Below are 72,089 nucleotides of genomic sequence, written 5' to 3'. Positions count from 1 at the left end.
GCCATGACAATTCTTCCATTGCTACTTCTCTTCGTGTGGGCCACCACTTTCTTCAAGCTTCTAAGAGCCATCATGGAAGAATGATAGTCATATTTCCTAGGGTCCTTGATAGTATTAAATCCTCTCTCCCTGGAGAGTGCTGCCAAATCAATAAACTCTCCCTTGTGCAAATTTATTTTCCATCTGCTCCCTGTTTAGCAATTTCAGAATACAGTCTCATAAGCACTCTTCTTGTTCCTGCTGGTACATGTTGGTGAGGTCCTGCAGCTCCATCACTATAAAGTCACTTTTTCCCTTTTCAGAGCAAGTCCTTCCCTAGCTGGCTTTTGCTATAACTTTTTCCTGTTTATGTCTGATTACCAGAAGGACAGATTGAGTAGTCTCAGAGTGATTAAGGAAAACTTAACTGTTGCTTGGCAACAATATATGTCTGTTAATCAGAGTTGAGAAATATTAAAAAGATGGGACACAATGCGGGTAGAATTTAAGATTGGTAGCAAATTGGTCTGCTCATTGTTCCATGCTCCTTGCTTCGTGTAGTTTGCTGGCATCTCCTCTTACCTCTGTTCTGTTATAAACAAACTCTCTTAGATCTTTAAAGTCTTCATGGAAAATTCCCTCTACATCTTGCCTTAAATGAAACATGGCTCTCTCCCTAGGTCACAGCTTCCTTCCATGAGTTCTAGGATAGTCATTCCAATACCTCTCCCACTGACATGCACCATATTTTTTGGCCAATAGAATTACTATTTCCCCCTAAATTTTCATTTCCATTTTAAGATATTCATCTTCCCTGCCTTGCAAAATCTCTTCTAGGTCAGGATTATTTCATATGACTACCCACCCTCTATACCCCTTTTATTGTTACTAACTGCAGGTATGTCCATATCATTTGCCCATATTCATTGAGGACATTGCCATCTATGTGAGAGTTTTCTTCTCCATCCCAACTCCTGCCATCATTCTCAAGTAATTGTAAGACACAGCTGGACAACATATTCTACCAACTAGGCTCACATTTCTTTGACTTTCAGCTCCTGTGACTTTCATTTCTGCTTCAAACATACTACCCCTTTGATGGTCAGTTTTAGCTCTTTATATCACCAGAATCTTCTCCAGCTTTAATATCCAACTTTCTGACTGGAGCTGCTTGGCCTTCTCGCTTTCTTATATGTTCACTCCCATTACACCTGCTGTTTAGCTTCTTCCAGGTATCCAGCCACTTGAGCCCTCCACTTTACCCAGGTTATCTGTATCCTTCTATCCTCCATCATATGCAGGATAGACACCAGGATCTGAGCTTGAACTACTTTTACTCTTAGCTCATCTCTCAGTACTGAGAATAGCTCTCAGAATAACTTTTACTCTCCGAGCTTTCAACTCTCACTTTCAGCTCTATAGCTCACTTTTCTATGAACCCTAACAACCCCTCAGTCATGAGTCAATCATACAGTAACATTCTAGACTGAAGCTTCTGGATAAAATCTGCCTATCTTTGAAAACATGAAATGAATGCAAATTCATAAGCTCTAATATCAGTTGAACTACAGAGCATTATTCATCAGTCCCATTTCCTGTTTTTTTTTTTAAATTTATTCCCTATAAACCTAAAGAGCTATTCCACAGCTTCGCAAATCTCCTCAAATCTGATCATCTCCTAGCCCCCTTCTAAGAATATGGTATCATACCTTACTGAGGAAATTGATGCAAGAACTTCCCTGCAATTTCTGTTCCTACTCTGCCTCTATCCCCATCATAAGACAAACTTCTTTTCTTTTAAAAGCTATACCTACATCTCATTCTTGCCTTCTTTTATTTTTTGGCCATGCTTCACAGTGTGTGGGATCTTAGTTCCCCAACCAGGGATTGAACCCATGGCCCCTGCATTAGAAGGTCAGAGTCTTAACCATTAGACCACCAGGGAAGTCCCTCATTCTTGCCTTCTTATCTCTTATTTCAGGGTGTGATTTGACCTTTCAGTTTGGGATCAAATTCTCCATTTGTACTTAACTTAAACCCATCTCCTCTCATTTCCACTAAGGTTTTGCTTTATGAGTTACCTCTTTATACTACATATCTTCAATTTCTTTGTTTGTTTTCTTCACATTATCATAAAAACATTTAAAAAACTATCTTGTCTTCCCCCCAAATTCCATTAACTCTGCCATTATTTTATAACAAATGTTAAGCTAAAGCATAGGTTTAATAGAGCTAGGATTTAATTGTCTCAAGATCACAAACTAACTAAGGTAGCTCAGTCTCCTCTGACATATAAGTGGGATTAAATAATAGCTACGTTGAAGTATTATTGTTAGCATTAAATGAGATACTGTACTATGCATGGTAGATGTTAAACAAATATTAGTTCCTTTTCTTTCCTTCCTTTCTAGTTCCTTAAGGGTAGGGGCTGTGTCTAAGTCATTTCTGAGTCCCTACTGTATAAATCATTTTTATATTTCTAATATTTACCATAGTGATGGGCACAAACAGGCACATAAGTGTTTGTTGAACTTAACTGCTCATTGATGTCTTTTGAATATCTCATTGAATATCCCTCTTTCCAACCTTTACTTATATTGGAACTGTGAAGATAGATGGGGTGTGGGGGAATAAGAAGCATGTGGAGAAACACTGTTGACTCAAGGTGTATCTTTATGATTCTGAGGATTATCTGATAATAAAGAACAATGAGTTATATTTTTTGTAGCCCAATCCTAATTCTATTTTACTAGAATTATTCTACTATAATGATTTTATATTTTTTGAGAATAAACAATTTAATTTCTATGTGACTAAATTGCTTTGTCTTTACATGGGAGTATAATAGTATATATGTTAATCTATGCATTATTAGTAACTTAATGAATTAATCTACTGGATTATAATTATCAAATTGGCTGTTTGACCAGAATTTATTTGTTAAAAAATTGGAAGTTAAAAGAATGCAAGACCCCAAGTTGCAAAATGTATGACTTGACTTTACAGAATGAGAACAAATAAGTCTACGTAATGGAAGCATGGGTTAGCTTTACTTCCAGAAGTCACTCAAGTCACCCTAAATGATTGCAAAGCACTTTAAAAATCTGAAGCTTAATAATCATCTAAAAGTGTAAATTAGATGAAGTATGTAAATATTAGAATACATAAGAGCTACTATTCTAAAGAAAGTCATATCTTATCAATTACTTTATGTTAACAGCACTTAACAATGACTTTCGTAGTACCATACCAGATGGTCTATAATAATTCTACCAAATCTCATTTATTTGTAAAATCACAGATTTTTAGACTACAAGTGATTTTAGAGATAATTTATACCAACACCCCAGTTTCATGGATGAGGAAAATAAAGCTGATAAAAATTTATTTGCACAGTAGCAGAAAGCCATTGTGCAGTAGAGTCCTGACAAGAACAAACTTCTGCTTCTCAGTGCAGCTCTCTTTGGATCCCTTCAGCTGCAACCTGGACCAAATCCTTGGAGCCCTACCCTTGAGCAATCCCTGTGTAGTGCAGCCTGGGAAGTGAACACTGGATCAGAAACTAGAAGGAGGAACATTATCAACTGTTTCTTCTTTTTCTCAGACTCAGACATATACCTTTAAGGATGTTACAGGTCACATGTTCAGTACCTCTCACCTAAAATAAGCAGGACATCTGCTATTCTCTAGTAGTGAGATAGAAGCCAGGACTTCTTAGTCACTCTAATCCTTCTTCAAGACAATACTAAACAACCCTCTGGCCATTTCTGGAAGTCATGGTTCTTTAGTACCCCACAGTCCAGGCCCAAGCCTGGTGTGACTATATGGCTTTAGTACTGGGCATTGTTGGCTTTGCTCACTGAGTGGTTTGTTGCTGGGGGGCAGGGCATGACTAAAAACAAAATCTCCTGCTACCCCAGAAAACCTCTCCACAAAGATAGAAGAGAAAGGGAACAGCTTTATTATTGAATAAGCATAAACTAGAATTACAGGTGATCTGTTAAAGAGATTGCAAAGACAGAAAGAAATCTCATCCTTCTATATAATGTTGACAAAAATTTAATCAATAGTTGAGCTAAGAAAGAAATGGGAAATTTTATTTGAGCCAACCTGAGAATTATAACCTGGGAGACAGTCTTTCAGTAAGCTCTGAGGACTTTCCACACATTAGAGGTCAAAACACAGTTATATAAATTTTTGAGACAAAGGGTTACACATCAAATGATGTATTGACTGTTTACACAATCCAGACTGCATGTACAAAGCAAGTAGTTGGTCATTATGACCCTTTACAGGATTAAGAAGGATGGTTGTCTCCTAAGGAGGTCTGGTTAATGCAGATGCACAATACACACTAAGGGGAATGGAGAAGGCCCAAATAGGTGGAAAAAAATTTATGATCAAATTTTTGTCCTGCCATAAAATGAATTTTATTTCATCAGTTTCCCCCTTTTGATCACTAATCTTTTGAGAGAAAGCACTGAGTGATCAAATATTTGGTCCCTTGATGATAGGGTGATTGCTTATCTGCCCTGGGTCCATCATGTCCCTTGATGTCAGGTCTTAATAGCCTGGTTCTTTTTTTCCTTTTAGGGGTTGTACTAGTAAGAACTAATGTCAATTCCAAGTTGTCCAATAGGATTTACACCAATTTTATCTTGCATGTGCATTGTGCATGTTCATTAATTTATAGAGAACTATAGATGTAATCAATAATTTCAAGTTGTTTATATATCATTCTTAGTAGGAGTAGGTGATGCATAGTGTGAAAGGCAAAAAAATTATCGCTTTATGAGTTACACAAACTGTAATCAAATTGACGGTATAAGTAACAATGTCATTTAGTAAAGGTTTAAGCCAAGACCCTCCTAAACCAAACCATTTCCTTAGTATTACCCCTAAACTGGGAAGAGGATCATTCAGAGTGGCAATATGATTTTTCATATGTGTCATAAGATGAGTTACAATAAAAGACTCATCAGGTATAAAAGCACAACATTCAGTATCTATTATAGCACAAGTTCCTCCTTGGGAAGCAGTTAGAATACTGAGGACCATGTGATTCTGATCTTCATGGAGACTTCTGAATTGAGCAAGATAATGACTTGATTACTATTATTCAAAGCTTGCTGAGTAAATTTTGTTAAAACCTCTATGTGATTAATGCCATCTTCTATTCCAAGTGATGGAACAAATATTGTAACCAAATGGTCATACTGTTGGAAAACTGATTGAATACAGAATGCTCACATTCAAGGCAGATTGGCAGGAGCTGTTTCCACCTACCTGTAGGTGACCTTGAGCCCAAGGAGGAAATACATTTGGTTCATAAACAAAAGTTTACTAAAGTAATACAGGCCTGGCTTAGCATCTTGAGTCAGCTGTCTACTTCAGATGTCATCTTCTTGTTCTGGTCTGATAGTGCTGGTCTTAAGTTAGTCAGGTGTCAGAAACAGGAGTTGCACTTCATTCAGGAGAATAAGAGGCCTGATATGGTCCCTTCCATCAGGGCTGTAAAGAATCCTTTATCTGATGTTTTTTTCAGTATGCATAATCTCCTGGTCATGGGGCATCTGATCTTCATCCAAATATAGATTACTGTGATAAGCTTCAGAAACAAACTTTACAATAATGTAACATAGCAATAAGGAGCCATTTGAGAACTGAGTCTTATGCAGTAAATACAAATAACTTCAAAGACAACAACACTAGAACTTCTTTTTAAACCACACTAGAACTTAATGTCCACCGAAACATAATCTTTTCTCTCTAAAATACAGAAAGTTTTAACAGATTACTTAAAAGGTTAAGAAACTTTACAATCTGTTATCAAAAGCAGATTAGCATCCTAAGAAAACTTTGCCCTCTTAACAGAGAAAACACCAAGTTCAGATTTTACACCATCTAACCTTTAATATTAAAATTAATTTACTCAATTAAATTTATTCTAATCTTAGCAAATCCTGACATAGAATTCTTTTCTAAAGATTCTTTCATTTTCTTTCTCACACACCTTCTACAACTTTCTATATCCATATTAATTTGTCCCTTATTTCCTTTCCCATTTAGAAATAACCAGCTTTAGGACAAAAATTACTTTCTTTTCCCTTAAGAAAACTCATTTCCAATCCTTATACCTTCTTTTTCCTTGCATACAAAGATGTTTTCCTTGTTAATTTTTAGTAGTTTTAATTACATATTTTAATTAGAATTCTTAACTTTAAAACCTTATTGTCTCAAACTAACAGGCAAGTAATTATGAACTGTTTATTTGTCATACAAGCATTTCCTGATTGGCAAACTTAGGAATATATTCTATAACCTAATTTCTTTCCTCAATGAGGCACAATATATATCTAAAGAACCCAAATATCTTTAGTTTTTCTCTAATAAGAAGACAAAGGTATGTAAACTTAGACTTGTTTAGCAATTAAAGTTCCAGTACATTATTTGGAATGATCTGGATATTCAATGAATTCCCATCATTTAACTTAATTTAGCAGTTTTAAGTTACCAAAAAATCTGCAGAAATTATTTTAAGTAGACAGTCCTTAAAAGAGAAACTATTTTAAGTATACAGAAACTATTTTAAGTAGACAGTTCTATTTTAATTAGAGAGTCCCATCATTTAAATTAATTTAGCAGTTTCAAGTTACCAAAAAATCTGGAGAAACTATTTTAAGTAGACAGTCCTAAAACATCATTATTCCTAGAGTTCACTTAAAAATCTCTTACCTCATTTATATTTAATGTACTTTAAAGTTTCATCACATCAAGTTAATGTTCTTGCTGACAAATTTTGCAACAGGAATGATAAGAACTTATTTGACTTGTAGTAAACCTAGGTACCATAAAAGTATTGATATTACACTTAATGTTGATGACTCTAAAGACACGTCTATATTAATTAAAACAACACACTTAAACTTGTTTTCATTCATTAAAGTTAATCTTAGATCATGTGACACTGAAATTCATTTGGATTAGTTTCTTTTATATTTCTGAGTTTTTATATAAGCACTTAATTTCCTTTCAGCCAAGTAAATAGAGTTCTTTTATAAATTAATTTTAGCAGTACCATATATCTAAAACACACCTATGTAGATACATACAAACACACAGACACAGAGACCCCATAGTTCCTATAACAAAATTTCAGCCATGAATCAGGTACAATAATATAAAACCCACCAGTTACAAAAGAGATTGGATTCAAATTGGGTTTCTGGCAGATGGAAAAAATCAAGGTCATTTGTTTAGATGGCTAAATCCTTTTTACTATTATTTATTGAGAAGACACTTAAGATGTGTATTTGTTCTTGACAAGTCAAGTTCCAAATTAACTATCTCTCTTTTGTTTTTTTCTTTCCCTAAGAGTTACCGTCCTGAAATTTGCATTTTAAAAAGATGGCCTACATAAGAGTTCCTAGAGAAGACCAGATATATGACTTTATATCTCAAAGGCATAAGAGAGGAAATGCAAGTTCCCCTTGGGAGGAAATTTTGTTCCCTTAAAGCCAGAATTTATTTTTTCAATACTTACAAGCCACTTAAGGGGAGGTTTATCCCCACTAAGGGGATAAATAGGGGAGGTTTGTGGAGTGGTAAAAGGATTGGTGGGCTTTGGATTGTTTCTGGAGACACACATATGGTCCCGTAAAGACTAGACTTATAAAACAAGGACAGCTGTTTTTAATTCCTCAAAGGATTGAGTGGCCACTTAAATTATATTGAAGGGCTGACATACTTTTTCAGTTATGTTGGATTGTTTTCATTTCCCTCCTTTAGCTTAGGGGAGAAGGCCAAAGGAAAAAAAGAAATCCAATCAGGCCCTCAATATTAGCTATGGTTCTGTTAGACTGGTAGCTTCCCCTCTTGGTAATCCATTTACAAAAACTTCACGGATTCTCCCTGGGTTTAAAAAATTCTTTAACTATGGCCCTCAGTTTGGCCTTTGATCTGAAGAGGCTCACCTAGAGCCTCAGGTGGTCCCATTCTTAAAGGTAACCATTCAATAGTCTCTTCATAGTGGAAAGGCAATTCAGAGGATTACTAGAATGAGTACTCAAATAAAGGGGGACAGAGGGGAACAGTAATTACATCAGTCTTGAAGTCTTTTGTTTTAAGTACCTTTTATATCAATCTTTCATTAGCCTTCTACAACAAATCCTTCAATGAGGCCACTTTGGAATTTTGAAACCTGTGGGGGCTTCTGCACACCAATTAAAATAAATACAATGTTTTAAGATGAGAGGTCTCTAAAATTTTAACAGTTTAGAAGTCTTTCTAATTCAAAGAATCCAAGAAGCTAGCCCTACACGTATTTTCTCCTACTATTCTAATTTTAGAAAAGAGAAAAACTATTACCACTCTTGTTTCCAGTAGATCCTGCAGACAGAGATCCAGCAGACTGGTTGCCATGGTAAGAACTTACCTTCCACTGGCTTTCTTTAACTGTGAACACAAAGTTCAGTTTTGGAGTGCTTAAAGAACCCTATCTTGGCCATTTCAGGGTGGGATTTCCTTTAATACCCAAATAAGTAAGTACTTGCAAGTATACATAAACCCAGCTGGTATTCCCTTGGGTGGCTATCTTCCCAGGAACTGTTTGGCCTTTGAGAAACAATTTTACATTAATAATTTGGTAATCTAATTCAGATATTAGATCTGATCTGAACAACTTTCTGAGGACAGTGTGGTAGATTGGATGTGTGCTTCCTCTGAGTCTAGCTCCCCAAGGAGTTGCCTTTGGGTTGGTTCAACTCTTTTACGTGTCTCAGTTTCTCCCTCTGACAGTCTGAAACCACTGTGGGTGCTTGGAGCACTGGATGATCAGTCCTTATCTCGTGCATCTCTGGAAGAGCAGTATTTACTTAATGATTATAGTGGGGTTCTCTGTGGGGACCTCACTGCACATCGTGAGGATTGATCTTCCACTATGTTCTTAGTCACCTAAGAACACCTTGTGGCTGGAAGGAGCAAATTCCCCTTGTTCTTCAGAGCTGAATGATTCAATCTTTCATACCACTAACAAAAGTTTTGTTCTGAACATATATCAAATTGTTTTGTCAATTTAAGTCAAATTTAAAAAACCCAGCCACCTATGTGTCCCTGAATCTCCTGCCCAGATCCCCCTAGGTTCCTGCCTAAGAAATGCACTGGTGCCCCTTAAGATTCCAAGTCTTAAGTAAAAACAGCTCAAATAAAAATTTAGAATCATCACTTAAAATCAATGAGATCCAGATATCAGGAGAACTCACCAGAACACCTGAGGAGTACTGAGAAGCTGGTGGGGCTCAATGGGCCTATGCTGGTACCAAGTGACAGTCTGGGGTAGACTCCAGGTGTCCTCAGGTGGGTATCTCTGATATCCTGCCAACCATACCATGCATATGTCAATGAAAAAATTAATCAATAGTTGATCTAAGACAGAAAGGGAAAATTTTATTTGAGCCAACTTGAGGATTATAACCCAGGAGACAGTCTTTCAAATAGCTCCGAGGACTATTTTACCCATTAGAGATCAAAGCACAGTTATATTAGTTTTTGAGACAAAGGGTTACATGTCAAATTACATATTGACCATTTATACAATCCAGATCTAAATGTACAAAACAAGTAGTAGGCCATCATAACCCCTTATAAGATTAAGAAGAAAGGTTATCTCCTGAGGAGCTATTGAGTAGTAGATCATCCTGACCCTTTACAAGATTGAGAAGGAATGTTGGGGATTCCCTGGTGGTCCAGTGGTTAAGAACCTGCCTTCCAATGTAGGGGACATGTGTTTGATCCCTGATTGGGGAACTAGGATTCTACATGCCGTGGGGCAACTAAGCCCGCTTACTCTAGAGCAGGGGTCCCCAACCCCCGGACTGTGGACTGCTACCAGTCCATAGCCTAATAGGAAGCGGGCTGCACAGCAGGAGATGAGCAGTGGGCAAGCGAGCAAAGCTTCATTGCTTCATGTGTCGCTCCGCATTTCTTGCCTTACTGCCTGAACCATTCCCCCCATTGCTCCCGTTACTGCCTGATCCATCCCCCCCAAATCTGTGGAAAAATTGCCTTCTATGAAACCAGTCCCTGGTGCCAAAAAAATTGGGGACCGCTGCTCTAGGGCCCGTGTACCACAACTAGAGAGACCATGTGATGCAACTACTGAGCCCACGTGCCACAACTAGAGAGCTCACATGCTCTGGAGCCTGTGCGCTGTGGAGCCCACGCACCACAACTAGAGAGAAGCCTGTGTACTGCAACGAAGAGTCTGCCAGCTGCAACTAAGACCCAATGCAGCTAAAAATAAACAAATACTTTAAAATATATATATGGTTAAAAAAAAAAAAAGACGGAATGTTATCTCCTAAGGACGTCTGGTTAATGCAGATACACAATACACATTAAAGGGGAGGGAGGAGGCTTATATAGGCAGATAAAAATTTTATGTTTAAATTTTTCCTGCCTTTCCATAAAATATTAAACCTTCCCACAGAAACTAGGAGATGGGGTACTCTCTTTCTTGATAATTACGTTTCTAAGAAATGGCCCCCAGGTCTCTGAGAAAGACATTGCTGGATTGTAAAGCTATCAAGAAGTTTATTTAGCTTTATAAAAAATATTTACATACATTGCAAAGAGAAAGAGAAAGAATTTACAATTATAAGTTTTCTAAAGTAAATGCTCTAAAAAAAGGGAGATAACAGAGTTTTTCCCCTTATTTTCAACAGGGAGAATTGTCTATTATTTTTAATTTGTATCCCCATTACAGTACCAAACTAAGTGGGACTGATCACCCTCTTCAACCTCTTCCCCTTGAGCAGAAGCTGTGAGGCATAATTTTGTACAAACAGAACTTGGTAAACTTATTTTGGACACTATATGTTAGGTTTTTGTAAAACTCTCTAACAAAAGTTTAAAAAGCATTGAATGTAATTTCTAGACAATAATTCTTGAGCAGGAATTTTGTAAGTTTTTTTCCTTTTTTTCCCTCCCTTGGAGTAGTTTATCTTCTGGGTAATAATCTTGTTGAACCTGCTTAACAGTAAGAGACTGTGATTGCATGGGAAAAGAAAAAATCATTATATAATGATGCCAGGGGTTTCCCCCTAATCCTGGGTTAACAATTGCCTTTGTCGATGTGCATGATAACAGTGAGTGTTTACTGGCTCTTTTCTATATGCCAGGCCCTATTCTAAGTGCTTTAAATATGTTATTTCATTTAAACCTGTATAGAACCTTACAAAATAAACACTCTTCTTATCTGTACTTTACGGATAAGAAAATCAAACAGAATTCATAACTTGCTACACATTAGGCATCTAGTGAGACCTGTAGCTTGGCTTGAACCTCAGCAGTCTGACTCCCATATTTACACCCTACTAGCAATGGCTGCGAGCTGGGCCCCAGAGCCAGACAGGTCTGGGCTCACATACTATCACTGTTAGCTGGGAAGTTTGCCTAATTGTTCTGTGCCTCAGTTTTTCAAATGGGGATAATAATAGTACAAACCTGTGAATGAAAAATGTTGCCTGCCATATCAGTAAACAAAGGATGTTACAGCCATAAAGCCATCACATTACAGCCACCCCTTACAGTGAGCCCTGAGGGAACTCAGGATGGAAACAGGCTGCCCACTGCCCAGCCCTCAGCTGCTGTAGCCACCGACGGTGCATCCTGAGAGGACTCAGGATGGGAAAGAACAGCATACTGATCCTGGTTGGTTAGGGCGCATATCAAAGGAATGATTTCAGTGAGCCCAGACCCTTGCATCTTCCCATACATAGAAAAGTGCTAAATTCCTTAACTTGAGATGTCTGGTTTTCTTTAATTAACAGCAATCTTCTGAAGTTCCTACTACCTGGTCTTTGTTGCAAAAACTCCTATATACCCTGGCTCCTCCCTTACCCCTTTGGAGCAGTCTCTCAGAGCTATCTGAGAGGCTGTGTCCTGGCTTAAGTCCTCAGTTTTGTCTGCCAAATAAAACATAATTCTCAACTTTTAGGTTTTGTGTTTTGTTTTTTTCAGTCGACAACCTCATGAAAGCTCATGAGGATTACTGATATGTGTGCACAGGATGCTGAAGAGTTTGACAAAGAGAAAAACGTTGAGAGATATTAGCTTTCATTAATAATATATCCTCAGTCATTGAAGTCAAACCCCATGGCTCCAGCCTAATTGAAATAACTCACTGAATTTGGAAAGGTCTCTTTGAGCCCCCAGTCTATTCCTTGGTAGTGACTGTCAATGCTACAAGTTCTCTAAATTATATTTATGGTACTGGCTTTAGAAATGGCAACAGTCTCAGTGCTTACAAATTCATGCAACAAATGTTTCTTGAGGGCTATGTTACCAGTCATTTGCTAGATATGGGAGATAGAAAGATAGCAAATAAAAAAGACACTCACCCCCACACCTCCCCTCTAATACATAAAAGAGAGATGCAACTGCAACTGTGACAAGAGCTACAAAAGGGAAATTCAGGGCTCTGTGAAAATGTAGAACAAGGTGGAACAAGTAAACTTCAGGTCCCCTCACTTGCACAATCCTTCCAAGGACACAGAGGCATTTATGTTTTAGTAAAAGTTGCAAGATATCTTAACATTTGTGGTTAAAATAACTTTTCATTCCACTTCTGTTTGTCAAAACTCCTCTCCTGTTGGATGATGTTGGGGTGACCACCAGCAGTTGGGGGATTTGCTAAGAGGAAGTTGAATTGGGGATAGCTTAGACTTGGACTAAATGAGAAATATTTTGTGATTAGTTGTCTCTTCTGTATAGGTGTAAGTAAATTTTAGTTGTACTGCTATAGGACTATCTTCCAGAAATATACTTTCTCTGTACCTTGTGACATCCATGTCTAGGCCAGAGGTGGTATTGAGATATAGATGTATCCCATGGTGTCCAGTCCTGGAAGAATATGAGGATTGAAGGAGAAGCAAAGTTTGAAATGTTTGAAGTGTATGGAATAAGAAGTTAGTATCAACTGTGTAAAATTGTAAGCAGAGGATATGGTTTCATGGATGCAGTCATAACGGAAGTTTTCCTTTGTCAGAAATATTCAGCAATACAGTATTTACTATTATGATGCACCATACTTTTTGTGTGTGTATGATGGGAATTGGACACAATAGAATTTATCAGAATTTCTGTCTATGCAGGATACAAATCTGTAGCAGTCCTATAAACAGCAAGTCTGTATATGTGTGCAGTCACATGATTTAGCACCCAAACTTTCTACTCCCTCTATAGAAAATGTGCTTACAAAATCTTTGATATATGAGGAGGCGATCAAAGATAATGCAGCCAAAAAAATGTAGGGGAAAAGTGTAAATAGTGGTATGGTAATTAAGCATTTAAGTAATTAAACATACTACCTTACTTTTCTGGATTGTATGAAATGTGTGATATTACAGATTTTTTTGACATTTGTAATTTGTTATGATTTCTTCTTACATTCTAAATTAATATTCATTTTTGTACCTAATTTGGTATTCTTTTTTCTTAAAGAAGGCTCCCAAAAGTGTGTAAGTATCAGATATCACCAAACTTGGATGCAGCTCTAGCAGGGAGACCTACACTAGTCCAGAGTCAAGGTAACTTTCTGAGAAAATGACTTTGAAGCTGACTTTTGATGTTGGGGGTCAGAGGCAGCCACACTAAGATGGTAGTGTATTTATGTGTGTGTATGTGGGATGTGGATGGGAGGGAGAAAGTGTGAGGAACTGGGGTGCAGACGCTAAGGCTGAACAATGAGGAAGGATGGCAGAAGTCATGGTGTGTTTTTAGGCCCTGCAATTTCAAGAAAAATTAAAAATTAAAAAAATTTAATATGATCATTTCTTTTGTGTCACATTCAAGACAGGTGCAGTGTATATGAATTTTCAACCCCATATTCAGGAGTGAAAGTAATATCATTTTATTTTATTTAAGTCCCATTCTTAGTCCTCATCCATCCATCCATGATTGTGGGAAATTCAACCTTAGTCATCCTTAGAGTCCTGTTCTTTTCCTTCACTCTCAAGATCATGAGAAGGTGGGCTTTCTCTGAGGTATGTGTGTTAGTCCGTTCATGCTGCTATAACAAAATACCATTGACTGGGTGGTTTATAAGCAACAGAAATGTATTGCTCGCAGCTCTGGAGGCTGGAAGTCCCAGATCAGTGTGCCAACAGAGAGTCCCCTTCTGGTTTGCAACTGCTGACTTCTCATTGTAATACCATCGCTTTGGGGGTCATGATTTCAACATATGAATTTTGGGGGAACACAGATATTCACTTCATAGCAGCATGTGCTCTCCATCTTCTCCCAGAGTTTCCCTGTGGCATTGGTCTAACTGCCCACATTGTTAGTTAACTGGATAACTCACCCTGTATTGTCTGCCTCCCTTTCTTACTGGTATTCCAAAGTTCCCCAGTGAGTCACTTGTAGTGGATCTTCTTCTCAGGATCTGCTTTGGAGGAACCCAAACTGAGACAATGAGTTAATACTGTAAGCGCACTGTCAATGCCCTCCAGCCAAAGACCACCAGGGACACATCTACAGTTGAACCAGTTGGGTTTATTTATTTTTTTGCATCAAGGTAGGACACACACCATGGGATATCATGGGGTGTCTCTGAAAAAGTGTGTCAGAAAGGACCTATTATAGTATTTGGACTTGGATGGTTTGGGAGATGGTCTAAGGAAGTGGGATTGGATACTGTCAGAAAGCACAGGCCATTTTACGAAGGAGGATCTCAATAAATCTTACCTATGGTGAGGGGAGACTAAAATGAAGTTAAAGTTGTAACTGGTAAAGAAATAGCCACTCATCTGGGCCAAGAGCTGGGTTGTCAGGTACTTGTGGGTGACAACCGGAAACTTGTTTTTGTCTGTGCTTACACAAAATTGTGAAGTGGACTTGCTTTGTCTCACCTTCTGATCTCAGAGTAAACTTGTCTGAGGTTGGTATTCTGTGAGATGGTTTATGTCTAACAGATTAGCATGGTCTACCTGTGAATGCCAGGCCAGGTTCCGAAAGTCCAGTCCTGGTCTGCTTTTTAAATTTCTCAGCACTTAGAAAATGCAAGGCACTTAGTAAACTCTCAATGTCACATACCAGTCACCAGTCTGAAGTTAGGGCTTCACAAGCAACCTCTTTTAATCTTAACAATAATCTTGAGTTAGGTATGAATTATCTTCACATTTTAGAAGTGAGGAAGAAATGTGATCTGTGCTTATGCAGGATGTCAACAGGTACATTACATTAAGATGAAGAATGATAAACCAGAGATCTGCCCTTAATTCTGAAGTGAATATTATTAATCCCTTAGAGAGAAAAAGCAAAAGCAGGAGGGTCAGAGCCCCGCTGTCTCTCGGCGATAAGATAAAAGTCGATGTGTCCTTGGAAACATCAAAGCTGCCCGGAATCTGCAACTTTTATTAGATTTCAGCCACTTCCCCTTAGGAATATGGAGGCTGTCTTAAATATATTATTATTCTGATGATGTGTGGTTCAGCTTGGACTTAAACATGCACTTCAGGAGTAGACATAAATTACTGAAAAGGCATTAGCACTCCGGCAGTGTATACATGCCTTTTGTTTCTGCAGTCTTTAAAACTTTTCTGGCACAGTAATTCGTCCACCAACACAAGGACATATAAACCGCCATTACCAGCCCTATAAAAAACAATCGGGACAACAAAGGGAAAGACAGCAAGGAAAAGCGTGAGAGAGGCAAAGCGAGGCAGCGCCCTGAGGTTCAGACCCGGGTGGAAAGGCGCCAGGCGCCTCGGCCTCCAGGGCCCGCCCGCTCCCAGCCCAGCCCCCATAGCACTAGTATTTCTGGCCCGCCCCCTGCATTTCCGGCCAGAAGTTGGGAGGCTCTACATGGCGCTGCTAAGCCGTGTCCTCTTTGTTTGGGGCCGCGGTCCTCGGCGGGTAAGGCGGTGCTGGAAGGGCCGAGGGTCCTGCGCTCTCCCCGCAGACGCCCTGTCCGGGGAACTAGCGGAGCGAAGCGCAGAGCGTGGACTCGCGTTACCGGGGCGCTAGGAGCGAGGACAGGGTATCTCGCAGAGAGAGGACAGAGGACTGGGGTTTCTGGGGAATCTCGCGAGGAGCGGGAACCCGGGGACTGGGATGAAGTGGGAAGGTCGCCTTGGGTTGCTGTCGGAGGAAGTCCTGGTGTATGTTTGTGTTTGGGGTGGGGATGGGGGTGGGGAGGGCACGCCGTGGTTCTCACTGGTTCCCATTCCTAGTAGTTTCAAAGTTGTGTGTAAGTAGAAAGAGAGGACGCTGTACACACCGGCCTTTAGAGCTCTGAGTGGGAGAGGGACGGGGTGGGGAGTGGGGCCCAGCGGGAGCATTGGCCTTATCTGTAGTTTTTTATTTTTTAATGAAGGAATTCTTTCAATTGTTAGTCCAGTTAAACATTAATACAAACATATTCACATAAAAAACTTCCCTTCCTAGAGATAATGCTGGGCGAGCTGCATCTCAGGCTGGCTTCCACCACTTTCACCCTCATAATTTTGTTTTGTTTTGTCAACATCTCTCCACTAGACCAATAATCAGAATAAAGTGTGCAAGAGAAGACAGCTGGAGGGGGGAAGAAAGAGAAAGGAAAATAAAAAAGTCATATCCAAGACAGCCCCTTCCCCCAACTAAATTAAAAAAAAAAATCTTAGTGAGGTAAACTAAACGAAACCAGAGTTCACAATTTCCTTAGCCAGGTAGAAAAATTAATCTGCCAACTGTGAAAAAACTTTTTTTTCAGTTAGAATGGGCAGCCATGGTTTTCTTTTTTGAAAAACATGGACAAATTGCAAATGTTGAACACAAGGAAATGGTATAATGAGTCTCTGAAGTAAGAAAGAACTACCTTTTAAAAAGTGAAATTTGTTCAAGGCTAGGGTTTTGTTGATACTGTTTTCTCTTATAAAGATTTAGGTTCTAGGTTATTGTAAAAGAAAGCTACATTTTCAGATCCCTTCTTAACTCTCTCATTTGAATCCTACAAAGACTCTGTGAAGAAGAAAAGTCTTCAGAGAATTTTTTTTAAAAAACACAAATCATTAGGCTTGTAGTAATAAGGTCACACAGACTGTATCCCAGCTCTTCTGACACCATTAGACAATACAGCATGAGAGGGAGAAAATGAACTCATTTAAAAATTAACTGTAATCTGACAGTTGTGAAATTCCTTTGCTTAAGAAAAATGGAAGTTTTGAGGATGGGAGTTTGAAGGCAAGGGAGGCCCTTATAGGTGGTGTTTCTCTCCTTCCTGGCACATGCAGGCTTGGGTGTGAATTACTGGGAAAGGAAAAGTCTTCACATCTGTTAAGTGGGAGATTGTTCCAGGCAGCATAATGTTTCTGTGAGCAAATACAAGTTTTTTTAGTTAAAGCCCCTGATTTGAATATTTTAGTTACCAAGAAACTGAGAAATGTTTCATTTGTCATACATCCTATTTATGAAGTGCTGTATTGTGCTGGTAGCTAGTAGGGTTCAGTTCAGTGCAGCGTTTAATGAGAACTGGCTCTGTGCCTGCCCTGGGGATGCAAAGGTTAAAAAAAAAGTATGAAACTTGCTCTCAGTTTTTTTTAAAATAAATTTATTTATTTATTTATTTATTTATGACTGCGTTGGGTCTTTGTTGCGGTGTGAGGGCTTCGCATTGCACTGGCTTCTCTTTTTGCGGAGCACAGGCTCTAGGCACACGGGCTTCGGTAATTGTGGCACATGGGCTCAGTAGTTGTGGCTCGTGGACTCTGGAGTGCAGGCTCAGTAGTTGTGGCACACGGGCTTAGTTGCTCCATGGCACGTGGCATCTTCCCGGATCAGGGCTCAAACCCGTGTCCCCTGCCTTGGCAGGCGATTCTTAACCACTGCGCCACCAGGGAAGTCCCGCTTTCAGTTTTAATGAGGAAAACATTCACTCATTCACTAGTTTATCAAGAAATGCTAATTAAGTGCCTACAAAGTGTTGGGCGTTCTTTGGCGATCCTTACTTGAAAAGTATCTCTACTGTCCTTGAGCTAATAGCCTCATGTGTATTTTTCAAGTTATGGATAATAACTCATGAATGGACCTTGAAATAATTTAGTGGAACAAAATGAGTTTAAGAAAAATAAAGTGGAATGGAGTAGAAAATAAAGTGGAATAGAGTAGAAAACCTAATGTAGTAAGGTTAAGTTTACTTTGTGAAACTTTTTTTTTTAAATTTACTGTTCTTCCTTTCATAAATTCATTCTTTGTTTCTGTGGTGCACATTGCTTTTTCTTTTTCTTTTTCCTTTTTTTAATCAAGAGTAATAACTACTATTTTTATAAAAATGATACCTGGCCAATATGAATTCAAGTAATAAATATAGTTAAATTAAAACAAGCAAAGTAACACATGTTCCCAAACTGGCCACCCAGAAATAACTGGGGTTAACATTTGGCTAACATCATTCCAGGCATCTTGTTTGTGCTGGTAAAAGGATGGGTAGATAGGCATAATTTTGCTTGGATGTATCACATTTATTTTTCCCATTGAACTTCATCAACATTGTTTCATTGTTTTCTGATGCTGATTATTGTCAAGAAGAAGTGTAAGGCCAGCTGTTTTTTTTTTCCTCCTGTTTGTGTTTTGAGTTTTCTTTCTTTCCTCCCTCCCTCCCTCTCTCCCCCTTTCTTTCCTTTCCTTTCCTTTTCTTTTTTTCTCTCTTTCATTTTTCTATCCAGAAAGCCTAAGAAATCTTTCTTTACCCATCTCAGAATTTCAGAATATAAGCTTCCTGGAGGCAAGGGTTTTCATGTGATTTGTTCACCTGGGCTGTATGCCCAGGTCTAGAGTAGTTCATAGCACAGAGTAAATATGGAATATCTGTCACACGACTGAATGCATGTACTGTGTTTTGTATAGGGCATATTTCTTACTAGATCCTCATTCAGAATATGTCTGAAAAATGATATTCTAGTGGGTCATCACCAGACATCAACAGACTGAAAATGCAGATGTTTATTAGAATGCATATATGAACAAAGCAGTGTGTGCCTAGAGGAGGCAGGGAAGGCTTCATGGAGGAGGTGGGCTCCTAGAGCTCACTTTTGAAGGAGTTGCAGTGTACAGGATCCCAAAGGTAATCTAGATGTAAGGAATAGCATGTATCAAGAAGTGAAGGAGCATGACCTATTTTTAAAAATTCAAGTGTTTTGGCATTGTGGACTTTGCAAAGTATTGGAGTCAGAGAGAAGTTCATGGAGATGAGATGGGACAGGTTGCTGGGGGACCAGGGCATGGTGGGCTTCACTTATTTATGTGGCAAATTGAGCATTTACTATATGTTAGGCACTGTACTAGGGATATGAGCATGAGAAAAAGAGCTGATTCCTGCTCTCAGGAAGCTTAAGAATCTAGTAACATTATAGTTTATTATGGTATGTGTTATTTTTTTGCTGTATGCGGGCCTCTCACTGTTGTGGCCTCTCCCGTTGCGCAGCACAGGCTCCGGACGCGCAGGCTCAGCGGCCATGGCTCACGGGCCCAGCCGCTCCGCGGCATGTGGGATCTTCCCGGACCGGGGCACGAACCCGTGTCCCCCGCATTGGCAGGCGGATTCTCAACCACTGCGCCACCAGGGAAGCCCATGATGAGTGTTCTTGATCTTAGAGGGGGTACAAATAAATAGCATCCCTCTTCTCCCATCTGAAAAGCCCGAGTAAAGATGGAGGCCAAAGTACCACTTGTTACAGTTTGATTTTAGAGCCAGTGCTAACTGGATTTCCTGAATTAGACAGACTTATCATCTGAGGAGGAACATTTGCTTTCTGAGGGCAGCTAGCTCCCAAGAGGGAGAAGGTTTAAGAAGGACTACTCATGCCCAATTATTCTCTCAAAATTTGCTGGTCAGATAAACCATTTCCAGGGGGACAGGGTGACTAAGGGGGCAAAAAGAAGCCTGGAGTTTAACTCAGCTCCCCTCCTGGAGGGAAATGAAACATCAGGATTAGGGAAGAAACATTTCCCATCCACAGTGGGAGAAGTGTACAGTTTTAAGGAGTATAGGGGCTTCCCTGGTGGCGCAGTGGTTAAGAATCCACCTGCCAATGCAGGGAACACAGGTTTGAGCCCTGGTCTGGGAAAATTGCACATGCCACGGAGCAACTAAGCCCAGCAGCTAAGCCCGTGCGCCACAACTACTGAGCCTGTGCTCTAGAGCCCGTGAGCCACAACTACTGAAGCCCACGCACCTAGAGCCCGTGCTCAGCATCAAGAGAAGCTACCGCAACGAGAAGCCCATGCACTGCACCAAAGAGTAGACCCCGCTTGCCGCAACTAGAGAAAGCCTGTGTGCAGCAATGAAGACCCAATGCAGCCAAAAATAAAATAAATAAAATAAATAAATTTAAAAAATCACTTTAAGGAGTATAATTTTTGGGTTTTACATATAAGCTGGGACCTGAAGGATTAGTAGAAGTTAGTCAGGGGGAGAAGTAAGAGTAAGAAAGTTCTAGGCAGGAGAGTGGCCTATGTGAAGGCCCAGACTAGATTATAGGTAGCAAGTAAGGAGGCAGGTGGTGAGAGACAGGCTAGGGAGCAGCCTGTGAGCCATATTAAGGAGTGAGAGCTTTGTTCTGAAGGCCTGGAAATAGGGGTGAGAATGGAGGCAACCTGGGTAATCTTCTCTCCAGATGAGAGGCCATGGTGGCTTCAACTAAGGAATGGCAGTACATGAGAGACTTGAAGTCTGGTGATATTTAAGAGATATATTGAGAGGTCTTGGTGATTGGTGGTAGCGGGTGAGGAAGGAAGATTGGGCCATGCTGAGGAAGTGAATGGCACCATCAGAATTGTGAGCAGGAAAGTATTATCATCAGGTGAGACTTGAGATGGGGATACTAGAGTGCAAGTATAAGTGGTAAGGGTCAGAACTAAGGGCGGTTGTTGGAGCTATTTAGGACTAAAATGAACCGAACTTAGTGGTTTGGGTATGTGATGTGAGATGAAGCCCAGATTTCTATTTTTGACCCCTGAGCTAAGGGAAATGTTACTCTCTGAGAGAGAGCATTTATGAGAAGGAGCCAGAGGGAAGAGAGGGGTAAGTGATATATCTTGAACATGTTAAAGCGCCTCTAGGACTTCCAAGCTGGTATACAGATAATTTGATTAAGTTACAGAGATGGCGGTGAGAATGATAATTCTGTTGGGAGTGTTAGGGAAGCCTCAGCCTTGAACGATGAATGTTGAGTGATGGTGGGGATCAATTTGTTTTTGTTTTTTTTTTTTTGGTGGGGATCAATTTGTATAAAGGTAGAGAGGTGGAAACAATTTGTGTTTGGGGAACCCTGCATATTTTGTTTTTTTGAGTATAAATTTCAAGGTGGAAAAGCAGAGGGAGATGAGGCTGGAGAGATGGACAAGAGCCAGGTCGTAATGACTTGCTGTGCTGGGTGAAGCTAAGGAATCTGGACTTTATACAGGGAGTCATATAAGATCCTTATACAAGGATCTTAAGGGTAGAAGTACCATGAGCAGGTTTGCAGTACTCTGGAGCACAGCATTGCAGATATGTTGGAGTAAAGGGAGACTGGAGGACAGAGACCACATAATGGATGATGTAGCATAGGCCCTTAGTATTTGTGAATGATGGAAGATAGGGACCTTTGAACTCAGGCAGTGGACGGAGAGTAAAGATACTGACTGGGGAGGTAAAATACATGGGACTTGGAGAGGGATGGAATATATTAGGTGAAGAGAAAGAGGATGTGAAGGAGTCACTAGAGGGAATCACATCGATGAATGGTAGCCTCAGAGCTCAAATATTAATGTGAAGAAATTTCAAAACAAACTCCCTTCCAAAACTATAACGCTAACTTTGTAATGTTAAAAAAAATCTAGATCTCAGATTATTCCCCACAGGTCATTATAAAGCACATCAAAAAAAGGAGGGGAATTCTAAAGTTAGCCAGGGTTTCCTAGAGCTCATATTAGAAGGCATTTCATTGGTGTTTGGCAACCCTTACTTCTTAAAGAAAATTCCAGGTAGAAAATAATCAATCTTAGCTGTCCTATAGTCTCTTCCTAAGATGATAACTTACTTTAAGATTAGAAATGCCTGTGTAAGTATAAGTAAGTTAAGAGTAAGGGGACAGCTATACTTTGATCCCTTCCAGCATGGGGAAACTCCCACATTGCATTGCATCTAAAACAGTGATAGAACTGTAGGCTTTCACAGTTTGTGAAATGATGTTGCTGTTTAGCTTTAGCCCTGATTTATTTTATTCTCTGTGCTTCAAAATTTTATTTCCAACTGCAGATTAGATATCTCCACTGGAATAGTCCACAGGCATCCCAGGTGGAGCATTTCTAATACAGAACTGGTTATCTTCAGTTCTCCACCTTGAATCTTTTCGTGTCAGCCCAGTCATTTCAGTAACAGCATCACTCCACATGTAGCTATTTAAACTAGAAAACTCTGTCATCTTCATCTCTTCCCTTGCTCACCATTTCCAGTTGGTTGGCTTCTGAGTTCAGGCTAATCAACATGTTAAATATGTGTGGTAAATGTTGTCTTGATTTCTGCTGTCCTCATTATTTCTTACTTAGACTAATGCCTTTTGTCTGACTCATATCTATTTCCTTCTAGCTCACAGTTAAATCTTATTCTTTCCAAAACACAAAGGCAATGCAAAAAGTAGCAGAGGTATTGAGGTGAAGGTGAGAGAAGTGGAAAAGGCTCTATCTGCCAAATGGCCTTGATCAAAGGGAGAGACCTCTTTGTCTGCTTTTAGTGAAATAGGTCAATGTGTTGCTGAGGTTGGACTTTGAGGCAAGAAGAAATAATTGGATTAGGCAATATTAGGTACAATAGTAATTCACTATATCCTCATTTTCTGGGACCTTCCCATCTGCAAGTAATTTTATTTGCTAACTTCTTACCCCTTCTATGATGGCATCCAGTCTAAATCATCATCTCTTGCCTGGCCTGGCATAAAAACATTATACTTACTCTCCCTGCTTCCAGTCTTGCCTCCTACATTCCATTCTCAACTTAGTAGCCAGAACAATTCTCTAAAAACTTAAGGCAGCTCATGTCAATCCACTGCTCAAAACTTTGGAGAGTTTCCCACTTGACTTGAGTATAATTGTAAGTGGTTGACTCAGCCTGTGTGATCCAGTCCCCTTTACCTCATTGACTTCACCTCCTGTCCCTCTTTCTCTTCCCTCCTTCTACTTCAGCCACACTCGCCCTCTGATTCTTTCTAATGTGCTAGGCATGCTTCCTTCTCAGGGCCTTTGCTTTTAGTTTTCCCTCTGCCTGAAAGGACCGTGCAACTCATCCCCTCACTCCCTTTAGGTCTTTGCTCAGATGTCACCTCGGTGAGACCTTTGCTGACCACTCTATTTAAAATAGCAACACTCTACCCATATTCTATGCCTTATCTTTCCCACAGCAACATACTAGCTTTTAATATACTCTATATTTCACTTAATTTATCTTCCCTCCACCCCAAAGATAATCTCTCTTAGGGTAGAATATTGTACCTGTTTTGCTCACTGCTGTATTGCCATTGCCTAGAACAGTGTCTGGAGCATAGCAAATGCTCAGTAAAAACATGCTAAAGATAAATAAAATGAGTTAACACAATAATCATAATATCATGTTTATCTCTAATACTTTTTCATACAAGCAAATTCCCAAATCAGAACAAACCCTTTACAAGGGTTTGTTATGCTATGTTGTAACCTGTTACATTGTAGACACTTATTAGGAATTTTTATTTCAAATGTGATTATTTTTACCTTTATAACCTTTCCTCTATGAGGTTGAGAAAATGTTTTAAAATAATAAGAAAAGAAAGTTTATATGCAAATATCTTGCTTAATTTATCTTTCATAAAGTACCAGATAAAATTCCCTATACAAATCAATACTAAATAAATAAAAATTCATCTTAGTGCTTTTGGGAAATTAGGACACATTTTTTCTTTATTACTAGGTAACGATAAACTCACCAGCCTACTTGTGCAAATTTCCTGATTCATCATCTTAATGTAATAGTTCTGGAGTTGGTGGCAGCCTTAAGTAAAACTGCCATTTATGCAGAGAAAGATTATTGTAAGTTGCTTGGATTATCATGCTTTGGCTAAAGGGTACCAAAAAATGCTTTGTCAACACGAAGGTAAATGAAATATAATGACTGGCATGGAGGATTACCAGATTTGCAAATTTATCTTTCACAATTATTTTATACATGTTTTCAAATTTTATCTTTCACTAACTTTTTTCCCTGGTTAAAAAATCAAATCATATTTATTGAATAGATTTTGAAATTACTAAGAACCAATCAAACTAACAAAAAGAACAAATAATCTTCCATTATCCCATCACCTAGACATACATAGTAACTGTGAAAGGTAATGAATGGACTCTGAAGTCAGACACATCTTCGATTTGAATCTTTACTACTTATTATTATTTGTCTTTAAAAGTTAGTTACTTGACCTTTCTGTGCTTCAGTTTTCTCATCTATAAAATGGGAGTAACAATAGAATTTACCTTATAGGGTTGTTGAAAGTCCTTCATAGACCTGGCACATGGTTAATATTGAATCTACTACTAACTGTTGTTATTTTCTTCTAGTCTTTTTTCTAAGTATATATTTTTATTTATAGTTAAGAACATCCTGTATATTTCTTTTTTTACTTAACATCATATTATAAGCATTTTCTTGTTAAATTTCTAGTTGATGAATAGCCTTATCCTAAATCAGTGACAACATTTCTATTTCCTTAGGGTAAATTGTAGATATCTCAGAACAACTAATGGCAGCCCATTTAACTTATAAGAATGCTCTAGCAGGAAATTATCGATTCTGGAGTTTTAATCTTATAACCATAACCTGATGGGGAATATCAGATACCCGACTGGTGTGATCATTGAACTCAGTAGGAGCTCAGTGAGTAGAGGGAGGCAGTATACAAGGTCGTTATAATCTTGGTTTTGCAAGTTGGGCAACGTACTTAACTTTTCTGGGCCCCTCCTGAACAATGGGGTAAAAATAATGCCTATCTCATGGAGTGGTGAAGATTAGTTTCTAATCCTGATAAATGGTAAACACTTAATGAATATTAGCTCTTTATTGTTTGTTATTATGGTTAACACTTAAAAGTTTGTTTTCATAATTAAAAGTGAGAGAATAGCAGTGATTTTGACAAGTAATATGAGAGTAAGCTGTAAAATATAAGATAGGGCAGTATAAATAGTTTTCAGTTGAAAGTGGTTTGATTTTATCCCCCCATTTTAAATATAACAAATATTTTTATCTGTTCTAAATTTATTATCCAGAAGACAACATGGGAAGAGGCATTTGGTTTACTAAATCTTATAAAGGACTTTTTATAATTTTCTTCAGTGATTCAAAGATGGAATGTGATTTTTATCCAAATTATTCTTGTTAAAAGACAAAAATGCTTTATGTAAGTTTTTTTGAAGTAAAATTTAAGCTAAATACATAAACTAATAATGCTAGCATTTATAGAGTGCTTTCTGTGTGCTACACAATTTTCTAGGTTTATTATTCATATTAGCTTATGAAATCCTTATAATGTCCTATGAGGAAGGTTCTGTTATTATCTCCAATTATAGAAGAAACTGAGGCAAAAAGAGGTTAAATAACTTGCTGAAGGTTACATGACTAGGGAGAAAATTCTGCCCTCTGTAGTCTAGCTCCAAAACCCATGCTTTTAACCACTCTACTATGTTACTTAACATTCCAACAGAAAAAGGATAAAAATTGATTAAATACAGTACCAATATGTTTACAGTAAGTTTGTGTTAATCTAAGAATTTGATTAATATTAAAGAGTATGTTTAAAAAAATTCATATCTTTTGTGGGAATATAAGTATGCAAATTTCAATTCATTTTTTTTCTTTTAGTTTTTTAGGTATGGAACAAAAATATTATATCAAAACAATGAAGGTTTTCAATCTAAATTCTTTCCACCCTTTCAAAAAGTGATGCTACCACCAAATAGTTTTCAAGGAAAAGTAGCATTCATTACTGGGGGAGGTACTGGCCTTGGTAAAGGAATGACAACTCATCTGTCCAGCCTAGGTGCACAGTGTGTGATAGCCAGCCGGTAAGTCAGTCTCAGCAAGTTGCCTGGCAAGAGTCTATTGGTGAACGATTCCGTGCCACAATATTGAAAACACTATTTGCCAGAGTTGTTTGATTTGCGTTGTAATCTTCTATGAAATATCCTTTAGATTATTTAACTAAATCTCCTTGGAAAAAGTCAGTTATAATTTGTGATGATAGGGCTTCCCTTGTGGCACAGTGGTTAAGAATCCACCTGCCAATGCAGGGGACACGGGTTCGAGCCCTGGTCTGGGAAGGTCCCACATGCCGCAGAGCAAATAAGCCCGAGCGCCACACTACTGAGCCTGTGTGCTAGAGCCCACGAGCCACAGCTACGGAAGCCTGTGTGTCACAACTACTGAAGCCCATGCACCTAGAGCCCATGCTCTGCAACAAGAGAAGTCACAGCAATGAGAAGCCCGTGCACCGCAACGAAAAGTAGCCCCGGCTTGCTGCAACTAGAGAAAGTCCACACACAGAAATGAAGACCCAAAGCAGCCAAAAATAAATAGAATAACTAAAAAAAATAATTTGTGATAGAAATAATGATTGATTATGGAACTGATGATATATATATTTCACAAATTCAGTGATAGAATTTTTTCTCTATATGAAGTTAAAAAGTACTATATTGAGGCTGCTTTGTTTTCAGTGAGATTGATTATAATTACTGATTCAGTGGATAGTTAACCTTGTACCAGGATAATGGATATAATGCTTCCATTTTCTATAAGATGGGCAGATATTTCAAAACAGCTGTTGTGATGAATGTAGGGAGGGTGAGACCATGTGGAAAGAATTTCTTATTTAGGCATGTCCCAGTACCTTATAACGATGTAAGTATAGAGGTTTAGAGACTGGTCAAAAAAATCTACCCCTTCTTCCAATTTTGAATAGTGTACAATTCTTAGGTAGGCTAAGTAGTAACCTGAATGACAAGTCACTATGTAATTTACAGGGGGCAAAAGGAATTTCTTTCAGATGTTGTTGTTTTTTTTTTTTTTTTCCAGTACGCGGGCCTCTCACTGTTGTGGCCTCTCCCGTTGCGGAGCACAGGCTCTGGACACGCAGGCTCAGTGGCCATGGCTCACGGGCCCAGCCGCTCTGCGGCATGTGGGATCTTCCCGGACCGGGGCACGAACCCGTGTCCCCGGCATCGGCAGGCGGACTCTCAACCACTGCGCCACCAGGGAAGCCCTCAGATGTTGTTTGTAATGCAAATTGGCCAGAACATTTTTTTTCATGTTGTAATGTGTTTAAGAGTGTTAAAATATTATTTTTTTATAACACTACATAATTTACATTGTGTATTTTTTTGTGTTTCTCTCAAGAGCATAAGATTTTGACTATATATAGTTGTCCAGACCCATCAATTTGATCTAAAATCTACTAATGTCGATTTTATACATAACATAGTTTTTTTATAGTTTAGCGTAAGCTTACATCATTCCAGGAATGTATTTTCCTTCTCAAGCAGGCTTGGGCAAGGAAATACATAGAAATGAATATAATTAAGGAAATAATTTAAAATCTATGAGTAGATATAAAATAACTGGCTTAGAAGTAATTTAATAAATTAGTGTCACATATATGAAATTGCTTAAATTTAACTTCTAGAAAATAAATGCATTCAAACTACCTTGCTTGTAGATATAGCTTTTCTATTGTCTCAAAAATTCATGTCATTAAGCTGTAGATTCTCTTTTTTAATTTATGAAATTAAAAAGAAAAATATAACATGAAGTTATTTCAGAACTCATGCAAAGTACCATGTGTTTTTTTCTAGAAAAATTGATGTTCTGAAAGCAACTGCAGAACAAATTTCTTCTCAAACTGGAAATAAGGTACATTAAAAACAGTTACTTAAATCAGATTTAGGAATTATAGCATGCTTAAGTAATTTACTCATACTCATGGATTAGGAAGTCTGAAAAAATATAGGGTTCTTTTTTTCTCTTTGTTATTTTGCAGGTTCATGCAATTCAGTGTGATGTGAGGGATCCTGGTATGGTGCAAAGCACTGTGTCAGAGCTGATCAAAGTCGTAGGACATCCTGATGTAAGTGTAATGGTGATGAGGCGAAAGTATGAGGCCTTTGATGTTGATATCACCTACCAAGATGTATTAAGGAAATAAAATATTGATGTGAGCAAATGCTGTGTTAAGAAGCAGCTATTTTCCATTGCTAGCAGAAAGCTAGCTCTGTTTAAACCAGGGAATAGATTAGGTGGACTGCTACACCATTTCCTTTCAGGAGTACTTAAAAAATACATTTACAATCATATAGAAAAAACGAGTTTACTTTATTTAATAAGATTATGAAATAAGAGCTGTTATCCAAGAGCCCAATATCTAATTTAAATGATTCATGCTCTTTGCTTTTTTTAAATAACTTATCTCTGTCAGTGGAGGAGAATAATACAAACAAGGAAACCTACAAAAAAACCTCCAGATTTGTAAGACCTGAGATATGCATGGGTATTTTGCTTTTGTTTGGTTCACATATTGGAAAGAAACCATTTCTTCCAGTAGTCTCAAAGAGAGCACTTTTCTATGTTAAAGATATTTTCAGACAAACCGATAATGTATTACATTATTGGTGGAATAATAATATTGGAATCTTTATTGATACTGAAGAAGCAGGTCATCAACCAAGAATTTCATTAGCTAAATTAAGCCAAAATGATACCAGAAATTAAAGGCATTTTAATTAAGATTTCTTGAAATAAAGTATAGTCACATGGTAGATATGCTTAATCTATATTTATATTTTTAATAATAGACTGTACCCTAATTTTGAGATGGGGATTAGAACTCTAAAATTTGGTAAATAATAATAGGGAATTTTCACAGGCTCAAAAAAGGTAAAACTGAACCAAATCTCATGGTATTTTTTCATAGCAGACTGTGAACTTTAGCTTTATTATATTATTTGGATTTATAAGTTTCAAAAATAAAAGCCCTTTAGGGAAAATATTCTTCCTCATCTAAGTTTCTGTAACTTGCCTTAATCATTTATTAGATTGTGATAAACAATGCAGCAGGGAATTTTATTTCTCCCACTGAAAGACTGTCTCCTAATGCTTGGAAGACCATAACTGACATAGTTCTAAATGGCACAGCCTTTGTGACACTAGAAATTGGAAAGCAACTAATCAAAGCACAGAAAGGTATGTATATTTATTCTTTACATGTTTATTGGATTCCTACTTGTGCAGTTTCTGTGCTAAGCCCTGGGATACGTAAAAACGTCAATGACAGTGTCTATTCTTGTACAACTCATAAGCTATTGGGGAAGAAAGATACTTAAATAGTTACCATATGCACTTAAATAGTTACCATATGCTGTGATCTAAGCTATATTAAATGTTATGTTTCAAGTGCATTGGAAATCCAGAGAAAGAAAGAAATAACTCTCCCTAGGGATGATTATCATGTTCCTCATTATCATTGAGGAACAGAATGCAATTTTAGCTGAATTTTCAAAGATCTAGACATGGAGAAGGGGGAAGGAAAGGAAATATAAATGTCCATGGGAAGAAGCTTGGTGTGGGAAAAGCAGAAGGGTTTAGGGACTGGTTACAGATGGGGAGGGAGATCAGTGAGAGATGATTATGGGAGGTGGGTTGGATGTAATTGGGAAAGTTCCCAATACCAAAATGGGGAATTTGATGTTAATTTTGAGGAAATGGGGAATTATTTCCGTATGGCTTTTTCTTGAAGGTGTCTCATAAAGAATGTGACTTGATTAGAAAGGTTACTGGGAACAATGTAAGGGCTAGAAAAGATTAGAGAGATCATTTAGGAGGGTCTTATTTTCCTTTTGTTAGGATAGATGGCATGGAGGATAAATTAGGAGATATTTAGAAGATAAGATCAATAGGCCTTACTGATAAGGTGACAGAGTTTTTAGCTGGAGTGGATAGTTTAGATGATGATGACATCAATGAGAAAACTGGAAGGAGAGTAGATTTAGAATGTACTAAAACATTTTTGTTTAGTACTATAGGAACAGACTTCTTTAGAAAAGTTCATACAATATAAATAGTGAATATATTTGTAATGTATTTAGGTGGGTATATACATATATGTCTAGAACCAGTGTACATTTATTCATTTAACAGAAACTTACTGATGACTTTTGTGTACCAGGCCCTGTGCTGCATGCCCACATGACAGGTGACTAAGACACTGTCCCTGAGCAGGTTGTGGTTGGGACTTGAAGGATGGGGGCATTTTCTCAGAGAGGTTGGAGAGTATTCTGAACCAGGACAAGGAGGAAGAATCCTTGTGTTCCTTGAAGGATGTCCTCTGGGGCTTGAGGGGAATGGCATGAGCCGACCAGTTTCCTTCTGTTGGTTCAAAGCCTTTGCCTCATTAGGTTCAGTTTCTTCTTCTTTACAGTGTGGATAATTCTCAAATCAGCTTGAGAAAGGATGTAGGAACAGACAGAAGGATGCTAGAGAGGCACTAGCGTTTTTTCTACACATGTGCTAATAACTTCCATCTTTTCTCCATGCACTCATTGAAATTGAAACCCCAGGTCACTCATTCCCATTACAACAAAGTGGATATGATTGAAATTTGGAATTTACATTTTTTTTTTGATTTTTTTTAAAGGGGTGGATGATTGGGAAGGGAGACAGAGAAGTGTGGGCTGACTTCTCTCTCTTCTCTGTTCTAGGATCCTTCTATCTCTTCTCACTCTGCCTCTGTCTGATTTCCTCTCTCCATACCTCTTACTCATTTCTCTATTTGTTTCTCTATGTATGTCTGTCTCTCTCTCTTTCTCTCTCTCTGTCAACTCTTCACTTTTGCTTCTGTTTCTTTCTTCGGTCTCTCTCATCACTTGGTGTTTCTCTGCCTTTTCTCTTTTATTTCATCCCCTGCCCATCTGTGTTACTCTTGATTTCTGTCTGACTCTCCCTTCTTTTCTCATTATTGTCATTCATTTTAACGTAGACTTTGATCTATTTTTATTCATCACATTGGTTAAAATTCTATGGGCTTCATTAAAAATACATTAGCTAAGGCTTCTTAAAAGATGGAGCCAGTTTTCATTCTTCCAAAATTCCTGTCGGTTATAGATGCTGTAACCTGACAGGGTTTTAAGGACTTGTATTAGTGAGCTGTGGAGAGTACAATGCACAGGGTCTTTTCTGGTATTGGAGCGATAGTCAAGGAACTCAGGTGCTAATGACCTCTGAGGTGTGTCAAAGTGGTAAATACGGAAGTCAGTTCAGGGAGCAGGCAATCTGTAATAATCTGTGATCAGAAGTATGTTAGGTGGTCTGATATCTAGGAAGGTGGTCAAGGTAAGGTATCCGGGAAGTCAGACTAGAAAATATAAGGGCACCAGCAACTAGAAGCCAGATACTCACTTGCTGGGGACAGGAATTGGTGATGAGGTGCACTCAGAGAGGGACTAGCAGATGACTGAAGATCAGGAGAACTGTGGCCTTAGCAGGGGCAGAGAAGCTAAAATTAGAGGGACACTATTAAAGTATGTTTCTAGGCAGCACTGATGCAAAACTAACAATTTTGAACAAATAAAGGATTTAGGAAACTCCTAAAGACCTTAGCCCAATGTGCTCTTATAGCCACAAAGGTCAGTAAATACATGGCTGATCCTTTCTGGGGAGGATTTGAAATTATCATGCTGAGGTTCATTCATCACTAAGATGTCATATATAAATTTAAAATTTTTAGTAAATAGTATGGAAAAGAGTACCTAAATTTATTAAAGAATTGAGAGAACTTGAAATGAGGAAAGACTAAAAGAATAATACAGAGTTTTATTTAAGAGACTAGTCATGAAGGACATGGATAGGATAAATATTGAATTTTTCCATCAAACCCTAGAGATCACTAGAAGCAAGAGATACCTCTTGAAACTCTTAAGAGGTTATTTTAACCACTTAAAGTAGCATTATTATTTAAGTAGCATTAATAATACTTTATACCACAATAGTGCTTTGTAATTTACAAAGTATTTTCATATATCAGTATAGAATCGGTATGAAATGCAGGATTATTGTATGCTGAAATACAGATAGATTAAAGAAAGAGTAAATCAATGCATAATGTAGCTCTAATGTATGTATTATTTTTAGTTTGCTAAATGGGAAGAAACATTTATGTATAGTAAAATCCACAGATTTTCTATATATAAATTGATACAGAATTTTGATTGTTTTGTAAATTTATACACTTAGGTAACCATTACCAAACTAAGACATAGAACATTTCTGTTGCCTCCAAATGTTCCCTCTTGCCGATTTCTACTTAATCCTCACTATCTATGTTTTTAATCCATTTTTTATTGAGTTATTTCTCTTTATTATTTTAAAAATTCTAGATTTATTTTTTATTGAAGTAACATTGGTTTATAACATATATAAATGTTTCAAGTGTGCAGTATTTCTACTTCTACTTACACTACAGTGTGTTTACCACTAAAAATTTTGTTTCCATCTATCACCATACAGTTGATCCCCTTTACCCATTCCTCCCTGCCCCTTCCCCTGGTAACCACTACTCTGTTCTCTGTATTTATGTGTTTGTTTTTGTTTGGTTTTTTCATTTGTTTGTGTGTGTGTGCATGTGTTTGTTTTTTATAGTCCACATATGAGTGATATCATATGTATTTGTCTTTTTCCATCTGACTTATTTCACTTAGCATGATACCCTCAAGGTCCATCTGTGTTGTCACAAATGGGAAAATTTTATCTTTTTATGGCTGAGTAGTATTTCTGTGTGTGTTTGTGTGTGTGTGTGTGTGTATCACATCTTTATCCATTCAACTGTTGATGGGCACTTAGCTATTTTAATATCTTGGCTATTGTAAATAATGCCATGATGAACACAGGGGTTCATATATCTTTTCAAATTAGTGTTTCTGTATTCTTTGGATAAATACCCAGAAGTGGGATAGCTGGAAAATATGGTAGTTCTATTCTTAATTTTTTCAGGACCCTCTATACTGTTTTCCATAGTGGCTACACCAGTGTATATTCCCACTAACAGTTTACTAGGGTTCCCTTTATTCTGTATCCTCACCAACATCTGTTATTTATGGTCTTTTTGATGATAGCCATTCTGACAGGTGTGAGGTGCTATCTCATTGTGGTTTTGATTTACATTTCCCTGATGATTAGCAATGTTGAGCATCTTTTCACGTGCCTGTTGACCATCTATAAGTCTTCTTTGGAAAAATGTTTATTCAGGTCCTCTGCCCATTTTTTAAATGTTTTTTGTTGTTGTTGAGTTGTATGAGCTCTTTACATATTTTGGATGTTAACCTCTTATCGGATATATCATTTGCACATATCTTCTTCCATTCAATAGTTTGTATTTTCATTTTGTTGATTGTTTCCTTTGCTGTGCAGAAGCGTTTTAGTTTGATGTAGTCCCATTTGTTTATTTTTGCTTTAGTTTCCCTTGCCTGAGGAGACATATCTAGAAAGATTGCTAAGACTGATGTTAAAGAGCTTACTGCCTATTTTCTTCTAGGAATTTTGTGGTTTCAGGTCTTAGATTCAATCTTTAATCTATTTTGAGTTGATTTTTATGTATGGTGTGAGATAGTGGTCTAGTTTCATTTTCTGTCAGTGACTGTCCAGTTTTCCCAACACCAAGTACTGGAGAGATTATCCTCTCTCCATTGTATGTTCTTTGCTTCTTTGTCGTATATTAATTGTCTGTATATACGTGGTATTATTTCTGGGCTCTACTTTCTTTTCCTTTGATCTGTGTATCTCTTTTTCTTTCATTACCATGCTGTTTTGATTACTATAGCTTTGTAATTTAGTTTGAAATCAGGGCGTGTGATACCTCCAGCTTTGTTCTCTTTTCTCAGGAGTGTGTTGGCTATTTGCTGTATTTTGTGGTTCAATATAAATTTTAGAATTCTTTTGTTCTATTTTCATGAAAAAAGTCCCTGGGAGTTTGATAAGGATTGCATTGAATCTATAGATTGCTTTAGGTAATAAGGTCATTTTAACAAAGTTAATTCTTCCAACCCACGAGCCCAGAATATCTTTTCACTTATTTGTGTCTTCATTCTTTCAACAATGTCTTATAGTTTTCAGTGTATGAGTCTTTTACCTCCTTGGTTAAATTTATTCCTAGGTATTTTATTCTTTTTTTTGTGATTGTAAATGGGATTGTTTTTTAAATTTGTCTTTCTGCTAGCTCAGTGTTGGTGTATAGAAACACAGCCAATTTTTTGTATGTTGATTTTGTACCTTTCAACTTTACTGTATTTCTTTACTATTTCTAATACTATTTGGGGGAGTCTTTAGGGTTTTCTATATATGAAATCTTATCATTCACAAATAGTGACAATTTTTTTTCTTCCTTTCCAATTTAAATGCCTTTGATTTCTTTTTCTTGCCTAATTGCTCTGGCTGGGGCTTCCAATACTATGTTGAATAAGAGTGACAAGAGTGGATATTCTTTCCTTGTTCCTGATTTTAGAGGGATAGTTTTCAGTTTTTCCCCATTGAGTATGATGTTAGATATGGGCCTGTCATGTATGGCCTTTATTATGTTGCAGTATGTTCCTTCTATACCAACTTTATTGAGAGTTTTATCATAAATGGGTGTTTAATCTTCTCAAATGCTTTTTTTTTTTTTTTATTCTGCCTCTCGGCAGTTATTTCCACCATTTTATCTTCCAGCTCACTTATTCATTCTTCTGTCTCAGTTATTCTGCTATTGATTCCTTCTAGTGTAGTTTTCATTTTATTTATTTTGCTGTACATCACTGTTTGTTTGTTCCTTATTTCTTCCAGGTCCTTGTTAAACATTTCTTGTATTTTCTCTATCTGTGCCTCCCTTCTATTTCCAAGATCATGGATCATCTTTACTATCATTACTCTGAATTACTTTTTAGGTAGGTTACATATTTCCTCTTCATTTATTTGGTCTTGTAGGTTTTTACCTTGCTCCTTCGTCTGTTGCATATTTTTTTGTTGTCTTAATTTTTTGTTGGGTGGGAGCGTGTTCCTGTCTTAATGGTTGTTTGGCCTGACGCTTCCAGCACTGGAGGTTGCGGGCAGTTGGGTAGAGCCAGGTTTTGGTGCCGAGATGAGGACCTCTGGGAGACCTCACTCCAATTAATATTCACTGGGGTCTGAGGTTCTTTGTTAGTCCAGAGGTTCAGACTCAGCACTCCCTCCACAGGAGCTCAGTCCTGACCCCTGGCCCATGAACTGATTCTGCAAGTGATGTGGTGTGACAAGAAAAAAAAAAAAGGAGCCCAACAATGACAAGGAGTAAAAAAGAAAATAAAAATAAAAAACTAACAGGTATATTAGAAGAATTAAAAATATAAATGAAACAGCAACCAGAAGGTAAAACATAACCCCAGTAGCAAAAAAAAAAAAAAAAAAAAAGCCAGAAAAGGCCTTGGCTGTGGGGGGCGGAGCTTAACTGGGGCGGGTCTAGGCTGGGGGTGGGCTTTATGCTGGGGAAGAGCCTGTGTTCAGGACCTATGCTGCTGGAAAAGGCCCTGGGGATTGGGGGTGGGGGGGTAGGCTCAGCGGGGCTCGAGGGGCCCTTGGGGTGCCTCCAGCCTCAGAGGGTGGAGTGCCAGGCCCAGCACCCCAGCAGTTTCGATGAGGCCGGAGTGGGCAGGGAAATGCTAGCTGTGTTCCCTCCGATTCTCCTATCCCGAGAGTCCCTCCCTGTTCGTGTCTACTCTTCCTCCCCCGTCTTCCACACCCACAGGACCCACGTGGCTGGAGGCCCAGGACCCCAGCTGGCTCCCAGGGGCTTGAGTGGGTAGGGGAAATGCTAGCTGTGTTCCCCCCGGATCCTCCAACCCCGGGGGTCCCTCCCGGCTCACCTCTACTCTTCCTCCCCCCTCCCTCCCATGTTCCCATGACCCATGCTGGAGGGGGCCCTGGAGGGCAGAGGACCAGGCCCCGGACCTCAGCAGGCTCCCCAGGGCCTGAGTGGGTGGGGGAAATGCTAGCCTCTGAACCCCTGAGGGTCTCCTCCGACTCCCGGTCCCCGTTGGTTTGCTCATGGTGAGTGGGCCTCTCCAGGAGTGGGAATCCCTCCCCTTCCCCAGCCACCCGTCAGGCGTGCCAGTCCCGTCCGGCCTCCACTTCTCCCCCCTCGTTCCCCACCACATCCTACCCGGTCGCTTGGGGGTTCCTCCCGTCCCTTTGGGTATTGAGGTCCCCCACCAGCATCTGGTAGGTGCCCTAGTTGTGAGGACATGTGAACTCTGTGTCCTCCTACTCTGCCATCTTGACTCCACCCTGTTTATATCACATCTTAGTCCACTCATCTGTTGATGGATATTTAGGTTGCTTCTGCATCTTGACAATTGTAGATAATACTACTTACAAATAAATGTAAGATGTTAGGGGAAAACCAGAATGAACTTTTTGGCCAGCCCAGTACAATGAACATTGCAGTGCATGTATCTTTGCAAATTAGTATTTTTTGGATGTATACCCAGGAGTGAAGTTGCTGGGTCATATGGTAGTTCTGTTTTTATTTTTTTGAGAAACCTCTGTACTGTTTTCCACAGTGACTGCACCAATTTACATTCCCACCAACAGTGTACAAGGGTTCCCTTTTCTCCACATCCTCGTCAACGTGTGTTATTTGTGTTCTTCATGGTGGCCATCCTGACAGGTGTGAGGTACTATGTTATTGTGGTTTTGATTTGAATTTTCCTGATGATTAGTGATGTTGAGCATCTTTTCACATGCCTGTTGGCTGTCTGCATGTCCACTTTGGAAAAATGTCTGTTCAGGTCTTATGTCCATTTTTAAATCAGGTTCTTTGTTTTTTTGATGTTGAGTGGTATGGTCATTTTAACAATATTATTCATTCCAATCCAAGAACGTGGTATGTCTTTCCATCTGTTTGTCTCATCTTCAGTTTCTTTCATTAGTGTCACAGTTTTCTGAGTACATGTCTTTTACTTCCTTAGATAGGTTTATTCCTAGGTATATACTCTTTCTGATGTGCTGGTAAACAGGATTGTTTCCTTAGTTTCTCTTTCTGATAGTTTGTTGTTAGTGTACAGAGATGCAACAGATTTCTGTATATTAATTTTGTATCCTGCAACTTTACCGAATTCATTGATGAGTAACTTTTTGGTGTGTTCTTAGGATTTTCTATTTATCTTGTCATCTGCAAGCAGTGAGTGTTTTGCTTCTTCCTTTCCAATTTGGATTCCTTTTCTTTTTCTTCTCTGATTGCTGTGGCTAGGACTTCCAGTATTATGCTGAATAAAAGTGGCAAGAGTGGGCATCCTTGTCTTCTTCCTGACCTTAGAGGAAATGCTTTCAGCTTTTCACCATTGAGTGTGATGTTAGTTGTGGGTGTGTCATATTGGGTCTTTATTATGCTGAGGTATGTTCCCTCTATGTCCACTTTCTGGAGAGTGTTTTTTTTTTATCATAAATGGATGTTGAATTTTGTCAAAAGCTTTTTCTGCACCTGATTGAGATGATCATGTTTTTTATCCTTCATTTTGTTAATATGGCATATTACATTGCTTTGTGATCTTGAACCATCCTTGCATCCCTGGGATAAATTGCACTTGATCATGGTGTATGATCCTTTTAATGTATTGTTGTATTTGGTTTGCTAATATTTTATTGAGGATTTTTGGATCTGTTTTCATCAGGAATATTGACCTGTAATTTTCTTATTTTTCTTTTAATTTTATTTATTTATTTATTTATTTTTGGCTGTGTTGGGTCTTCGTTGCTGTGCACAGGCTTTCTCTAGTTGTGGTGAGCGGGGGCTACTCTTCGTTGTGGTGCACGGGCTTCTCATTGCAGTGGCTTCTCGTTGAAGAGCATGGGCCCTAGCCACACGGGCTTCAGTACTTGTGGCTCGCAGGCCCTAGAGCACAGGCTCAGTAGTTGTTGTGCATGAGCTTAGCTGTTCTGTAGCATGTGGGATCTTTCCAGACCGGGGCTCGAACCTGTGTCCCCTGCATTGGCAGGCGGGTTCTTAACCACTGCACCACCAGGGATGCCCCTGTAATTTTCTTTTTTGTTGTTGTCAGGATGATGATGGCTTCATAGAAATGAGTTAGGAAGTGTTCCCTCTTCTTCAAATTTTTGAAAGCTTTTTAGAAAAATAGGTGTTAATAGATATTAAATGTTTGGTAGAATTCACCTGTGAAGACATCTGGTCCTCTGCTTTTGTTTTTTGGGAGGTTTTTGAATACTGTTTCAATCTCTGTACTAGTGATCAGTCTACTCAGATGTTCTGTTTCTTCATGATTCAGTCTTGGAAGGTTGTATGAGTCTATGAATTTATCGGTTTCTTCTCAGCTGTCTGATTTGGTAGCATATAGCTGTTCATAATATGTTTTTATAATTCTTTGTATTTCTGTGTGTCTCTTGTTATTTCTCCTCTTTTGTTGCTGATTTTATTTATTAGAGCCCTCTCTTTTTCTTGTGAGTCTAGCTAAAGCTTTGTCAATTTTGTTTGTCCTTTTGAAGAAACAGCTTTTAGTTTCATTGATATGTTCTTTTGTCTTTTTAGTCTCTATTTCATTTATTTCTGCTCTAATCTTTACTGTATTCTTTATTTTACAGACTTTGGGCTTTGTTCTTTTCTTTCTAATTCCTTTAGGTGTAAGTTTATTTATTTGAGATTTTTCTTGTTTCTGTGGTAGGCCTGTATTAGCATAAACTTCCATCTTAGTATTGCTTTTGCTGCATCCCATAAATTTTGGTATGTTGTGTTTTCATTTTCATTTGTCTTCAGGTAATTTTTGATTTCTCCTTTGGTTTCTTTGTTGAACCAATAGTTGTTCAGTAGCATGTTGTTCATTCTGCACATATTCATGATTTTTCCAGCTTTCTTCTTGTAGTTGATTTCTAGTTTTACACCATTGTGGTTGAAAAAGATGCTTGATATGATTTCAAATTTCTTAAATTTTTTGAGACTTGTTTCGTGTCCCAACATATGGTCTATCCTTAAGAAAATTCCATGTGCACTTGAGAAGAATGTGTTTTCTGCTACATTTAGATGGAACGTTCTTTACAAATCTATCAAATTCATATGGTATAATCTCACATTTAAGGCCACTATTTCCTTGTTGACTTTCTGTCTGGATGATCTATCCATCAATGTAAGTGGAGTGTTAAAGTCCCTTACTATTATTGTGTTGCTGTCAATTTCTTCCTTTAGGTCTGTTAATAATTGTTTCATATATTTTGATACTCCTATGTTAGGTGCACATATATTAATCACTATGTCTTTTTGATTAAATTGTCCTCTTAATCATTATATACTCTCCATTTTTGTCTCTTGTTACCTTTTCTATTTGATGTCTATTTTGTCTGATATAAGTATAGCTATAGCCACTTTCTACTAGCGTTGAGTAGATGTTCTGTGTGAATCGTTCCACTTGTACATGTGTTTTTGATGTTTTTGTGGGAGGAGTAGAGCTTCAAATCCTACTCTTCTGCTATCTTTTTTTGTTTGTTTGTTCCCAAACAAGATGGCGGAGCCATCTTGATCGCTCCCCTATACCCACTTCCTTTTGGCTACTATTTGCTTGGAGTATTATCTTCTGTTGCTTCACTTTTAGCCTACATTTGTCTTTAGAGCTGAGATGAGTCTCCTGGAGGTAGCATATATTTGGGTCTTGTTTTTTAATTCATCTAATTCTGTGTCTTTTGATTAGTGAATTCAATCCATTTATATTTAGGGTGATTATTGTTAAATGAGGACTGCCATTTTATCTCCTGTTTTCTGCTTGTTTTGTATCTCCATTGTTTCATTTTCTTTGTGTTTCTGTCTGCTGTTTTGGTTTGGTGGTTTTCTAGACATTTTACTCAGTTTCCTCTTTTTTATGTTTTGTGTCTCTGCTCTAGATTTATGTATTGTGGTTCCATGGGGTTTGTATAAAATGTCTCATAGAGAAAATTGTCCTTTTTCTGACGATAGCATCAGACCTTTATTTACCTATATGGGTTCCATCCCTTACCTCTTCACTTTTGTGTTTTTGTTGTCTCAACTTACCCCTTTTTACGTTGTGAGTTTGTTACCAAATTGAAGTAGCTATATTTTTCTGCTTTTGTTCCCTTTTAACTTTTTTAAAATTTTATTTATTTATTTTTGGCTGCGTTGGGTCTTTGTTGATGCACGTGGGCTTTCTCTAGTTGTGGTGAGTGGGGGCTACTCTTGGTTGTGGTGTGCAGGCTTCTCATTGTGGTGGCTTCTCTTGTTGTGGAGCACAAGTTCTAGGCATGCAGACTTCAGGAGTTGTGGCTCGCGGGCTTAGTTGCTCTGCGGCATGTGGGATCTTCCCGGACCAGGGTTTGAACCTGTGTCCCCTGCATTGGCAGGCGGATTCTTAACCACTGCGCCACCATGGAAGTCCCCTTTTTAACTTTTATGCAATAATAAAGTGTTTGAAAGACCTGTTCTGTAAGTTTGTTTATGTACAACATGATTAATATAATTAACATGCTATATGTATGCCATATATGAAAGTTAAGAGAGTAAATCCTAAGTGTTCTCATCACAAGGAAAAAACTTTCTTTCTTTTATTTTGTATCTGTATGAGGTGATCATTGTTCACTTATTGTGGTAATCATTTCATGATGTATGTAAGATTGTTATGTTGTACACCTTAAACTTATATAGTGCTTGCTGTATGTCAACTTGATCTCAATAAAACTGAAAGAAAAAAACCTATTCTGATAAAGAGTTGCAATTTTCTGATTACGTCTTTTCTATTTAACATCTTACTCAACGTTTTGTGTACTTTTGCCTTTTTGTTTCTAGTAGAAGTGATGCTTTCAACATTTTTTGTAAGGCAGGTCTAGTGTTGATGAACCCCATCAGCTTTTGTTTGTCTGAGAAAGTCCTTATTTCTCCTTCATATCTTAATGATGACTTTTCAGGATAGAATATTCTTTGGTGACTTTTTTTTTAACATCTTTATTGGAGTATAATTGCTTTACAATGGTGTGTTAGTTTCTGCTTTATAACAAAGTAAATAAGCTATACATATACATGTATCCCCGTATCTCCTCCCTCTTGTGTCTCCCTCCCACCCTCCCTATCCCACCCTCTAGGTGGTCACAAAGCACCGAGCTGATCTCCCTATGCTATGCAGCTGCTTCCCACTAGCTATCTATTTTACATTTGGTTGTGTATATATGTCTGTGCCACTCTCTCACTACGTCCCAGCTTACCCTTCCCCCTCGCTGGGTCCTCAAGTCCATTGTATACCTCTGCATCATTATTCCTGTTGTGCCCTTAGTTTCTTCAAAACCTTTTTTTTTTTTTTTTTAGATCCATATATATGTGTTAGCATATGGTATTTCTTTTTCTCTTTCTAACTTACTTCACTCTGTATGACAGACCCTAGGTCCATCCACCTCACTACAAATAACTAAATTTGGTTTCTTTTAATGGCTTAGTAATATTCCATTGTATATATGTGCCACATCTTCTTTATCTATTCATCTGTCGATGGACAGTTAGGTTGCTTCCATGTCCTGGCTATAGTAAATAGAGCTGCAATGAACATTACAGTACATGACTCTTTTTGAATTTTGGTTTTCTCATGGTATATACACAGTAGTGGGATTGCTGGGTTGTATGGTAGTTCTATTTTTAGTTTTATAAGGAACGTCCATACTGTTCTCCATAGTGGCTGTATCAATTTACATTCCCACCAACAGTGCAAGAGGGTTCCCTTTTCTCCACACCCTCTCCAACATGTATTGTTTATAGATTTTTTGATTATAGCCACGCTGACTCGTGTGAGGTGATACCTCATTGTAGTTTTGATTTGCATTTCTCTAATGATTAGTGATGTTGAGCATCCTTTCATGTGTTTGTTGGCAATTTTTATGTCTTCTTTGAGGAAATGTCTATTTAGGTCTTCTACCCATTTTTGGATTGGTTTGTTTGTTTATTTGAAATTGAGCTGCATGAGCTGCTTGTATATTTTGGAGATTAATCCTTTGTCAGTTGCTTCATTTGCAAATATTTTCTCCCATTCTGAGTGTTGTCTTTTCATCTTGTTTATGGTTTTCATTGCTGTGCAAAAGCTTTTAAGTTTCATTAGGTCCCATTTGTTTGTTTTTATTGCAGTTTCTCTAGGAGGTGGATCAAAAAGGATCTTGCTGTGATTTATGTCATAGAGTGTTCTGCCTATGTTTTCCTCTAAGAGTTTGATGGTGTCTGGCCTTACATTTAGGTCGTTAATCTATTTTGAGTTTATTTTTGTGTATGGTGTTTGGGAGTGTTCTAATTTCATTCTTTTACATGTAGCTGTCCAGTTTTCCCAGCACCACTAATTGAAGAGGCTCTCTTTTTTCCATTGTATAGTCTTGCCTCCTTTATCAAAAATAAGATGACCATATGTGTGTGGGTGTATCTCTGGGCTTTCTGTCGTGTTCCATTGATATATATTTCTGTTTTTGTGCCAGTAACATACTGTCTTGATTACTGTAGCTTTGTAGTATAGTCTGAAGTCCAGGAACCTGATTCCTCCAGCTCTGTTTTTCTTTCTCAAGATTGCTTTGGCTATTTGGGGTCTTTTGTGTTTCCATGCAAATTGTGAAACTTTTTGTTCTAGTTCTGTGAAAAATGCCATTGGTAGTTGGATAGGGATTGCATTGAATCTGTAGATTGCTTTGGGTAGTAGAGTCATTTTCACAATGTTGATTCTTCCAATCCAAGAACATGGTATATCTCTCCGTCTATTTGTAACATCTTTAATTTCTTTCATCAATGTCTTATAGTTTTCTGCATATAGATCCTTTGTCTCCTTAGGTGGGTTTATTCCTAGGCATTTTATTCTTTTTGTTGCAGTGGTAAATGGGGATGTTTCCTTAATTTCTCTTTCAGATTTTTCATTATTAGTGTATAGGAATGCCAGAGATTTCTGTGCATTAATTTTGTATCTTGCTACTTTACCAAATTCATTGATTAGCTCTAGTAGATTTTTGGTAGCATCTTTAGGATTCTGTATGTATAGTATCATGTCATCTGCAAACAGTGACAGCTTTACTTCTTTTCCAATTTCGATTCCCTTTATTTCTTTTCCTTCTCTGATTGCTGTGGCTAATACTTCCAAAACTATGTAATAATAGTGGTGAGAGTGGACAACCTTGTCTTGTTCCTGATCTTAGTGGAAATGGTTTCAGTTTTTCATCACTGAGAATAATGTTGGCTGTGAGTTTGTCATATATGACCTTTATTATGTTGAGTTAAGTTCCCTCTGTGCCTACTTTATGGAGGGTTTTTATCATAAATGGGTGTTGAATTCTGTTGAAACCTTTTTCTGCATCTATTGAGATGATCATAGGGTTTTTCTCCTTCAATTTGTTAATATGGTGTATCACATTGATTGATTTACCTTTATGGAAGAGTCCTTAAATTCCTGGGATATACCCCCACTTGATCATGGTGTATGATCCTTTTAATGTGTTGTTGGATTCTGTTTGCTAGTATTTTGTTGAGGATTTTTGCATCTATGTTCATCAGTGATATTGGCCTGTAGTTTCCTTTCCTTGTGACATCTTTTGTCTGGTTTTGATATCAGGGTGATGGTGGCCTCATGGAATGAGTTTGAGAGTGTTCCTCCCTCTGCTATATTTTGGAAGAGTTTGAGAAGGATAGGTGTTAGCTCTTCTCTAAATGTTTGATAGAATTTGCCTGGGAAGCCATCCGGTCCTGGGCTTTTGTTTGTTGGAAGATTTTTAATCACAGTCTCAATTTCAGTGCTTGTGATTGGTCTGTTTATATTTTCTATTTTTTCCTGGTTCAGTCTCGGAAGGTTGTGCATTTCTAAGAATTTGTTCATTTGTTCCAGATTGTCCATTTTATTGGCATATACTTGCTTGTACTAATGTCTCATGATCCTTTGTATTTCTTTTTTCTTTTTTTTTTTTTTTGCGGTATGTGGGCCTCTCACTGTTGTGGCCTCTCCCGTTGCGGAGCACAGGCTACGGACGCGCAGGCTCAACAGCCATGGCTCACGGGTCCAGCTGCTCCGCGGCATGTGGGATCTTCCCGGACCAGGGTACGAACCCATGTCCCCTGCATTGGCAGGCGGACTCTCAACCACTGCGCCACCAGGGAAGCCCGATCCTTTGTATTTCTGAGGTGTCAGTTGTTACCTCTCCTTTTTCATTTCTATTTCTATTGATTTGAGTCTTTTTTTCCTTGATGAGTCTGGCTAATGGTTTATCAATTTTGTTTATCTTCTCAAAGAACCAGCTTTTAGTTTTATTGATCTTTGCTATTGTTTCCTTCATTTCTTTTTCATTTATTTCTGATCTGATCTGTATGATTTATTTCCTTCTAATTTGGGTTTTTTTGTTTTTCTTTCTCTAATTGCTTTAGGTGCAAGGTTAGGTTGTTTATTTTAGATTTCTCTTGTTTCTTGAGGTAGGATTGTACTGCTATAAAGTTCCCTCTTAGAACTGCTTTTGCTACATCCCATAGGTTTTGGGTCACGTTTTCATTGTCATTTGTTTCTAGGTATTTTTTGATTTCTTCAGTGATGTCTTGGTTATTAAGTAGTGTATTGTTTTGCCTCCATGTGTTTGTATTTTTTACAGTTTATTTCCCTTAATTGATATATAGACTTACTGTGTTGTGGTCGGAAAAGATACGTGATACAATTTCAATTTTCTTTAATTTATCATGGCTTGATTTGCAACCCAAGATATTGTCCATCCTGGAGAATGTTCCATAAGCACTTGAGAAGAATGTGTATTCTGTTGTTTTTGGATGGAATGTCCTATAATAAATCAATTAAGTCCTATAAGTATCAATTAAGTCCATCTTGTTTAATGTATCATTTAAAGCTTGTGTCTCCTTATTTTCATTTTGGATGATCTGTCCATTTGTGAAAGTGGGGTGTTAAAGTTCCCTGCTATGTTTCTGTTTTTGTCGATTTCCCCTTTTATGGTTGTTAGCGTTTGCATTATGCATCATATGTTGGGTGCATAAATATTTACAATTGTTATATCTTCTCTTGGATTGATCTCTTGATCATTATGTAATGTCCTTCTTTGTCTCTTTTAGTAGTCTTTATTTTAATGTCTGTTTTGTCTGATATGAGAATTGCTCCTCAGCTTTCTTTTGATTTCCATTTGCATGGAATATCTTTTTCCATCCCCTCACTTTCAGTCTGTATGTGTCCCTAGGTCTGAAGTGGGTCTCCTGTAGACAACATATATACAGGTCTTGTTTTTGTATCCATTCAGCCAGTCTATGTCTTTTGGTTGGAGCATGTAATCCATTTATATTTAAGGTAGTTATCAATATGTATTTTCCTATTAACATTTGATGAATTGTTTTGGGTTTGTTATTGTAGGTCTTTTCCTTCTCTTGTGTTTCCTGCCTAGAGAAGTTCCTTTAACATTTGTTACAAAGCTGGTTTGGTGGTGCTGAATTCTCTTAGCCTTTGCTTATCTGTAAAAGTTTTAATTTCTCATTCCGAATCTAAATGAGAACCTTGCTGGGTAGAGTAATCTTGGTTGTAGGTTTTTCTCTTTCATCACTTTAAATATGTCCTGCTAGTCCCTCTGTCTTGCAGAGTTTCTGCTGAAAGATCAGCTGTTAACCTTATGGGGATTCCCTTGTATGTTATTTGTTGTTTTTCCCTGGCTGCTTTTAATATTTTTTCTTTTTATTTAATTTTTGATAGTTTGATTAATATGTGTCTTGGTGTGTTTCTCCTTAGATTTATCCTGTATGGGACTCTCTGCGCTTCCTGGACTTGTTTATTTCCTTTCCTATTTTAGGGAAGTTTTCATCTATAATCTCTTCAAATATTTTCTCAGTCCCTTTCTTTTTCTCTTCTTCATCTGGGACCCCTGTAATTCAAATGTTCATACGTTTTTTGTTTTCCCAGAAATCTCTATGACTGTCCTCAATTCTTTTCATTCTTTTTTCTTTATTCTGCTCTTCAGGAGTTATTTCCACTATTTTATCTTCCAGGTCACTTATCCGTTCTTCTACCTCAGTTATGCTGCTATTGATTCCTTCTAGAGAATTTTTATTTTCATTTATTGTGTTGTTCATCCTTGTTTATTTGCTCTTTAGTTCTTCTAGGTCCTTGTTAAACATTTCTTGTATTTTCTCCATTCTATTTCCAAGATTTTAGATCATCTTTACTATCATTATTCTGAATTTGTTTTCAGGTAGACTGCCTATTTCCTCTTCATTTGTTAGGTCTGGTGGGTTTTTACCTTACTCCTTCATCTGCTGTGTGTTTCTGTGTCTTCTCATTTTGTTTAACTTACTGTGCTTGGGGTCTCCTTTTCACAGGCTGCAGGTTCATAGTTCCCGTTGTCTTTGGTGTCTGCCCCCAGTGGGTGAGGTTGGTTCAGTGGATTATGTAGGCTTCCTGGTGGAGGGGACACTAGTGCCTGTGTTCTGGTGGATGAAGCTGGATCTTGTCCTTCTGGTGGGCAAGACCATGTCTGATGGTGTGTTTTGGGGTGTCTGTGACCTTATTAGGGTTTTACGCAGCCTCTCTGCTAATGGGTGGGGTTGTGTTCCTGTCTTGCTAGTTTTCTGGCATAGGGAGTCCAGCACTGGAGCTTGCTGGTTGTTGAGTGGAGCTGGGTCTTAGTGTTCAGATGGAGATCTCTGGGAGAGCTTTTGCCTTTTGATATTACATGGAGCCGGGAGGTGTCTGTTGGACCAGTGTCCTGAACTTGGCTCTCCTACCTCAGAGGCACAGGCCTGACACCCGCTCAGAGCACCAACACTGTGTCAGCCACATGGCTCAGAAGAAATGGGAGAAAAAAAGAAAGAAAGAAAAAAAAAACAGGTACATGGGGAGTTTTTGCCTTTTGGGAAGTCTGAGGTCTTCTGCCAGTGTTCAGTAGGTATTTTGTAGGAGTTGTTCCACATGTTGATGTATATCTGATGTATTTGTGGGGAGGAAGGGGATCTCCACTTCTTACTCCTCCACCATCTTGAAGGTCTCCCGGATTTGTTTTCTTAAGGCCTTACTTACTACTCTGTCAGTCTTCAGCTCTACTTTGCCAATAGATGATATGTTGTTTACAGCCCTGTCTTTTGAAATTGATATTATATTTAAACTAAATTCAACCAATGCCTTTTGTGCCACTGTGAAAGACATATTAAATAAGTGTTCAACATAGTATGATGCTCTTCATACTTGGTTGTTTTTCAGAATCTTAAATTACTTAACATTTGAGTAAGAATATTGACCACATATCCACTATTGTTTTTTTAAAAAATATATTTGTTTGGATTCTATTTAAAGAGAACAATTTTTCTTAAATTTTACTTTTTTTGTCTGTGTGAGTGTATTAATTGACAAAATATGTGACAGCCTACCCAGATATTTTACTTGATTTTGGACTATCTTTGATCATTGAGTCACATAGATTACTTTATACCAGGAAGCTAGAATTTCTTCCACGTAAGACCACATATGAGAAATCTGTAGTGATTACTGCAACTTGTATAATTATTAAATACAGATATAAGATGCAATAGATGTTAGAATACTGAACAGTATTATTTATAAGTAAATGCTCTAATTTTAACTAAATTTTCTTCCTTCTTGTCTCCCTTACTCCCTCTCCTTCCCTCCCTCTCCCCTCCTTCCTTACCTCCTTTCCTCTTACTTTTTTAAAACACCTAACATTTATCAAGTGCTTATTCTATATCAGCTTTTGTTCTAAGTGTTAAATATTTATGAACTCATTTAATACTTGTAATGACTCTGGAAGGTAAGTGCTGTTTATAGTTATGAGTAGAAACTGAGGCGCAGAGTTAGTCTTTTTTAATATATTGCTAGATGTTTTTAATTCTCACTTTTACAGATGAGAAAATCTCGTTTATTAAATAACTAAGAAGTGTTAATTATCACTGTTAAAACTGATGATTGACAATTTTTTTTTTATTGTCAGAAGTAGTCCAGGGCTTCCCTGGGGGTGCAGTGGTTGAGAATCCTCCTGCCAGTGCAGGAGACACGGGTTCGATCCCTGGTCCAGGAAGATCCCACATGCCGCAGAGCAACTAAGCCCGTGTGCCACAATTACTGAGTCTGTGCTCTAGAGCCATGGGGCCACAACTACTGAGCCCGCATGACACAACTACTGAAGCCCACATGCCTAGAGCCCGTGCTCTGCAACAAGAGAAGCCACCACAATGAGAAGCCCACTCACCGCAACGAAGACCCAACACAGCCAAAAATAAATAAATAAAATAAATAAGTTCATTTAAAAAAAAACCAAAGAAGTGGTCCAATAGGAAAAAAGGAGCAGTAGTTTAATTAAAGTCATTGTCACCTAGTTTATACCTGATACTTAGATGGTGAGTCTTGGTATTTTGACCACTACTCAGCTTTCTCATCTGTAAAAAAGATTGGATAACAAACAAGGTATTAGATACAAAAGTTTTGTGAAAAACATAAATTGCTTCAAAAATATTCATGTGCTTCTTCATGTATGTGAATGAACATATGGTAGCTTAGATAATTTAAAGAATTAGGTAGAATTAATTTTCAGATATTCAGGGAATCTAAGAGTATGGAATAGTCAGAAGCAGCCCAAGGAAGCTTGAATCATATGGACTGTGTCAGGGAAAGGCAAGGAGTGAATGGTTATTGTCTAGTCAGATTAATCATGAACAATGAAGGGGAAATAGAAAGTAGTTAAGAAGTGTCTATAAAGGAAATCATGGATAGGATCAGTGTCATTGGAAGTATGCCTGAGATGATCTTACCAGCAGCCTGAGAATATCTTACCAGCAGCCTTGTGCTAGAGGAAGAGAAGAGTAAATGCAAATAATGCACCAACCGAAGAAACTAAAAAAGGAAAGATCCTTTTAATCAATAGTTATGAAGAATCAGTTGAAGGCTTTGAACTAAGTAAAATACTTTATGCCATTCTTGCAATTGAGTTAAAACAAATTATCAGAAAACACAAAGTTTTTAACCATCTTGCTGTTCTAGATACATAATGTGTGAACTGTAAACACAGAAATAAATTTTAAAGCATTCTTATTTTCAATCCATTGATATTGAACTTGCCAGTTACTTTTCCTTCATCATTACATCATTCAGTGAACTTCAGCCTGTCCAATCTCACATCCTTCTGTAATCACCCTTTGTTTGACTGCTCTTTTACATAGACTCTGACAGAATCATTTTCCCTTAAGCCATATAGAATTGTCATGCCCAGCTTTAGTTCCGCACGTTAATGAATCATGTCCTATTCAAAAGCTCTAATACACACTTTAGCATTTAAAAACATGCTGCATATTGTTATTGTTCCATGTTGCAAGTCTTCTTTTCTCATCCATCAAAATTGGAAATGCTATTACCCATCAGTATACAATACTTCTGCCCCACCTGAAAACCCTTTCCACCCTTACTCCATTCTTCTCCCCACCAGTTCCTAACTCATCACTAAGCACAAAGGTGATGCTTTGTTTATGGAATGAAACATTTTTGAGACTCACAAAAAAAAGGCGAATTGAGGGCATGTTTAACACTACTTTCAATTATGTCCTTCAGCTTTACTATTAGGGGAAAAGAAGATGATGAGCCATTTGACAAAATCAACTGATAAGGAGGCAAATGCACCTTGTTTCAGAAGAAGGAAGAGTAGAGCAGGCATAGGATGAGGCTTTTCTTATTTGTCAGTGTGAGTGCAAGTTGTATGCTGTTTAGATTTTGAAGTATAGAAGGACCATATGGGTACATTTCTGTGTATTGCGACTAGGCCTTCCTTAGAACAGTGGGTGCATTTTAAGAATGTTTAAAAACACTTTCTTAGTAATGAGTTGGCATTTATTAAGGCAGTGTTAATATCCTTTTAAAATCACTTTTTGCCAGAGTTACTAATTTGATACAACATTTCTACCTCACTTATTAAATTTTCTTATAGCAACTGTGTACCTTACTTTGATGTTTTGTGAAGATAATGTAAAGGTAAGGTGATTTGGAAATTTTGGAAAGGAATCTTATTTTTTCTTTTTAACTATATAACTGAAAATTTCTTCGAGAGGAAATTTTATGAGTGCAGGCTCTGGATCAAACTGCCTGGTTCTAGTCCTGATGATACCACTTATTAGTAGTGTGAACTTGGGAAAACTACCTCTCTGTGCCTCAGTCTCTTGTAAATAGGAAGATAAAGATAGAACCTTCCTCCTAGGATTGCTGTGATGATTAAGTGAGCTAGTGCCTGTAAAGTGTTAAGAATAGTGCCTGGCTCAGACTACTGCTCAGTGTTAGCTATTAAAGAAAATGTTAGATTCCTCCAAGATAAGTGTATTTTTACCACCTGTTTTACAAGGGGACCATAAAGTATCTGAATGTGAGGCTATGTTCCTATGTCCTATAGTTAAAATAGACTAGAAAAACCGGAGATCTGATACCAGTTATTGTAATTAAACTTTTAAGTTTCAACCTACATGAAGGATGTATTTATGTTAAATGTTCAAATGAGGTGTCTTCACTTAGTAGATAATATTCTTTTAAAAAGAGTTATGCTATTTGTTTTTAAGTTATATGATCATCCTGTGAATAACTTTTAGAGTGTTGATGACTTTTAGATTTAAATTCAGTTGAGTCTCTTATCAAAAAGTGGCTAAGAAAAAAAAAAAAGTGGCTAAGAGTTAGTGTCCTCTGTGCCTTCATCAAAAAGAGAAGTGAAGAGTTTTCTCTTCATGTTATGATTGTCAGGAAGATTAATTGCTGGCAATAACAGTAGAAGAGTTAAACCTGCAAGCAATAGCTCACCTGTGTGCTTAGATAGTACAAGGAGTTCAGGCTTACTTACGTGTAGTATATAATGCCTGGAGAGGCAAAGATGAGGCTAAGGGGTGTGGACTTTACCCTCTGGAATTGGGTAAAGATAAACTGAAGGATCTTAACAAGAGATATATTCAGAGTGGAGACTGAAGCATGATTAATGACTGAGGGGAGGGCCCAATGAGAAGTGTTGAGAAAGAAAGAAGAGAGAACCAATGAAGGAATGTTGTAGTCTCAGGAGATGTGAATCAGAAACATAGGTGGAGGAGCTTACTCTGGATACTGAAAGAGTTGATAAATGATGTTGAGAGCCCTGGTGAAATTGTAGATGCATCTTTCCAATGGCATTTACCTACAGCTTGGAACAGTTTTAAAACTCCCTCCTTATAAGAGTGGAGAAGGCCGTTCTGGTACTGAGAACCGCAGGATGGATGTTTGAGAGAATGTGTGGCTAGGAATTGAGTGCCTGATTCATGTAATAGTCTAGGCTGTAAATAGAAAAGTTAGACTAGGAGGGAACTATGAGCCTAAAGAATATGGGAGATAAAGCACCCAGAATTTATAATGAGGTCTCAAAGAGCACATGTAATATGAGGATGTGAAAGATCTGGAAGGACAGAATACAGAGAGTAACACATTGCATTCAGTATTTTGGAATGATGACAAAGTTCAGGTTGTGGCTAAATTGGGGTAGCACCGAAGGTCATGGAACTGTAAGATTTATGATCTTGTCCACCTGAATGTTGAAATCTTCCAGATTGTTGAGAGAAGTTGGCTTTGAGATGTGGTTACAGATACTTTTGTAGGTTTAAGTCCAGGAGTCAAATTTTAATTAAAATGGCAGAGTAGGTTGGGAAGTCAAAGTTAACATCAATTGAAGTTACAAATGGTAGTTAAAGAGCTGGATATTATCATTTTCAAATGGGACTTTTTGCATGAGGGTAAAAGAGTAATAGGTAGAATCGATTGCAATGATCAATTAGTGAGTAATCTGTAGAATGTAATGACATTTGCTGGAAACTCTCTATTTTCCTACTTTACAGTGATAAATCTGGGGCCCAGAACAGGGAAGTGATTTGCCCAAGGTCACACAGTTATAGAGCTAGTAAATAGTAGAATTAATGTTTGAGTCAGGTGTCTTTAAACTGCAGTATTCCATCTCTACTGGACATTGGAACTAAAATTTTTTATTTTAATTTTCAAAATTTGTATTTAAACCAGATTTTAGAGCTTTTGAGTCTTTTTGAAACTGGCACGTAATCTTACACGTTTTATCCTTTTTAATAGTGTGATTTTTAGTGTTTCTTTGTTACTATTTTTTTCCATTTTGAAATAGTTAAGGATGGGCAAGCATAATATTTATTTTATTTATTGCTCCCTTTCTCTGTTTTCTTAACTTCACTAACATAGGTTCTATTTTTGTTGTCAGCACTGGGATGTTAGAAACTTGCCATTTACAAGCCTCTTCCGTAGGTAATTCTAATTTAAATGATTAGCCTTCCTATGAAAAGAAAAAAATATATCTGTGACTGACCCTGGGAGTCTGGGAATTCTTTACTTTGAGCTATTAGCACCACTGTTCATTTTTTGAAATCCAGCTGTTAATTGTTTATGCAGCATTCATCCTATTGGAACAGTGCAATTTCAAATGTTTGCCTCTTTTTTACACTCAGGGGTAATTAAAAGCAGCAGTATCTCATTCTAAACAGTGGGCTACCCACATCTTAAATAAAATCTAGAGAGAAAGAGAAGAGGATGATAACTTTCATTTCCAGTATCTCAATTACATAATAATGACTTAACTCCTCCTTTCCCACACCTCACGAAAAATTGCTGTTAAATCTGAATGGGAAGATAGAGCACATTCTATTGGAACATTGGCATTACATAAGTAATTGTCACTTTTAAAAGTAGTTTTTATAATTTTGTTGTAAGATGATGCAGTTAGCATCTGTTGTCAGTGTACTGTAATGGTGTACACTAAAGTTCTACATCCTCTTCTTTCACAGGGTGAATTTGGAAACAAAGTAATTTTCAGAGATCTGAGAGATTGAGCTTGATATATTAGGAAAAGTTACCATAATGCCTAACATAACTATTCTTATTTCTCATGTCCTTAAAATGGTACTCCTGTCCCCTCTTCCACTCCCAATGTTTTCCGGGTTGTGCTAAGTTTTGTTTCTACTCTGGAGTGTGTGGAGGGAAAGAGAAACAAAATATGTCAAGGAGAAAAAAAACTTATCTGAATATTCTTTAAATTATTTTCCTTGTAGTCCTTCAAACTTGTAGTCTTAAATTTCTTAAAGTATCTACTGTTTCATATATATATATATATATATATATATATATAGTTTGATTCATTTGCTAATATTAACTTACAGTATTTTCAGTGTTGTGGCTAAGTAGGAAGTAGAAAATCAGTGATTTTTCAGGAGCTAAAGATTATTATTTTAAACTTTCATACAGTCAATTTACTGAGAACCCACTATGTCCCAGGCAATGTTGATTACTGGCTGTATTTTCCTGTGCTGTACAATATATCCTTGTTGCTTATTTTATACATAGTAGTTTGTGTCTCTTAGTCCGATACCCCTATCTCACCCCTTTCCCCTTTCCTCTTCTCAGTGGTAACCACTAGTTTGTTCTCTATATCCGTGAGTCTGTTTCTGTTTTGTTGTATACATTCATTTATTTTATTTTTTAGATTCCACGTATAAGTGATAACACAGCATATGTTTTTCTTTGACTTATTTCCTTAAGCATAATACTCTTTAGGTCCATGCACATGTTGCAGCTGTCAACATTCCATTCTTTTTTATGGCTGAGTAATATTCCATTGTGTATATATGTGTGTATATATATATATATATATATATATATATATATATACCACATTTTCTTTATCCATTCATCTGTTGATGGGCGCTTAGATTGCTTCCATATCTTGGCAATTGTAAGTAATGCTGCTATGAACATTGTGGTGCATGTATCTTTTTGAATATATTCTTTTTCTTCAGACACATACCCAGCAATGGAATTGCTGGATCATATGGTCGTTCTATTTTTAGTTTTTTGAGGACTCTCCATACTGTTTTCCGTAGTGGCTGCCTCAATTTACAATCCCATCAACAGTGTACTAGGGTTCCCTTTTCTGCACATCCTCACCAACATTTGTTATTTGTAAACGTTTTGGTGATAGCCATTCTGACATGTGTGAGGTGATATCTCATTGTGGTTTTGATTTACATGTCTCTGATGGTTATCATTGTTGAGCATTTTTTCGTGTGTCTGCTGGCCATCTGTACATCTTCTTTGGAAATATGTCTTTGCCCATTTTTTAATTGGGCTGTTTTTTTTTTGATATTGAGTTGTATGAGCTGTTTACATATTTTGGATATTAACCCCTTATTGGCCATCTTATTTGCCAGTATTTTCTCCCATTCAGTAGGTTTTTACATTTCATCCATGGTTTTCTTCACTGTACAAAAGCTTTTAAGTGTAATTAGTTCCCATTTGTTAATTTTTGCTTTTATTCTTTTGTCTTAGGAGACACATCCAAAAAAATATTGCTGTGGTTTATGTCAAAGTGTGTTCTGCCTATATTCTCTCCTAGGAATTTTATGGTTTTAGGTCTTTTTAGATCTTTAATTCATTTTGAGTTTATTTTTGTATATGATGTAAGGAAACGTTCTAATCTTATTCTTTTACATGTAGCTGTCCAGTGTACAATATCATTTGAAAGGTCTTCATCTGCTGATTCTATCTCCTGTGTCATTTATGAGAGTCTCTCTATTATTTGATTTTTCTCCTGGTTGTTTCTGTGTCTTTTTATGTGTAGTAATTTTTGGTTGCATGCTATGAATTTTATGTTGTTGTTGTTGTTGGTGGTGGTGGTGGTGGTGTGTGTGTGTGTGTGTGTGTGTGTGTGTGTGGTGTCCACATATGTGTATGCGTTTTAATTTCCCTTTGAATTAAAAACTTGTGGACCAGCTTGATCAGTTCAGTGTTCATTTTTAAGCTTTATTTGGGTGAGTCTAGAGTAGACTTTACTTTTGGGCTAATTTAACCCTCCTATTAATGCACAGCCCTTCTGAACTTTTCCACTGAAAGCGCTGGATATTCAACAAAGCTGCTCAGACTCACTTATCTCCCAGCCCTCTGTGTACTCTGGGAATTGTTCAGTTTATGGTTCCCAGGCAGTTGTTCTTTGCCTGGCCTTATGGAATCTTACCCTAAACATGTACAGCTTGATATTTGGCCAGAGACTCAAGGATACACTATGCAGATTTATGGGGCTCTATCTTTACATACTTTTCTCTTTGGGGAACTCTCCTCACAAATTGCAACTTCCTCAGTCTCTCTAAAATCTGATCTGTCTCCTCAACTCAGTGATAATGCCTTATTTGGCTATTTTCCTACTCCTTATGCCACAGTCTATATGACATATGTATATAGTATAATATAGAGTATGTAATATAGAATATATAGTATGTATATATATGTAGTATATAGTACATACTATGGTATACGTACAGTACCTTTAGGCAAAATCTGATCTTAGGGCTCATTTCATTTGTTTTTCTTCTCTCAGGAATTGCCATCTTTCCCTGCCTGCTAAACAGTATCTGAAAATAGTGGTATCATATATTTGATACAGTTTCTTTGTGTTTACAGGAGGAGGACAAATCCATGATGCTGGAGGCAGAAGTCCCTGCTAATTTAGTTTTGGTTCCGATTTATTCTTATAAATGGGTTAATGGAAATCCTGTCCAGCTGATTATGCAGGGTATAATAGGGCTATACCTTTGAGATTTGAGCCTTGGTATTGACTCACCTGGTATAGAATTTTAATTAAGCACAGACTGGACCATCCTGAATGGCAGCAAGATTACTAGCAAAGATGTAGCAATTTTATTAGATTACTCTTTCATTAATTTAGGCTTAGTGAAGTTTTGAAAATTTCTTCAGTTTTTGTTATACCCTCTTGAATTAGATCCCATTATTATAACTAATGTTTTCCTGATATGAATTGATTTAGCTGTATTGTTAATTACTGTATCATTTTCAAATGTCAGGAGCATCGTTTCTTGCTATTACAACCATCTATGCTGAGACTGGGTCAGGTTTTGTAGTACCAAGTGCTTCTGCCAAAGCAGGAGTGGAGGCCATGAACAAGTGAGTACTACTGTGTTAATCCTGTCACTGAAGATAAATAATGTGCTTTGGTAGCTTGTGTAACTAAATTCCTGCTTTCTAGTCTCTTTCCAGAGAAAAATAAAACAAAGACTAATTTGGATTCACCAGGAGACATTCTATTTCATGAATAGGTCCTATTTGTCTACAGCAGCACTGTCCAATAGAATTTTCTGCAATGATCGAACTGTTCTGTAAATCTGCAGTATCCAATAGCTATATGTGGCCATTGAACCCTTGCATTCTGGCTACTGTGACTGAGAAACTAAATTTTATTTAATTTTAATTACTTATCCAGTATGACTGTGTATTATAAAGTATGAGAAAAAGGCTTATAGGAACTCAGACTAGTGTATCCATGTATCTTTACTAGTGCCCCCTCTGACCTCTCTTAAACATACCTTCATCCTTTTATTGTACCTACTATACACGATTAATAGAACTAATATAGACAGTGACCACTTGTCAGCTCTTTTGGCCTTTTCTCAGCAGCATATGATTGCTTTTTGAATCTGTTCCCCACTGGCCTTTTCTACTGTCTTAGTTGTAATGTAAGGTCTTATCATTGCTTGTCTTGCTTACTGTAATAACCCCATAATATGTTTCTCTGCTACCAGTTTCTTTTCTCTTTATTTTTTATTCACATTCCCACCAGACTCATCTTTCTACAAATGTATATCTGCTTATTATAATGCCTAGTTAAAAACCTTATATCATTTTTCTATTACTCTTTGGAATAAAAGCCAAAACTCAATATGGTATTCTAAACAGACTTGTCCCTGGCCTTTCTTTATTCATTGACTTATTTGATAAATATTTATTGTATGTCTTTTGTTTACATGGGATACAGGGATATGATAGTGATGGAAATAGAACAGTCCTCATTCTCACCTGAACTTGCATTCTTTTACTGTTATTCCTGTGCTTTTAATTACCATCATTCCTGCGCTCTATATTTTCTTAAACACACCACGCATTTTCATATCTCTATGCCTGGGTTATGCTGTTGTTGGAATTTGCTGTGATATTTTGCCTCCCTTCAGGGCGCTTGTATCACCTCCTCTGGGATATTTACTTTCATTTCTCTAGAAGAGAATTAACCATCCTCTACTCTTTGCACCCTTAAAACTTTGTTTATTCCAGTCTGGTGAGAAGACTAACACATTAATAAATGCCATCCGGTGTTGTAGATTCTAAAATGAAGGGGCACAGAGAAGGGCACTGTAGACTATTTTTAACATATCATTAAAGCTATATGACTTCCCCACTAGAATGTGTGTCTGTGAGAGAAGAAAGCATATCTTATTCATCTTTGTGTACTCATTGCTCAGCAAGATCGGGTACATAGCTGGTGCTCAGTGCTTGTAGAACTACATAATTGTTCTCTTTTTCGAGTAGTCTCAAGGTTCTTTTTAACATTTAAACCAGTGATACACATTTGTTTGAGATACAAAGAAGTCATACTTTACTCAGCAGTTTAGTTTGAATAGAGATAATTACCATTTTGGGGTTTTTTTTTTAAGGTCAAATGGTATTGGAAATAAGGGATTTGAACTTGACTATTTTGGCACCATTTGTACAATATTTGTTTTGTTGAGATCTTTGACTCTTGTTAGAGGTTTCAATTTCATGTCTTTTAAGGACTATGATTCTGTGCTGCTTTTTTTGTATTACTGCATAGTGAATTGCACATAGCAGATGCTCAATAAATGTGTACCTTCCTCCCCAGCCCGTGTTCCCATCAGCCCTCTTTCATATTTTATAGTACACAATCATACCAGATAAGGTCTTGTAGGTCCCTGAATACTGCATGTTGTTTATGCCTTTGTCCTTTACTCACACTGGCCCATGTGCCTGGGCTGTCTTCTTTTTTCCAGCCTACCTTCTAATATCTCCCATCCTCTTCTTTCCCCCTTACTCCCACAAAAAACTCCTAATCCTTCTTCAAGTGTCAGCTCAATTATCACCTCCTGAGGGAAGCCTTCCATGTACTTCAGGAAGGCATAGATACTTCTTCCTTTACGTAGCCTTGGCACATATTACACAGTTTCCAGGATAGTAGTATCTAGTTCTTTATACAACTAAAGCGACCTCTCTTGAGAGAGGGACTATCTCCTGAAAGCAGGGCTGCCTTTCTTTGTTTGAGGGTATTGGCATATAGTAAGCTCACAATAAACACCTGTTGATTGAAAAACAATAATGGTTAACATTATTGAGTATATTGTACTTAGCATCTTAACATGCAGAGTGAACCAGTGAGGTGGATTCCTCATGTTACAGTAGATCTTGAGAATATAAACTAGGTTATAAGAGCTAGCACTAGAACAAATTTATCTGTTGCACCTATGAATAGAGATAGCATGGCTTTTCCTCTTAAGCCAGTTTCCTTAATAGCTTGCCCAGTTTTTCACAGAATGCTGTAAACTCTGCTCAGCTCAGTAATTCTGTTAAGACACACAGCTACTACTTCCCTAGCAATCTAGTAGGTGCACTACAAGTACATACCCAGGGTAGGTATGGTCTTGGACTCTGTTAAAGGTATCACTCAGAAAAGCAGTTTTTAATGTATGATTTGCCTGAAAGAGATGCAGCCCATTTCTCTAAAATGTACCAGTGGATTAATCAGATTAACAGACTGTACTTGGAACACAATGCTTTATAAAGCATTGTTAATGTTAATGCTTATCTTAGTGAGTATCTTATAATTACATAAAGCTTATGTTAATAGATATCTTATAATTATACAAAACTTATCCCTTTGTATCTATTGCAAGGATACAGTGTCTTAAGGACATTACTATACTACACAATTTTCCTTTTATACGTTTTCTTGGAAGAAATGTTTTATTAAATTTTTTTGTCAGAAACAATTGTGTTTTTCCTGAGAGATTAGCTTGCTTTTTTCGTTATGGGCAGTGTGAATTGTGTAACTGATTAGGCTTACCTTTTGCATAGCATCATGGAAGGAGTAGATACAAGTTTTTCACCTGCCTATTATAATTATATGGAATATCACAATACATTTAGTTATAAGTTTCATTCTTGACTTCTTTATATTTCCTTATCCTTGTTTTGTTTGTTTTCTTTCTTTTCAAGTAATTCTATCTTCTTCATTTGCATTACATGTATTTCTTAAGTTACGTTAAATCATTTTTTTAAAGTAGATTAAGTATATGCACACAAATGTACATATGAATTTAAATTTCTAAAATAAGTTTAGGTAATAAAAAGACATATCTATCAAGTAAGCTTTTTTTTTTTAAATGTATTTTTGGCTGCATTGGGTCTTCATTGCTGCGCATGGGCTTTCTCTTGTTGCAGCGAGTGGGGGCTACTCTTTGTTGTGGTGCACGGGCTTCTCATTGCAGTGGCTTCTCTTGTTGCGGAGCACGGGCTCTAGGTGCACGGGCTTCAGTAGTTGTGGCACTCAGGCTCAGTAGTTGTGGCTCTCGGGGTCTAGAGCTCAGGCTCAGTAGTTGTGGCGCATGGGCTTAGTTGCTCCATGGCATGTGGGATCTTCCCGGAGCAGAGCTCGAACCCGTGTCCCCTGCATTGGCAGGCAGATTCTTAACCACTGCACCACCAGGGAAGTCCCAAGTAGGCTTTTAAAACAGGTTGCTTCTTCAAGGTTTCATGTTTGCTATTAGTGTTCTATTTTGCTTCAGGGCATTTAGCAAGATTCTTTTAGATTCTTATTTCCTTTTTAGCTCAGTTCAACAATTGTATTAAAGCCTAGTTAGACATGATATGGTTAATATTTTAAATCTATGTAATCCGTCTCTTACTCAATTAAGGCACTTGTAATGTTGCAAACATTGTAATCTAATGTACTATGAGTAAAGTTACATTGAACTTTATAAGTGCAGGACTGAACTCCAGAAAATGTGGGGGAGAGACATGAATCTCTTCCTTCTTTGTGCTAAATAATGATACCCTTTTTAAAAATGTGTATTGATATTGGACTTCGTTCAAAATGTGAATAGTAGGTCATCTAGCATAGTGCTTAAGGACACTAAAGTGTAAATGGTAGATAGTACAGCAGAGTGTGTCTAAGGGCACAAACTCCAGAGCTAGACTGCTACAGGTTGACTCACTAGCCATATGACCCAGAGCAAATGATTTAACTTCTCTGTGCCTCAGTTTCCTTGTCTGTAACAGGGGGAATAATAATAGTACCTACCTATTGGAGTTATAGTCTCTGGCATTTAATAAGCATGCAGTCTTGGTTAATAGTATTTTTAATATATAGTATAATATTTTAGAATCTGTGTTGTTTAATTTTTAGGTCTCTTGCAGCTGAATGGGGTAAATATGGAATGAGATTCAACGTGATTCAACCGGGGCCTATAAAAACCAAAGTAAGTTTTGGTTTGCTTATGATCACATTTTGAGGGATTAAGGAGTGAAAGATAGATAGATAGATTCTCATGTGTGCAGGATTTTCCAGCGATACCTTAGTTTGGAGCCCTGGTGGAAGGGAAGAGGGTTTTGCCATTATCCAACATAAGAAATAAGGAGGTGGGCAAGAATACAGCAGCTATACAACTCCTTGATAAGGTCTATTTCAGTGTCGTAATCTTTCTGGGATCTTTTATGCCATCAATTTTGGCATTTTGTCTGATTTGCTTTAATCTGTTATTGTGTTATATTTCTTAATTTTTACTATATTTTAAAGGTTCTTTGACATCCTTTTTTAAAATGGAAATGTAATGAGGTGGATAGACCTAGAGTCTGTCATACAGAGTGAAGTAAGTCAGAAAGAAAAAGACAAATACCGTATGCTAACACATATATATGGAATTTAAGAAAAAAAAAATGTCATGAAGAACCTAGGGGTAAGGCAGGAATAAAGACGCAGACCTACTAGAGAACGGACTTGAGGTTATGGGGAGGGGGAAGGGTGAGCTGTGACAGGGCGAGAGAGAGTCATGGACATATACACACTAACAAACGTAGTAAGGTAGATAGCTAGTGAGAAGCAGCCGCATGGCACAGGGATATTGTCTCGGTGCTTTGTGACAGCCTGGAGGGGTGGGATAGGGAGGGTGGGAGGGAGGGAGACGCAAGAGGGAAGACATGGGAACATATGTATATGTATAACTGATTCACTTTGTTATAAAGCAGAAACTAACACACCATTGTAAAGCAATTATACCCCAATAAAAATGTTTTTTTTTTAAAAAAAAGGAAATGTAACTATATTTTAAATTTAAGAGATGCTTTAGAAATTTATCATATAAGCTTGGTCTTGTTATAGGCAACATTTTCTTTGACACATGTCTGTGCCTTTTCACTTTCAAACACTGTTATGCACATCATCTAATTCCCATGTCTCTCTGATTAAAAATCCTTCTGATGGCATGCATTTCACCTGAAATCAGATATTGCAACTCATAATTATCACTAATGCTGTTACAGATGTTGCGTGAAAGGTTCACAGGTTCTCTGTTCTCTCACGTTACCCCAAATGACTTCACTCTCATACTTCTTTTTGTTTCCGTGTAAAGCAAGAATTTATAATCCCAACTGGGATGTTTCTTTGAAGGCCCAGGTGAAATTTGCTAAGTTGTTTCTGTTGTATAAACTGAAAATAATGCAAAGGAGTATTTGGCTTGTAGATGGTTCTGGGGTATTAAATATTAACATGGAGATGGTTGTATTAATTTTTTTAGCAGTTTGAAGGGTGGAAAATGGAAAGAACAACTACCTGAGTGAGTGAAACTTGACTGAATATCTTATTTGTTTGGCACTTATGTAATAAAAAATAATAAAATTAATGGAAAAATAATTCAAAGGCACATATTAAAACACATGATTCAGAATAGCATTGTGCTAAGCACTATCTTATATATAGTCATAGAAACTTCTTTCTAGGACCTCAGTATCTAGGAAAGATCATCTGCATTTTATTATATATTTAACGTACTTACTGAGTGCCTTCTGTATGCAAAGGTGCTAATAAGAAAGATACAAAAACATTTGTGACAGATGCTTGCCATCAACTTTTAGTCTAGCAGTATAGGTGTAAGTTTTATGCAAATAACATGCATATAGTTTTAAAGAGATTTAAGAAAATTGAAGTATAGAAACTCTCTAGCAAGCACTGATAGAACCAGAATTGGGACCTTTGTCTACCCTTTTTCTTTGATGCTTTATACCTGCCTAGGGAGAGCTGAAGTGCTCTCAAGGAGCCTGTGTGTGCTTGCTATGTCTCATGTCTGTGTTATTGAAGAGAGTTGTCACCTAGACTTACAGGCACTGGTAGAGAAAAAGCCAATTATTTTTATTAATCAACACGCATGCATACTTTATCTTGGTCTGCTCCTTTTTTTTTTTATTGGAGTATAATTGCAATACAGTGGTGTGTTAGGGTCTGCTCCTTTTTATCATTAACAGAAGGCAGAAATTGTTTGGCAAATTTAGTTAATGTTTTTCTCTCTCTGGAATCTACTTGAATTTAATATTCCTACATACTTGTTTTCTTCCTTTTCTATTATTTTGAGAAGTAAGGAGAAGCAAAGGAATTTCCTCTTAAATATTTCCTATTTGAATCATTTTCCTGTGTTTACTAAATCAAATGACAGTAGCAGCCCTACCTCCACCACACTAAATTTGTACATATTTCAGAGTACTTGCATATGCATTTTCTCATTTCTCAGACAACAATTTTGTGAGATAGCTAAAACAGGCATCCTCATTTTACATATGAAGAAACTAAGGTAAAAGTTATATTTTCTAGTGTTTTTTTTAACATCTTTATTAGAGTATAATTGCTTTACAATGGTGTGTCAGTTTCTGCTTTATAACAAAGTGAATCAGTTATACATATGTCCCCATATCTCTTCTCTCTTGCATCTCCCTCCCTCCCACCCTCCCTATCCCACCCCTCTAGGTGGTCACAAAGCACTGAGCTGATCTCCCTGTGCTATGCGGCTGCTTCCCACTAGCTATCTATTTTACGTTTGGTAGTGTATATATGTCCATGCCACTCTGTCACTTTGTCCCAGCTTACCCGTCCCCCTCCCTGTATCCTCAAGTCCATTCTCTAGTAGGTCTGCATCTTTATTCCCATCTTGCCCCTAGGTTCTTCAGACCATTTTTTTTTTTGATTCCATATATATGTGTTAGCATGAGGTATTTGTTTTTCTCTTTCTGACTTACTTCACTCTGTATGTCAAACTCTAGGTCCATCCACCTCACTACTAATAACTCAGTTTCGTTCCTTTTTATGGCTGAGTAGTATTCCATTGTATATATGTGCCACATCTTCTTTATCCATTCATCAGTTGATGGACACTTAGGTTGCTTTCATGCCCTGGCTATTGTAAATAGAGCTGCAATGAACATTTTGCTACATGACTCTTTTCGAATTATGGTTTTCTCAGGGTATATGCCCAGTAGTGGGATTGCTGGGTCATATGGTAGTTCTATTTTTAGTTTATTAAGGAACCTCCGTACTGTTCTCCATAGTGGCTGTATCAATTTACATTCCCACCAACAGTGCAAGAGGGTTCCCTTTTCTCCACACCCTCTCCAGCATTTATTGTTTGTAGATTTTTTTTTTTTAAGGAGAGTTTAAAGATGCTTCCCATTTTTTTTTAAGATGTTGGGGGTAGGACTTTATTAATTAATTTATTTATTTTTGCTGTGTTGGGTCTTCATTTCTGTGCGAGGGCTTTCTTTAGTTGTGGCAAGAGGGGGCCACTCTTCATCGCGGAGCGCGAGCCTCTCAATATAACGGCCTCTCTTGTTGTGGAGCACAGGCTCCAGATGCGCAGGCTCAGTAGTTCTGGCTCACAGGCCTAGTTACTCCGCGGCATGTTGGATCCTCCCAGACCAGGGCTCGAACCCGTGTCCCCTGCATTAGCAGGCAGATTCTCAACCACTGCACCACCAGGGGAGCCCTGTTTGTAGATTTTTTGATAATGGCCATTCTGACTGGTGTGAGATGATATCTCATTGTAGTTTTGATTGGTATTTCTCTAATGATTAATGATGTTGAGCATTCTTTCTTGTGTTTGTTGGCAATCTGCATATCTTCTTTGGAGAAATGTCTATTTAGGTCTTCTGCCCATTTTTTGGATTGGGTTATTTGTTTTTTTGATATTGAGCTACATGAGTCGCTTGTATGTTTTGGAGATTAATCATTTGTCAGTTGCTTCATTTGCAAATATTTTCTCCCATTCTGAGGGTTGTCTTTTCATCTTGTTTATGGTTTCCTTGCTGTGCAAAACCTTTTAAGTTTCATTAGGTCCCATTTGTTTATCTTTGTTTTTATTTCCATTTCTCTAGGAGGTGGGTCAAAAAGGATCTTGCTGTGATTTATGTCATAGAGTGTTCTGCCCATGTTTTCCTCTAAATATGATGGTGACTGGCCTTACATTTAGGTCTTTCATCCATTTAGAGTTTATTTTTGTGTATGGTGTTTATCTCTGGGCTTTCTATCCTGTTCCATTCTGTTTTTGTGCCAGTACCATGCTGTCTTGATTACTGTAGCTTTGTAGTATAGTCTGAAATCAGGGAGCCTGATTCCTCCAGCTCCGTTTTTATTTCTCAAGATTGCTTTGGCTATTCGGGGTCTTTCGTGTTTCCATGAAAATTGTGAAATTTTTTGTTCTAGTTCTGTGAAAAATGCCATTGGTAGTTTGATAGGAATTGCATTGAATCTGTAGATTGCTTTGGGTAGTAGAACCATTTTCACACTGTTGATTCTTCCAATCGAAGAACATGGTATATCTCTCCATCTATGTGTATCATCTTTAATTTCTTTCATCAGTGTCTTATAATTTTCTTAGTTTCAGTTGTTTTTGGTGTCTGTCCTCAGTGGCTATGGTTGGTTCAGTGGGTTGTGTAGGCTTCCTGGTGGATGGGAGTGGTGCCTGTGTTCTGGTGGATGAGGCTGCATCTTGTCTTTCTGGTGGGCAGGTCCACGTCTGTTGGTGTGTTTTGGGGTGTCTGTGGCCTTATGATTTTCGGCAGCCTCTGTGCTAATGGATGGGGCTCTGTTACTGTCTTGCTAGTTGTTTGGCATAGCGTGTCCAGCACTGTAGCTTGCCGGTCATTGAGTGGAGCTGGGTCTTGGCATTGAGATGGAGATCTGTGGGAGATTTTTTGCCGTTTGATATTACATGGAGCTAGGAGGTGTCTTGTGTACCAGTGTCCTGAATGTGGCTCTCCCACCTCAGTGGCCCAGCCCTTACTCCTGGCTGGAGGACTAAGAGCCTGTCCTCCACATGGCTGAATCACTGCAGAAACATTCTGGAAATGAAGCATGCTATTCTCCTAAGCCCATTTAGAAATACCTTGGAGAAGAATCATGGAGTCCCTCCAATCTGGTTTTCCTTTTTCCTTCTGTCCTTTCTAGTGGTTTTTTAAAGGTCAATATTGGGTAAAATGAATATGGAAGAATTTGGCAAAACTCTCTGTTGCTTACAAGTACTAAGGTATGAACAGGTTGCCATAGTAACATTCCATTTACTGCAAATTTGTTTCTTAAATAGGAAAGAGGTTGTATTAAAAAAAAAAAAAAAAAGCAACCTAATTATTTTCTTAATTCCTAAGGGTGCCTTTAGCCGTCTTGACCCAACTGGAGCTTTTGAAAAAGAAGTGATTGACAGAATTCCCTGTGGTCGGCTAGGAACTGTGGAAGAACTTGCAAATCTTGCTGCTTTCCTTTGTAGTGATTATGCTTCTTGGATTAATGGAGCTGTAAGCATTGTTGTCTCTCAACTTTTTTGGGAGGTGGATTTGGCGTGGGGAGGTGGATTGTAGAACCAATCCTGACGATGTTGAATGTAAATATGATTTAAAGTATTTAATTAGCTGTATTTAGTATATTATTTATAATATAGAAATATTAATATATATTGTTTAGCTTATGGAGTTGATTCATTGATAAATTAATTTTATTAAATGTAAATCACTCTGGTAGACATGCCTCTAAGATGAACTTTAAGATTGGGTATAATTTGAAATTGTAGAAATGATGGAGAGAGGATTTTAAAGAGAGTAAATCAATTTAGGTTTAAGCATCAGTTTTGTCCTTAAAATTTAGGCTTTGATTGAAAGTGCCAAGGAGATATTCTATCCAGTTAGGAGGGAGAAATGGCTAATGGTTCAGAAACTTTTTAAAAGAAGTTAGTTTCACAGCTTTTATTATTATTTTTCAGGTAATTCGATTTGATGGTGGTGAGGAAGTACTTATTTCAGGGGAATTCAACAGTCTGAGGAAGGTAATGCCATTTTGTGAGTATAATATAATATTGGCAGTGAGGATACTAAGCTTTAAAAACACACAAGAACCTCATTAAATTGACTTTTTCTTTTTGTGGTAGGTCACCAGGGAGCAGTGGGACACAATAGAAGGACTCATCAGGAAGACGAAAGGCTCCTAAGACTACTCTGGCCTTCATCTTGGTTATAATGGAAATTATACAAACTGTCTATAATCTTTTGAATATTTTCAAGTCTAATAAATTGTTACTTAGCAAACATTGAGCATGTATTATGTGCTAGGCCAATGGTAGGTAGATCTTGTATATTAAAAGATAAATAAGATGGGCTGTTGTTCCTTTAAAGAATTTTTTAAAAATAAAAAGAGGAAAGTGAGTGAAGGCTTTTGATAGAGGTGAAACGAGACTGGAAGTGCAGAGAAAGGAACAGATATTTGTAACCTGGAAAAATCAGGAGAAACTTAATGGTGAAAGTAGTATTTGAATTATATATTAAAACTATGTCTTTGGTGATGGTGCCTAAAAGAAAGTAGAGGATTTACAGTAAATCTAATGGACTCTGTCTTTTCAGTGTATTTCCTTTTCATTGGACTTATGAATTGTCTTCTTTGGATAGCTCAGTATTAATTCAGATAAGTTCTTGCCAGGACCTATTTTGTAGCCAGACATTTTATTTGGTACTGAGAATAAAACATGAATAATCTATAGCCTTTGCCCTCTTAAAACTCATTATCTAGCAGGATAGATAGACCTGTAAATAATTATTTATGATTCATTGTGATAAATATTCCAGCAATGTTAAAGTGTGGAGGGGGAAGTAATTCAATCTGTCTCCAGAGTTTAGAGAAAGTGACACCTAGGAGACAGCATTCCATCTCAGCTTTTAAAGTATATATTCTCTATGAATTTATGGTCACCAGGGGGTGGGGAGGTGGGGAGGGATAGACTGGGAGTTTCAGATTGACATGTACACATTGTGATATTTAGGATAGATAGCCAGCAGGGACCTTCTGTATAGCACAGGAAGCTCTGCTCAATATTCTGTAATAACCTAAATGGGAAAAGACTTTGAAAAAGAATAGAAAAAAAATTTTTTTTTAATAAATTATTGTTATAAAAAAATAAAGTGTACTGGAATAGGAAGTGCTAAAAAAGATAAAGTATATATTCTCATGTAGAGAAGATGAACAAAGCTCATAAAATATTTTTATGTATAATTTCATTTCATTCCATATTTGGTTTGACTAATTTGTCATCCTAAGAATCAAATAATAAGAAAACCACAGTCTCAAGTGTATATAGCTATAATTTTGAGTTTATATTAAAAAAAGTATTTTGCTTTCATAGGAATCATTCATTACATGCTCACTAGACTGACTGTCCCAATTGCCTGAATTACCAAGAGAGGGGACCAGCTTCTATCTTACCTCCTCTGAATAGATCTGAAAAGGAATCTAGTTTTCCTGTTTGAATTTATATGCTGTAAGCCTGATATGCAAATCCTTATTATATTGACAGTTAATTTTGTGCATAAGTTACATTAAATTGTGTACATAAATGGTTTAGAATGAGTGGACTTGACATTTCCAATAATTTTGCCTTTCACTGGGGTACCATACCCAGTCTCCATTTTACCTTTAACACTAACCATAGTTTTCCTCTCTTCTATCTACATCTTTCTTCTTTATTTTTAAATTATCAATACTCTGTGGTATAGGAATAAAAAGTGCCAGTAGTTATATAAATTACCTTTTGTAAGTTTCATCACTTCTTATTTTCTTCATGATAAAATTCAGGATTATAATATCTGCTTCACAGGGTTGTTATGAGGATTAAGTGAGATGAAACAATTAAAAACACCATGTAAATGTAAAGCACACAAATGAAAGACAAGGCCCTCCTGTTTTTCTACTCTTTGATTTTTAAGACATGATTATCATAGAAAATGTGAGAATACAAAAGAATAAAAAATTTAAAAACTAACTTCCTAAAGAAAACTTCTATTAATACTTTGGTATAGTTATTTTCAACCTTTTGCCTTTTTTCATTATTTTTTATTTTTTATGAAACTAATTTGTTTATATAATTTATATAGGGAAGAGTACTACTGCAATCTCTGCTCCAAAGCTATCTTCCCATGTAACTATCTTCAGCTCTTTTAACCATTTTTTTGGTTTGTATTTTTGGGGTTTTTTTCTGGAATATACATTCTTCCCCATCCACTAATTCTACAAATATAACCATATCCCTATTTTTGGTTAAATTTATATTCAGTGTTTACATTTTTATAACTTTATTAATATTGCTTTTTCTCAATGTTTTCTCAACTTCCCTACTTCTTTTTAACCTACTTCATTTTAACAGTTGAGATTATATGATAAGTCAGATCCTGTTTCTCATAAATAAAAGATTTTTTTATATTTCATTGTTTATATGTATCATACTTTGATTTTTTATTCTTAGAATTAGTTAAAAAAAATTTTGGTATAGTATATAAAACTGTGATGAATATCTTTATGCATAAAACATTTTTAGAGTTTGGAATTTTTTCTCCTGATAGATTCCTGGGAGTAATATTATTAGTCAAAGTTGTGAAGCTTTTAGAGACTCTTGATACACATTTCCAAATTGCTATTCCTGAGATTTGTATGGGTTTAAAAAACCCTGAGCTATGTGTGCTAGTGCCAATTTCAACAAATACCTACCAACATGGGGTAGTTTCACTTTCAAACTATTTGCCAATTTCATAAGTAAAAATTGATAGCTCCTTCAAACATGTATTTATTTAATCATTAGTGATAATATTTTTCTATACTTAATGAATGTCCTGTTTGTCTTTTTACCTCTTAATGGGGTATCATAAAAATTTTGACTTGTCTGAGTTTGTATACAAATTTTTCTTCCGTTGATCATCTCTTAGAGTTTGCTTCATTATTGTATGTTATTACAAATGATGAATGAAGAAGCAAAGCTTGCAGGCATGGCAGGGAGGACCAGAAGAGAGATCATGGTAATATCATTTGACTGAAATTTCTTCCTAAGAAAAATTTCTTAGGAAGTCTGAAAGAGAAACAAACATTATTGATGGATAGTCACTATATTTTATGACACAACACCTTTGGGCATCAATGTTTTACCGTAAGAATTATTACTTTTTCACACTACTTAGTAACTTCCCCAAGAGTCCTGCTTCTAATGCGTTAACAGAAGAGTTAATACTCAGAAAATTAAAGTGAGGATTATTGGTAACAATATCACTTATCTTAGAATTAATGTATGAAGACATCCCCAGGAAATGTTTCAGGTAAAGAGTAACAGCTATTGTTACTTTGTTCTTGAGGAAAACTAAAGCAGTGAGAATTTAAGTGACTTTGAATAATAGAATTTTAGACCTGGAAAAGTCTTAGAAGATAGTACTCTCAACCCCTTCATTTTATAGTTAAGGGAACTGAGGCTCAAGGAAGTTGTGACTTGGCCAGGGTCACATAATTAGTCAAGCTCATGTCTCCTCAACTGGACCAGTTTCTTGGGATCATAATTTAAACCAAGAGACAATAATAGGGTCTTTATGAGATATAGTTCTATTGCAAAATCCTTCTTCAAAGGAAAAAAGCCCATTAATTTTTTGGAGGGAGGGTTCTTGATCAATTTTATTTTGTTGTAATTGAACATAAAAATATTTATTAGACTTTCATAAATTCATTCTCAACTTCAATCCCTTTAATTTTCTTCTAAGGTCTTACATTTCTCAACTGTACAGTAAAATAATCCTTGGATTTGGAGACAGAAAAATGGCGCTTAGTATAAAATCTCAGCCCCTTAACACTAGCATAGGTGATCTTGCCTCTCTACCTGATACACTCTCCCCTCACACAGGCTCTGTCACAGCAGCTTTCTTTCTGTTCCTTAGGATTGTTCAACCTAGGGCCTTTGCACTGGCTGCTTATTTGTCCTATGAATGTACTTTTCCTTATCTTTATATGGCTGGCTTCTTCAGAGAGGCTTCCGTATATCCCTATTTGCACACCATTAATTTTTAAAAACTTTAAAGTGACCTATGATTTCTAAAAGTACTCAAATCATGAATTTTCACAAAGTGAATATGCTTTTATAACTGCTAACCAGGTGAGAAACAAAATATCACCAGGAATCCAGAAGCCTTGCTTATGTCCCCCATCATGACTCCATTTCTCTCCCTAAAACTAACCACTATCTTGACTTGTAACCTCTAAGCTAAGCTGCTTTTGAAGTTTATATAAGTAGAATTACACAACATGTATTCTTCTATTGCTGGCTTACTTGCTTATGCATTCTCATTGTTACATAACATTCCACTGTATGAATATACCACAATTTATTTGTTCTGCTATTGTTGGACATTGGGTTGTTTCTAGTTTGGGCTATGTCAAATACAATGCTGCTGTGAGCATTTTTTTTTTTTTTTTTTTTTTGGTGAAGATAAAACATAGAAGTGAAATTGCGGGATTGTGAAGTGTGCATATGTTCAAATTTAGTAGATACTGCCAAATGGCTTTTCGAAGTCTTCACAACCTCCCATCAAGCAGTGTGTAAAAATTTCCATTGTGCCACATCCTCATCAATACTTTTAGCATTCAAAAATCTCTAACTTTAGCCTCTCTGATGAGTGCATGGTAGTATTTCATTTATTTTAATTTGTATTTCTCTTGATTACTAATAAAGTTGATTAGTTTTTATTTTGGATATTTAGATATCCTTTTATTTGTGAAATGCCCATTCAACTTTCTTATATATTTTCTGTTGTGTTATGTATAAACATTATTTTTAGGAATAATGTTTATATATTTTGGATATGTACCTCTGTCAGTGTTACAAATTGTTGGAGGAGGTCATCGAGAGGACGTGACTGCAGGTCGACCCAAGAGCTGAATCTAGGCTCCTCCCTCCCTCGTTCTGGAATGTAGATTTGAGCCACCGTTCCCACAGCCAGAGCTATTTCAAGGAAGTAGCCTTGAGTGAGTAAGGTGCTGTTGAGACCATCTGGATTGAACTATGACTGAACCCAGTTTAAAGGCTCTAGAAACTTTAAATTCTGGTGGGCAGGTGTAGAGATCTACTCATTTTACACCCAAGCCGAACCTTGTACATAGGTTTCCTTGCTTATTAAACCTGCCACCTACCAATCTGGAGTGGTCTGACTCTTTCTTAGGTCTCTCCTTGTCCTCCATGTACCGGAGCCAGTTTCAGATTTCACCTGGGGAACTCTCAAGGTTGTGAGCCAACATAAATATCTTCTCACACTCTGATGTTTGGTTTTTCAAACTACAAACAAATTTACTCTCTTAATAGTATATTTTTGGGAACAGAATTCTTAATTTTAATAGAATCCAATTTCTCAATCTGTTTTTTCATAATTGGTTAAGGAATTTTTCCATGCATGAGGTATTAGAGATACTCTCTTGTCTGCATATACTTCCCATTTATGTTTAATAATATACTTGGAATGAATTTTGTGATATGAGGTAGGCATTATATAAGCTATCTTCCATTTGCCCTTTCAGATTCATCTTCCATTCTTCATTCTGTTCTCTGCTCCAGGGGGCTGGCCTGTCACTCATATGTAATTGTGACTGATTTAGCTGAGTTATAAGAATTTCTTTTCCTGGTAGTGCTCGGGAGTTAAAGTCCACCATGATAGGCCAGGTGCTGGATTCGTTGCCATTACTACTATAAGCACTCTAGGAAGTTCCCTCAGATATACTCCTATCAGACTTTTTCTTGTTGCTTTTCTTTCTTTTTCCATGCTATTATTGTAAGCGTACCAAACCTGGTCTAGTT

The 72,089-nt window shown here is 37.3% G+C and overlaps 1 protein-coding gene across 2 annotated transcripts; it reads left to right on the top strand.

The window, feature by feature from the left end:
- Positions 1-15,813: 15,813 nt before the first annotated feature.
- Positions 15,814-66,533, top strand: DECR1 (2,4-dienoyl-CoA reductase 1). Of its 2 annotated transcripts, none has more exons than XM_082674723.1 (10): positions 15,814-15,891; positions 25,877-26,079; positions 27,865-27,922; positions 28,050-28,136; positions 29,101-29,248; positions 55,923-56,022; positions 60,326-60,398; positions 65,602-65,748; positions 66,210-66,272; positions 66,375-66,533. In XM_082674723.1, exons 1-10 carry the CDS (start codon positions 15,841-15,843, stop codon positions 66,432-66,434), a joined length of 990 nt encoding a protein of 329 aa, XP_082530849.1. In that variant the 5' UTR covers positions 15,814-15,840; the 3' UTR covers positions 66,435-66,533. The 2 variants fall into 2 exon arrangements, with proteins under 2 accessions (XP_082530849.1, XP_082530848.1); XM_082674722.1 differs by having other exon boundaries at positions 66,210-66,285.
- The last annotated feature ends 5,556 nt before the right edge of the window (positions 66,534-72,089 follow it).

The sequence above is a fragment of the Grampus griseus genome, assembly GCF_964374135.1.
Source record: "Grampus griseus genome assembly, chromosome: 17".
Taxonomy (NCBI): Eukaryota; Metazoa; Chordata; class Mammalia; order Artiodactyla; family Delphinidae; genus Grampus; species Grampus griseus.
This window is presented reverse-complemented; position numbering and strand designations above follow the sequence as displayed.

Excerpts from the sequence above, each read along its gene's own strand:
- DECR1 (XM_082674722.1), top strand. The coding sequence starts at position 15,841 with ATGGCGCTGCTAAGCCGTGTCCTCTTTGTTTGGGGCCGCGGTCCTCGG. Across the intron at positions 28,137-29,100 it reads AAGTCGTAGGACATCCTGAT|ATTGTGATAAACAATGCAGC; the intron begins GTAAGTGTAATG and ends ATCATTTATTAG. Across the intron at positions 65,749-66,209 it reads CTTCTTGGATTAATGGAGCT|GTAATTCGATTTGATGGTGG; the intron begins GTAAGCATTGTT and ends ATTATTTTTCAG.